General features: G+C 42.3%; 2 protein-coding genes across 3 annotated transcripts; both read left to right on the plus strand.

The window, feature by feature from the left end:
* Positions 1 to 26,197: 26,197 nt before the first annotated feature.
* Positions 26,198 to 30,352, plus strand: LOC121012021 (probable cystatin-15). Of its 2 annotated transcripts, none has more exons than XM_040446782.1 (3): positions 26,198 to 26,479; positions 29,300 to 29,410; positions 30,151 to 30,352. In XM_040446782.1, exons 1-3 carry the CDS (start codon positions 26,285 to 26,287, stop codon positions 30,229 to 30,231), a joined length of 387 nt encoding a protein of 128 aa, XP_040302716.1. In that variant the 5' UTR covers positions 26,198 to 26,284; the 3' UTR covers positions 30,232 to 30,352. The 2 variants fall into 2 exon arrangements, with proteins under 2 accessions (XP_040302716.1, XP_040302717.1); XM_040446783.1 differs by having other exon boundaries at positions 29,303 to 29,410.
* A 13,015-nt stretch (positions 30,353 to 43,367) lies between these two features.
* CST8 (cystatin 8) lies at positions 43,368 to 57,756 on the plus strand. Its single transcript, XM_040446784.1, has 4 exons — positions 43,368 to 43,485; positions 46,868 to 47,217; positions 51,023 to 51,136; positions 57,580 to 57,756. The coding sequence occupies exons 2-4, from the start codon at positions 46,987 to 46,989 to the stop codon at positions 57,661 to 57,663; spliced, it is 429 nt and encodes a 142-aa protein (XP_040302718.1). The 5' UTR covers positions 43,368 to 43,485; positions 46,868 to 46,986; the 3' UTR covers positions 57,664 to 57,756.
* The last annotated feature ends 14,170 nt before the right edge of the window (positions 57,757 to 71,926 follow it).

Genomic DNA, 71,926 nt, shown 5'->3' on the forward strand with positions numbered 1-71,926 from the left:
TCCTGACTCCATTTCAAATGAAGTGTCCTTCGAGTGTCTGAGAGGCTCAATTGGTTAAGTGTCTGACTCTTGATCTTGGCTCAGGTCATGATCTCATGGTTTGTGGGTTTGAGCCCCACATCAGGTTCTGCCCTGACAGTGCAGAGCCTGCTTGGGATTCTGTCTCTCCCTCTCTCTGCCTCTCCCCCACTCACTCTTTCTCTGTCTCTCTCAAAATAAATAAATAAACTTAAAAAAATAAATGAGGTGTCCTTTGTGCCTTTTCACATTTACCCCTTTTGGTCAAGATCTTCCCTTGAAAGCAGCACCAATTATAAATCAGGTTTTTCCCATTTAATGGTTTTGTTCCTTATTGTCAGAAAGGCCCTGTCCTGGCTGTCATATCCATGCTGGAGGGAAAGTGCACCAATTGGAAACCACTGAGACCACATGTGAATAACTAGGAAGGGTAAGAGGGATAATTCTCAGGCCTCTTCCACCTATCAAGGTCATAATGTTGTAGATCAACTCCAAGCATTGAAACAGCCCTGTTTGGTGCATTGTTTCTGCAGACATTTGACAGGCAACAGGTACAAGGTTTAAAAATAATTATGCAAAGCAGAATTAGAAGTAATATGACAAATCCAGTTTGTATGATGACTCTAAACCAGGAGCTCAAACCTGAAGGTAGCCAGCTAAACAGATCAAAAGACGATGGGGAAATTTCTTGTAACCTGTGTGCTTGTTCTCTAATCTTGTGTGATTGAATTTTTACTTCTTTAGAGGCATTTATCCATGTATAACAAGTGGAATTCACTATTGCACAAATGTCTCCTTCTTCATTAAGTAAATAATCAAGGGTCATGTGACTGCCCATAACTACTTTAGCCAAGGAGTCAAGTGATCATTGTTGGGCTGCTACTGCTTTGGCTGTGGGACTGGCTAGCTTTCCTAATGTTAGGGAGAGATTTCTGGTCATGTATTTATTGGCAAGGGAAAAAGGTTCTCCTATGGAAGCAAATATTGAGTCATGTACCCCTCCTGGAAGTTTTTGTTGAGAGTGGTCATGGAGGCTCAATGGCAGGACCAAAGGGAAACTTCTGATCTGTTATAGATGCTAACTGGGACAGTTTAGTGTTCTTGTAAGCATTGACTCCTGATTCACTAGCTGTCTAAACATTAAGACCTCTGGGAAATGCTGTCCACTGCAAACAAAAATGAAACCAGGTGAGGCATGCAAAACTCCAGCTTTGGTTACTGATAGATCCATTAACTTGAATTTCCTAACTGGCCCTTTCAAACCATGGGTTGGAGGAGTTTGGGATAGCATTCTGTGAGAAGCCATACCTTCTAAAAGAGTCTTTTCTAAAAACCTTGCAAAGAGGTGTAAACAACTTCTAAACTTTTGGCAGAGTTACAAATATCTGGGATGGTGTCACCAGAATTCCTAGCCTTGTAAGTAGTTACAACATATGCAGGATGTTCTTTTTTTTAAAGTTCTTTTAAATAAGGATCACTGCCTGATTACAAATATGAAAACACAAGGCAACAAAGTATGAGCCTATCAAAGAGTGATTATAGGCTGGCCTTGAGGAGTTAAGATGGTGTGTGTACATAATGGAAAGGGTGGTTGTTCTTGTACTGGCCTTTTCAGTTGGCTACACAGCTTCTTTCGTTGCTCAATGTACTGGGATATAAGAACAGTGGATTTCAAACATGCTGGATCATTCCACAGTAAGAAATATAGTGTATTTTATGGTCCAGCTCATACCTAAATATATAAAACCATATAAGTAACTGAAATAAAAGTTTAATGAACTAATGTATATTTCCTGTTTACAGTATATGCCATGCATGCACTCTATTTTGTACTTTATGAAATTATTTTTAAGCTAATGTAGATAATAAATAAATCTATATTATCTATAAATTATAGATAAAACTGAAGATTATCTATTTATCTATATAGATATAAATAATATGCATATTTTCTTTTAAATAAATGTCAATCATAACTCAGCAATGGTCTGTGACTACAGTTTGAACAATAAGAAGTCACAGTAAAGCCTTCTATGGTAGGAGAAGGCTCTCATGAAAGTTCCGTAGCTTCTCGCCTTCCAAAGGGGCTTCTGCTGCTTTGCCCACATTCTTTCAGCTTCGATGCACACAGTCTGTGCAGAGTTAATTTATATTTAGTATTCTAACTGTTCTGACTTTTTTCCTCGGGTTTATTTTGTGTTCTCAGCTCCTCTTCCAACTTTTTTTTTTTTTTTTTTTTTTTTTTTTTACAATAATCTCTGCTGTGCTTTCCTTGGCTGAATTCTTTCATGTGTTGGGGTCCTCAGCTGGGTCCACTTGGTTCTGTTCTACATGGTCTTTCATGTTGCAACAAGGTAACCAAGGCCTGTGCTCACAATGGTGAGAGGATGCGCTCTAGGTCCTTGGGGCTTAGGCTTGGAATTGGCCCATAGACATTTCTGCTACATTCCATGGAATGGGAGAGTGGACTCCATCTCTCAGAGAGGGGAACTGCAAAGTCATCTTTGCAAAGTGTGTAGACAGAGGGAGGTTTAAAGAACCGTAACCATTTTGTCAGTCTAGCCCAATATTAATTCCAAATAAACCTATATTTTCCTATTTTTAAAAAGATAATCATACCTACTGTTCAAGACTATTATCTGTTCACTCCTTCTTTCCCAAAAGATGAACTCTTTAGACTTGTTTTGTTTTTCTGAGCTTCTGATCCCCCTAGGATGAGCGTGGTAGGATGACTTTATTCCTTCTTTCCCTATATTTATTCCTTGAGTTTGAGGTTCATTTATTGCATAAAGGAGCTTGATTATTCCAACACCATTTGTTGAAAAGAGTGTTTTTCTACATTGAATTGACTTTAAATCAAAGTAAAAAATCAGTAGGCTATCAAGGGTTATGTTTCTTGACTATTCTGTTCCAAGTATCTATATACAACTTTGCAAGAATCATACGCTAGCTTAATAGGATTTGGGGGTAGGTTCCTTGGGATTTTCACAACACAATGCATATAATCATACAATGTTTCTAGGTATACATATAATCATGCTGTACATGAATAAGGAGAACATATAGTTGGGTCATATTTTTATTCATTTTGAAAATTTCTTTTAATTTAGATCATTTACATCTAATGTAATTATTGATGTGTTTGGATTTAATTTAGTATTTTAGTATTTGCATTTGTTTGCTACCTCTTTTTTTGATTTTCTCATTTTGCTAATATTTCCTACCTTTCCATTCATTTTAAAAGTGCTTATCCTTACTTCTTGGAACGTTTGGTAATAGTCAATATCTGAGTTATGTCAGCATTGGTGTCTGTTTTTTTTTTTTAATTTTTATTTTTTTTATTTTTTTTTTAAAGTTTTTTGAACACATTTATTTTTTAATAAAAAGCTGTACCCTATTACATATATTTAAAAGCACCTAACTTCTTCAAAGTAAACACTTAGCAGTTGCTGAAATGAAACTGGTACATGTAAAGTTAGACAAAGTATTACTGTGACAAATAAGTGAACATTCAAGAAACGGCATAATTATATAGTGTAAGAACAATTGAACAGAAATAAAGCAGGGATTTTTTTAGCAAAAAAAAAAAAAAGAAATAACATGCCACTCATAAAGTAACACTTATTCAAAAATATGGAGGAAAATTACACTCAAAATGTGGGTTTGCATGCCTGCCTAATAGCTGTACTCTTCAGTTATCGGAATGCCCACGTAAGATTTGATTTTCCCTTTTTTCCAAGTTTGCATTTTTTTCTTTTTATTTTGCTACCACATCTATATTACACTTTTGCCTATGTACAGTTGAAATTTTTCATAGTCTTTTTGGTTTTCAAATGTGTATTACCTTTTCTGTGGTCTTAATTATGCCTTATACTAAAAACTATAATTGAGCTAGATTAAGTGTACTAATATAACGTATATCAATGAAATTTGATAGGTATGTTATTTTTTTTCTATGTTTTATAATTTTCCATATATATGAATGACAAAGCCATTGTGTTTTGGAGTCAATTAATTTAGATAATTAAAACCCAGTGGGATAAAATGTTACATATATTTAACTAGGCTTTTCTTAAATTTTATTTTATTTTATTTTATTTTATTTTTATTTATATATGAAATTTATTGTCAAATTGGTTTCCATACAACACCCAGTGCTCATCCCAAAAGGTGCCCTCCTCAATACCCATCACCCACCCTCTCCTCCCTCCCACCCCCCATCAACCCTCAGTTTGCTCTCAGTTCTCAACAGTCTCTTATGCTTTGGCTCTCTCCCACTCTAACCTCTTTTTTTTTTTTTTTCCTTCCCCTCCCCCATGGGTTCCTGTTGAGTTTCTCAGGATCCACATAAGAGTGAAACCATATGGTATCTGTCTTTCTCTGTATGGCTTATTTCACTTAGCATCACACTCTCCAGTTCCATCCACGTTGCTACAAAAGGCCATATTTCATTTTTTCTCATTGCCACGTAGTATTCCATAGTGTATATAAACCACAATTTCTTTATCCATTCATCACTTGTTGGACATTTAGGTTCTTTCCATAATTTGGCTATTGTTGAGAGTGCTGCTATGAACATTGGGGTACAAGTGCCCCTATGCATCAGTACTCCTGTGTCCCTTGGATAAATTCCTAGCAGTGCTATTGCTGGGTCATAGGGTAGGTCTATTTTTAATTTTCTGAGGAACCTCCACACTGCTTTCCAGAGTGGCTGCACCAATTTGCATTCCCACCAACAGGGCAAGAGGGTTCCCGTTTCTCCACATCCTCTCCAGCATCTAGAGTCTCCTGATTTGTTCATTTTGGCCACTCTGACTGGCGTGAGGTGATATCTGAGTGTGGTTTTGATTTGTATTTCCCTGATGAGGAGCGACGCTGAACATCTTTTCATGTGCCTGTTGGCCATCCGGATGTCTTCTTTAGAGAAGTGTCTATTCATGTTTTCTGCCCATTTCTTCACTGGGTTATTTGCTTTTCGGGTGTGGAGTTTGGTGAGCTCTTTATAGATTTTGGATACTAGCCCTTTGTCCGATATGTCATTTGCAAATATCTTTTCCCATTCCGTTGGTTGCCTTTTAGTTTTGTTGGTTGTTTCCTTTGCTGTGCAGAAGCTTTTTATCTTCATAAGGTCCCAGTAATTCACTTTTGCTTTTAATTCCCTTGCCTTTGGGGATGTGTCGAGTAAGAGATTGCTACGGCTGAGGTCAGAGAGGTCTTTTCCTGCTTTCTCCTCTAGGGTTTTGATGGTTTCCTGTCTCACATTCAGGTCCTTGATCCATTTTGAGTTTATTTTTGTGAATGGTGTGAGAAAGTGGTCTAGTTTCAACCTTCTGCATGTTGCTGTCCAGTTCTCCCAGCACCATTTGTTAAAGAGACTGTCTTTTTTCCATTGGATGTTCTTTCCTGCTTTGTCAAAGATGAGTTGGCCATACGTTTGTGGGTCTAGTTCTGGGGTTTCTATTCTATTCCATTGGTCTATGTGTCTGTTTTTGTGCCAATACCATGCTGTCTTGATGATGACAGCTTTGTAGTAGAGGCTACAGTCTGGGATTGTGATGCCTCCTGCTTTGGTCTTCTTCTTCAAAATTACTTTGGCTATTCGGGGCCTTTTGTGGTTCCATAGGAATTTTAGGATTGCTTGTTCTAGTTTCGAGAAGAATGCTGGTGCAATTTTGATTGGGATTGCATTGAATGTGTAGATAGCTTTGGGTAGTATTGACATTTTGACAATATTTATTCTTCCAATCCATGAGCAGGGAATGTCTTTCCATTTCTTTAAATCTTCTTCAATTACCTTCATAAGCTTTCTATAGTTTTCAGCATACAGATCCTTTACATCTTTGGTTAGATTTATTCCTAGGTATTTTATGCTTCTTGGTGCAATTGTGAATGGGATCAGTTTCTTTATTTGTCTTTCTGTTGCTTCATTGTTAGTGTATAAGAATGCAACTGATTTCTGTACATTGATTTTGTATCCTGCAACTTTGCTGAATTCATGTATCAGTTCTAGCAGACTTTTGGTGGAGTCTGTCGGATTTTCCATGTATAATATCATGTCATCTGCAAAAAGCGAAAGCTTGACTTCATCTTTGCCAATTTTGATGCCTTTGATTTCCTTTTGTTGTCTGATTGCTGATGCTAGAACTTCCAGCACTATGTTAAACAACAGCGGTGAGAGTGGGCATCCCTGTCGTGTTCCTGATGTCAGGGAAAAAGCTCTCAGTTTTTCCCCGTTGAGGATGATGTTAGCTGTGGGCTTTTCATAAATGGCTTTGATGATCTTTAAGTATGTTCCTTCTATCCCGACTTTCTCAAGGGTTTTTATTAAGAAAGGGTGCTGGATTTTGTCAAAGGCCTTTTCTGCATCGATTGACAGGATCATATGGTTTTTCTCTTTTTTTTTTGTTAATGTGGTGTATCACGTTGATTGATTTGCGAATGTTGAACCAGCCCTGCATCCCAGGAATGAATCCCACTTGATCATGGTGAACAATTCTTTTTATATGCCGTTGAATTCGATTTGCTAGTATCTTATTGAGAATTTTGGCATCCATATTCATCAGGGATATTGGCCTGTAGTTCTCTTTTTTTACTGGGTCTCTGTCTGGTTTAGGAATCAAAGTAATACTGGCTTCATAGAATGAGTCTGGAAGTTTTCCTTCCCTTTCTATTTCTTGGAATAGCTTGAGAAGGATAGGTATTATCTCTGCTTTAAACGTCTGGTAGAACTCCCCTGGGAAGCCATCTGGTCCTGGACTCTTATTTGTTGGGAGATTTTTGATAACCGATTCAATTTCTTCGCTGGTTATGGGTCTGTTCAAGCTTTCTATTTCCTCCTGATTGAGTTTTGGAAGAGTGTGGGTGTTCAGGAATTTGTCCATTTCTTCCAGGTTGTCCAATTTGTTGGCATATAATTTTTCATAGTATTCCCTGATAATTGTTTGTATCTCTGAGGGATTGGTTGTAATAATTCCATTTTCATTCATGATTTTATCTATTTGGGTCATCTCCCGTTTCTTTTTGAGAAGCCTGGCTAGAGGTTTGTCAATTTTGTTTATTTTTTCAAAAAACCAACTCTTGGTTTCATTGATCTGCTCTACAGTTTTTTTTAGATTGTATATTGTTTATTTCTGCTCTGATCTTTATTATTTCTCTTCTTCTGCTGGGTTTAGGCTGCCTTTGCTGTTCTGCTTCTATTTCCTTTAGGTGTGCTGTTAGATTTTGTATTTGGGATTTTTCTTGTTTCTTGAGATAAGCCTGGATTGCAATGTATTTTCCTCTCAGGACTGCCTTCGCTGCGTCCCAAAGCATTCGGATTGTTGTATTTTCATTTTCGTTTGTTTCCATATATTTTTTAATTTCTTCTCGAATTGCCTGGTTGACCCACTCATTCGTTAGTAGGGTGTTCTTTAACCTCCATGCTTTTGGAGGTTTTCCAGACTTTTTTCTGTGGTTGATTTCAAGCTTCATAGCATTGTGGTCTGAAAGTATGCATGGTATGATTTCAATTCTTGTAAACTTATGAAGGGCTGTTTTGTGACCCAGTATATGATCTATCTTGGAGAATGTTCCATGTGCACTCGAGAAGAAAGTATATTCTGTTGCTTTGGGATGCAGAGTTCTAAATAGATCTGTCAAGTCCATCTGATCCAATGTCTCATTCAGGGCCCTTGTTTCTTTATTGACCATGTGTCTAGATGATCTATCCATTTCTGTAAGTGGGGTGTTAAAGTCCCCTGCAATTACCACATTCTTATCAATAAGATTGCTTGTGTTTATGAGTAATTGTTTTATATATTTGGGCGCTCCGGTATTCGGTGCATAGACATTTATAATTGTTAGCTCTTCCTGATGGATAGACCCTGTCACTATTATATAATGTCCTTCTTCATCTCTTGTTACAGCCTTTAATTTAAAGTCTAGTTTGTCTGATATAAGTATGGCTACTCCAGCTTTCTTTTGGCTTCCAGTAGCATGATAAATAGTTCTCCATCCCCTCACTCTCAATCTAAAGGTGTCCTCAGGTCTAAAATGAGTCTCTTGTAGACAGCAAATAGATGGGTCTTGTTTTTTTATCCATTCTGATACCCTATGTCTTTTGGTTGGCGCATTTAATCCATTTACATTCAGTGTTATTATAGAAAGATATGGGTTTAGAGTCATTGTGATGTCTGTATGTTTTATGCTTGTAGTGATGTCTCTGGTACTTTGTCTCACAGGGTCCCCCTTAGGATCTCTTGTAGGGCTGGTTTAGTGGTGACAAATTCCTTCAGTTTTTGTTTGTTTGGGAAGACCTTTATCTCTCCTTCTATTCTAAATGACAGGCTTGCTGGATAAAGGATTCTCGGCTGCATATTTTTTCTGTCTAGCAAACTGAAAATCTCGTGCCAACTCTTTCTGGCCTGCCAAGTTTCAAAAGAGAGATCGGTCACGAGTCTTATAGGTCTCCCTTTATATGTGAGGGCACGTTTACCCCTTGCTGCTTTCAGAATTTTCTCTTTATCCTTGTATTTTGCCAGTTTCACTATGATATGTCGTGCAGAAGATCGATTCAAGTTACGTCTGAAGGGAGTTCTCTGTGCCTCTTGGATTTCAATGCCTTTTTCCTTCCCCACTTCAGGGAAGTTCTCAGCTATTATTTCTTCAAGTACCCCTTCAGCACCTTTCCCTCTCTCTTCCTCCTCTGGGATACCAATGATGCGTATATTATTTCTTTTTAGTGTATCACTTAGTTCTCTAATTTTCCCCTCATACTCCTGGATTTTTTTCTCTCTCTTTTTCTCAGCTTCCTCTTTTTCCATAACTTTATCTTCTAGTTCACCTATTCTCTCCTCTGCCTCTTCAATCCGAGCTGTGGTGGTTTCCATTTTGTTATGCATTTCATTTAAAGCGTTTTTCAGCTCCTCGTGACTGTTCCTTAGTCCCTTGATCTCTGTAGCAAGAGATTCTCTGCTGTCAGCTATACTGTTTTCAAGCCCAGCGATTAATTTTATGACTATTATTCTAAATTCACTTTCTGTTATATTATTTAAATCCTTTTTGATCAGCTCATTAGCTGTTGTTATTTCCTGGAGATTCTTCTGAGGGGAATTCTTCCGCTTGGTCATTTTGGATAGTCCCTGGCGTGGTGAGGACCTGCAGGGCACTTCCCCTGTGCTGCGGTGTATAACTGGAGTTGGTGGGCGGAGCCGCAGTCAGGCCTGATGTCTGCCCCCAGCCCACTGCTGGGGCCACAGTCAGACTGGTGCGTGCCTTCTCTTCCCCTCTCCTAGGGGCGGGATTCACTGTGGGGTGGGGTGGCCTGTCTGGGCTACTTGCACACTGCCAGGCTTGTGATGCTGGGGATCTGGCGTCTTAGCTGGGGTGGGTAGGCAAGGTGCACAGGGGCAGGAGGGGCAGGCTTAGCTTGCTTCTCCTTAGGTGATCCACTTCAGGAGGGGCCCTGTGGCAGCAGCAGGGAGTCAGATCCGCTGCCGGAGGTTTGGCTCCGCAGAAGCGCAGAGTTGGGTGTTTGCGCGGAGCGAGCAAGTTCCCTTGCAGGAACTGGTTCTCTTTGGGATTTTGGCTGGGGGATGGGCGGGGAAGATGGCGCTGGCGAGCGCCTTTGTTCCCCACCAAACTGAGCTCTGTCGTCCGGGGGCTCAGCAGCTTTCCTTCCCTTTGTCCTCCAGCCTTCCCGCTTTCTGAGCAGAGCTGTTAACTTATGACCTCCCAGCCGCTAAGTCGCGCTTGGTGTCGGAACACAGTCCGTCAGGCCCCTCCGCTTTTTGCAAGCCAGATTCGGGGGCTCTGCTTGGCCGGTGAGCCGCCCCTCCGCCCCGGCTCCCTCCCGCCAGTCCGTGGAGCGCGCACCGCCTTGCCGCCCTTCCTACCCTCTTCCGTGGGCCTCTCGTCTGCGCTTGGCTCCGGCGACTCCGTTCTCTGTTTTTTTTTTTTTTTTTTTAAGTTGAACTATAGTTGACACACAATGTTACATTAGTTTCAAGGGTACAAAGAGTGATTCAATAACTCTATATGTTATGCTATGCTCCCCACAGGTGTAGCTACCATCTGTCACCATACAATGCCATTGCAATACCATTGACTATATTCTCTATACTATGTCTTCCGCCCCCTTGACTTACTCATTCCATTACTAGAAGCCTGTACTTCCCACTCCTTCACCCATTTTGTCCCTCCTTCTATCCTTGCCCCCCATGGCAACCAGTAGTTTGTTCTCTGTATTTGTGGGTCTATTTTTGGTTTTTGTTTGCTTGTTCTATTTTTCAGATTATACATATAAGTAAAATTATATGATATTTGTTTTTCCCTGTCTGACTTGTTTCACCTAGCATAATACCCTCTAGGTCCATCTGTGTTGTTGTAAATGGCAAGATCTCATTCCTTTTTATGGCTGACTAATAATCCATTATATTATCTATCCATCTATCTTACATCGTCTTTATCCATTCATCTATTGATGGACACTTGGGTTGCTTTCATATCTTGGTTATTGTAAAAAAATGCTGCAATAAACATAGGGATGTGTATATTTTTTGAATTAGTGTTTTTGTTTTCTTTGGATAAACATGCAGTAGTGGAATTACTGGATCATATGGTATTCCTAAATTTTTGAAGAACCTCCATACTATATCCAAAGTGGCTGTACCTATTTACATTCCCACTAACAGTGCACGAGGTTTCTTTTTTCTCCACATCCTCACCATCACTTGTTATTTCTTATCTTCTTAATTCTAGCCTTGGTGTTTATTGTTGTTTTTTTTTTTTTTTCCATGGGAGCTGAAATTTTCTTGGTTCTTCATATGCTGAGTAGTTTCAGATTGCATCCTGGCCATTTTGAAAGTTATGTAATGAGACTCTGTATCTTGTTTAAATCCTCTGGGGAATGTTGGTATTTCTTTTCTCAACAGGCAGTTAACCCATTGGGCTCAGGTTCCAAGTTCTGACCAGTCTTCTGTCGGTTGTGGTCTCAATGTCAGCTTCGTGTCAAAGCAAGACTTTGCCATGCTGCTTGTATCTGTGTTGAGTGTGGGTCTTCAAGCGGCCAGTCTGGCTGGGTGGTGCTTGATCCCTTCATTCAGTTCTCACAAGTCTTTGGTGTGCTGTGTAAGATTAGACCTGCACTTATGCAAATTAGGGTTTGTGTTTCTGAGATCCTCACTCCCCACAATCTCTCTAGTACTGTCTGGTTCCCTGAGCCTCCCATACCCTGCTCTACACCCAGTTCTGGGGCCACAGAACAGGACAGATATAGGAAAAAAAACAACAAGGGTTTGCCTCTTGGACCTACAGCTGCTCTGAGCAGAGGTGTCTCCCCTCCTGAAACACTGATGTGCTCTCTGCTGCCCCCACTGAATTGCCCCAGGGGCCAGGGCATCAGGGAGCAGAGAAAAGAAAACATGAGGGTCACTCCTACTGTCTGTCTCATGAGTTCCTTGCCTGCTTCTTGAGAAGGAATAGAAGACTTCTCCCAGAGCTCTCTCCACACCCTGGTGTCCTCTTCTAGGTTCTTGGCTTCTTGAGGCCCAGACTGGGGGACACAAGAAGAAAAGCGATGGTAAACCTTCCTGGTTCTTTGGTATTTAAAATTCTAATCTTCTTTTGTCTATCTGCTGCTATGTATGTTTTAGAGTGTCTGGGTGGCTGCTCCATGCATTCTGTCCAGGTTTTGATGTTTATTCTTTGGTAGAGCCAGGGTGTCATGTGTTAACTCTGTCTTACCTGGAACTAGAACATTTCATCCCAATATTTTAAAAGCCACTTTTCCATGAAACACTCTACATCCATGAAACCTCTATTCTGGGGTTTCAGGGTTGTCTTCCTTCCTCTAGTAACTGACTGCCCTGAAGAAGTATAGAGGGCCCTTCTCTTTCCTTCCTTTTGGGAATGCCTTTGGGGAAAAGACAGAATTCTGACTTCCCTTGGGACCCACACTTTCCCTTGTCTCTAGCCATGTTTGTAGGAAGAACTGAACCCACCCCTATCAGGGATGGTCTCTGATGGAACCAGGCCAACTAGTGCAGACCATAGCCTTACCTACAAACGGGTAGAGACAGGCACACTTTCTCCAACCCCAGTTAATGGTGGAGCATCAGTTGTGTGCTGGCCCTCCCAGAACATTGAGCCATTTCCCTCTTTCACAGGAACTTCCAGAAAGCCCATAGTCTCTCTCTGAACTGGATGGAGCAGGGATATGGGGCTGGATTGGTGCAGCCAGCCTGCTCCAAGGCATTGCCAGCCATAGAGCAGGACCAATCCCTAGGGGAATAGAACAGAGAAGACTTTGGGCATATTTTCCATGGGAAAAGACCAGACTCAATCCTCTCTTATTCACACTCCTCATTTAGAGGAGGACTCAGTGCATGCTCCATGGTTTTGTCTGAAGTTTTCTCTGGGCACATGACACATTTGCCCATTGTGGAATAGGCCAAAAGTGGCAGACAATGTATGCACTTTGGAGCAGCCACGATACATGTCAGGCAGGAGCTGAGGACTCAATATTCTAGTTTGTGCCTCAGATGGACAAACATACTTTTGAGGTATATGCTCCCTATTGTCTCCCAGACATCCTCATGGAACACAGCCCCACCTGCCCACAGCAGTAAACTACTCATCAGCAATCTGGAACTGGCTTCCTTCCTTGCCTCTCTCATTGTGCTTCCTGGCCAACAGAACCTGCTATGCAGTTGTCCTACAGGCAGATGTGACAGACCATGGAGTCTTCACCTATCTGAAGAAGAACGGCTTTAAGCCAGAAATGACCAGTGGAGGAATGGCCTTTAGAAGCTTCCATTCAGCTGTTCAGCCTCTCCTCTTTCTCATTTCCATAGAGGTGGCATTGGTCTATATTTAAGACCCTTCCGGCTGCAATAATGGGTGATCCTTTGTCAGAAGCAACAAAGGAAAAAACAAAAGTATTTTCCTGCTGCTGAGTCAAGAGAGATGGATCACAGTACTGCACAGGGACACAGCCACTACTTCAGCTTGTGTTCCCCACTGCTGGGACAGTGTCCTGTCCTACTGGCCCATCTCCCTCCTTTTCTCATGCATCTCCATGTGCCAAGGAGACTGCCTTGTCTCAGTCTTGCTGAGTTTATTAAAAGAAGTTTAATTTTAAAAGAATCTGACCCTTACAGAAATGCTGTAATTACAATGCAAAGAACTTTTCCCCTGAAACATTTGAGAGGAAGTCGATGAAGTGATGCCTCATCACCCTGAATATGTTAATGAGTGATTCCTACAAAGAGGCACATTCTCCTCCCTAACCACAATGCAAACATGAAGGCCAAAGAGTGAACACAGGCATACCTCCTGCCTGATTCTCAGTGTCTGTCAGGGAATGAGCTTGCTTCCTCCAGCCTCAGCCAATGGCAATGTGGCAGGATATGTGTGCTGGGCCTCCCAGGATAAGGGATCTCTTCTCCTTCCAAGTTCCCCATAACAAAAGGATGAAGAACCATGGGCACACTTGCTCTTCCATCTGGAAATGTTCCTCAGTCTTTCCTTGACTTTTATGACCTTGACATTTTTGAAGGGCCATTATAGTACAGAATTTCCCTAAGTTTTTATTTGTCTAATGTGCGTGCTAGCATGGCATCCTGGTAAGGGCTCTTCTGGTGCAGAAGCTTATCTTTAGATTTCTCCTGGTCTGTGCCCATTGGCCTCGGTGAACACACACCTCCCACCTCCTCTCAAGGCTCCAGCTCTGACTCTGCCCCCTTGAAAATGGGAAGCTCTGGTCTTTCAGTGGTTGCCTTGCCAGCTGCCTTGATCTCTCACAACTTCTGAAATGGTAACAATCAGACCCATTTAGAGCTAAGGAGTAGGAATGTCCTTGTAGAAAGCATGTGTATTCACTGGTTTATCATCTCAAAGACAAGGTCAGAGTTGTGGAATGAGACAGGAGAGCAGAAACCTATTGGCTTTGTTCTGGGCTCCCCAAGCATTTGAACTACATTGGTGCTTGATCCTGGTTCTGATTTATGGCTGAATGACTAAGGAAAAGACCTTTCCTTTGCACCATTAAAAAAACCCCAACATTGTTATCTAAACCTTCATATCTCTCAAGAGGATAAAATATTCTTATAACAGGTGGTTGCTCTGCTGTGTTCTGTTGAGTTTTCCCAAGGAATGATCAATGTCAAATGTGATACAAGAATTAGACACCCAGGCAAGCATCAGATATTCTGAGACACGTGGCACAGCTTTGAGAAGGACCAACATTAGCCCCTAGTTCTCTTGGACAACACTGATGCTCTAGAAAGAGGCAGCAGTGCTCAGGCCAGCTGGGAGACCAGAGGAAAGCCAGCAGGTGCAAGCTGGGTTGTGTTCAAGGAAGAGGTTCTTTTCCCTTATGCTCCCCCTGCTGACACATGTAGACCAGAGGGCAGTGCCAGCAGGTGTTTATAGGAGCAGCATGCCCTCTGGAACCATATGCTTCTCTTTTTTGTAATTCAGGATTTTCCTGAGACCCTATCATGTATATATAATGTTTTTCATTGTGGTAAGACACATAAGATGAAATTTATAGTTTCAACCATTTTTAGTTATACATTCCACTGGTATTAAGTATATTTACATTGTTGTGCAGCACCACCAATCTCTAGACATTTTCCATCTTCCTAAAATTAAACTTTGTACCCATTAAACAATAACACCTCATCTCTTCCCACTGTCCCTCCCCCCCGCCAGAAACCACCTTTCTACTTTGTTTGTATGGATTTGAATATTCTAGGTACTTCATGTAAGTGAAATCATACCATATTTGTTCTTTTGTGACTGGCTTATTTCATTTAACATAATTCTGTCAATGTTCACCCATGTTATAGCTTGCAACAGAAATTTCTTTCCCTTTTAAGGCTGAATAGTATTCTATTATTTGAATATACATTATTTTGTTTATTCATTCATCTGTTGATGGACATAAGTTGCTTTCAGACTTTTGGATATTGTGACAAATGTTTCTGTGGACATGGGTGTGTACATATCTGTTCAGTCCTGAGCCCCATTTTGGAGAATTAACTGTTGAACTACGGCAGAACTCCCAGGGGCCCTGACCTGGGTAGCTCTCTGCTTTGTCTATGAGCCTCCAGTGAGTCCAGTCACATGGAGGCCTGACCTTTATAGGGAAGAAGGGAAACAGCCCTGCTGACTGTCCCAGAGACAGTGTTGGACCCTGGATGAGAGGCCAAAAACAGAATGAAGAGAGCTTTAAGGCAGAGCCAGGTTGAGAAGTTCAATGTTATTTCAAATGGAATCAAAATTTTCTTCTTTTCACATAAACCTTCTGAAAGTCAAGGATTACAGGAGAATTGCCCAGGAATCAAGGAAGGACATGTCACTTCTGCTTCAGGCTGTATCCACCAGGCTCACAGGACCCAGGTATTATCTAGATGAGCCGTACCCAAATCTGAGAGACATGAGAGAGTGGCCAAGGGAGGTTCTGTCCACCTATAGATGCCCACCAGGGGCACAGCACAGGGGCCACCAGACTGAAAGAAAACTTCCACCAGTACTGCAATTGAATTCAGAAGGCAGAAGCTCAATTCAGCATATCCCTACCTACTCCTTGATGCTTAAATTCACACATGTGAGGACTCAGCCTGGTATTCATGGTGAGGACTTTGGCTGAAGCACTACTCACAGCCCCTGGAAGAGACAGTGATGGTGGACACTTCCCTGGTATGGAACTGTATCATCCTTATACTGTTTGACTCAAAGAAAGACCTGGAGGGGAGAGAGGAATGGGGGAGGGCACTAGGGTATGAATGGAAGAGTAGGAGGCAGTGACTTTCAGTACAGTGGAGAAGAGGTGCTTTTTTGCCTCAAATGGGTGACAAAACATGGAGTTCAGCACCTCTGAAGAAGAAGAGCTGATGAGACCATGAAGGGCTATATTTTTTGTGTAAAAGTTGACTGGAAACAGACCACTTCAAAGTGCCACTTTGAATCTTCAAAGAACTGAAATAAAATAACTACCTAGCCAGCAAAATTATTCTTCAAAAATGAAAGTAGGGGTGCCTGGGTGGCTCAGTCAGTTGGGTGGTGAACTTTGGCTCAGGTCATGATGTCACAACTGGCAAGTTCAAGCCCTGTGTCATGCTCTGTGCTGACAGCTCAGAGCCTGGAGCCTGCTTCAGATTCTGTGTCTCCCTCTCTTTCTGCCCCTCCCCAACTCATTCTCTGTTCCTCCCACCTCAAAAATAAAAAAAAAAAAAACACTTAAAAATTTAAAAAAAATAAGGTAAAATAAAGACATTCTCAGACCAAGTAAAAGGAGAGAAACCTCAAAAATATTTAAAGATTGGAAGGACTCAGAGTATGTTTTCTGTTTACAGTAGGCAGTTACAATAGAAACTTAATTTGAAAAACTCTGCCTGTACATTTAGTAGTATATTTCTAAATAATCCAAGGGTCAATGAAAAATCATATAAGAAATAAGAAAATACTTTGAACTGACAGATAATGAACATATGGCATAGCAAGACTTCTGAGATGCAACCAAAGCAGGGCACAGAGGAAAATTTATAGCCTTAAATTTCATATATTAACCATGCTTGAAAGACACAGAGAGGGGAGAAGAGGGAAAATTGGCTAAATCTCTAAGACATGGGCTCCCATGGAAGTAGAATTATTTAGTGATAAGACAGGTTTAAAAAAAAATTAACTAAAAGATATATTATCAAGTTCCAACCAAAAATAAATCCTTAAGAGAGTTCTTTAAGGGATAGAAAATGGTCACAGTGAAAGTAATGTTGAAGGAATGATGCAGAGAGGAAGGGTAAATCCAATTTATTTAAGACAATCATATTGTCTTATGGGCTTTCAAATATGTAGAACTCAAACACATGACAGCAAGAACATACAAGGTGAGTGGGAAGTTAGGAGTAGTAGTATTCTAAGGTATTCTCACCATCCTTGAAATGATAAAAGTATTAATTTACAGTAGACTCAATTAACTAAATGTTGCTTATCACAATTGTTAGAGGCACCACTAAAAGAAGAGTAAAATAAGGAGTAAATAAGGCCATTAAGAGGAATAATTGTAATAATAAAAATATCGTGATAATTCAAAGGAATATAAGAACAGACAATGAGATAATTAGAAAACATGTAGAAATATGGCTGATTGGAAACCTAACATATTAATAATGGTAATAATAGCTGTCAGTGAGCAGTAATATGAGTCATTGTAAATGGAATAAACCTCAACATAAAAGACCCTTAGACTGATTTAAAAAATGTTTGCTGCTCACAAAAGCACATCTTAATGAGTAGGACATCATCTGTGAGAAAAAAGATGGATGAAGATATATCATGAAAATAACAATGAAAACAATGCTGCTGTAGTAACTCTGACATCAGACAAGATAGACTGCAGAGCAAGAGGAATTACTTGGGATAAAAGGTACAACTTATAATGATAAATGGTTGACCACCAAAATAGTAACAGTTCTATTTGTATAAGCACTTAATTATAGTCTCATAATATATAAAGCAAACATTATGAGAAAAGAAGAACAGATAAATTCACAATCAAAATCATGAGAGACTTTAACACATCTATGAAAAATAGACAAAAAAGTGACCCAAACCCAAACCAAATCAAACTAAACTTAATACAACAAAATAAAGCAAAAAGGGTAAATATATGGAAGGTTTGAATGAAATGGTGTACTGAGATAGATATCTAACTCCTAAAAGATACAGAATACACATTGTGTTCAAGAAGATATACAGGTGTCTACATGGCTCAGTTGCTTAAGTGTCCCACTCTTGATCAGTTTGTGATCTTGTGGTTATGGGATCAAGCCCCATGTCTAGCTCTGCACTGAGACTGGAACCTGCTTGGAATTCTCTCCCTCTTTCTCTCTCACTGCTCCTTCTCTTTTCACACTGTCTCTCTCTCAAAAATAAAAATAGGGGCATCTGGGTGGCTCAGTCGGTTGAGCATCCGACTTTAGCTCAGGTCATGATCTCACAGTCTGTGAGTTTGAGCCCCGTGTTGGGCTCTGTGCTGACAGCTCGGAGCCTGGAGCCTGCTTTGGATTCTGTGTCTCCCTCTCTCTGACCCTCCCCCTTTCATGCTCTGTCTCTCTCTGTCTCAAAAATAAACATTAAAAAATTAAAAAAAATAAAACTTAAAAAAAAGAACATATAGAGTGTTGGCCATATTCTGGGCAATAAAACAAATCTCAACAAATTTTGAACAAGAGAAATAATAGGATATTTTCTAACTATAGTGGGCTTTAGCTGGAAGTCAATAAAAGATGATTAGAAAGTTGGCTATGGTAGAAATTAAACAACACAGCTACAATATCCCACAGGTCAAGAAAGAAGTTGCGGTGAAAATAAGAATATATTTTTTGAATTTAGGGAAAACTAATAATAAGCATATCACCCTGGGAGAATGAAGCCAGATGTACTTTCTGGAAGAGGAGGATCAGACAGCTCCCCCACCTGTTTCATTGCTGGCCACACACCCTGTACTCCCCTGGGTCTGGCTGGTGCTGTGGGCTCCAGCCACGGTTGTAAGCAGTCTTGGCCACTGCCTCCATTCCTCAGAAATGGGATCCCCAGGGTTCCTAGGGATTAGTGTGATTCTGGCAGTCCTTGGTGCACTGCCAGGGAGGCAAGCAAGGTGGATGCAAGACTTTGCATGAGTGGGCTGAGATAGCAGTAGGGACCCTCCCAGGGAGCAGCTCGGGTAGGCATCCCTGGAAATGTGCAGGGAACAGAGTATGTTGCATGCATGTCATTGTGTTCAGGGTTTTTTGATAAGGGGGTGAAAATGTGATCCTTTGCTCTGCTTTCTGTTTGGTGATGATGGGAGGAACAAGGCAGGTGGATGGAGAGGTGGAGTTGGATAGAGGTGCCAGTCAAAGCGGGGAGGTCAGCAGCTCTGAGGGCAGGGCTGGGATATTGAGTTATGGAGGGCAGCCCAGCAGTAGCTACCATCTCCTCCCTCCGTGTGTCGCCAGTCCTTGGTGCTGACAAAGGACAGAATGTTCCTGAAGATGCCTCTGCTTCTGAGGCTCATTGTGCTGGGTGCTCATGTCTGGACCATTAAAAGAGAATTTATAGACATTAGTAAGCACCATGGTTATTTTGTGGCATCTGTGGAGTTTGCTTTGGCTCTTTTCAATGAAGACAACAGGAAAGAGCACTCATACAGGTTGCTGGGTGGGCCCAGCAAAAGGTAGGTAGGGGTCATTCTGTCCATTCCCAGATTCTGGTCCCCATGAACTGCCATGAGCCAGGCACCATGCGAGCAGAACTCTGAAGGGGGGTGGTGTCTCACCTCTAAATCATACTCCTGAAGAGATGAGGTATAGCCCCTTCTGTGCACAGAGCCCACCAGCTTCACTCAGTCTTCCTGTTTTTTGACCCTCTCCCTCTTCCTTGGACACCAGCCAGCCCTGGACACCTGGAGGTCATAGGAGCTCCTTGGGCACAGGTGTTTCACTTGCTCTCCCAGTGCCTGTGCCCTGTCCTAGCTCAGGGTCTGGTGACCATGCAAGTGGGATTGGGGGTGCATGGGTATGTGTATGTGAGTGTGTTTTTGGTGTGTGTTGGAGCATGAGTGGGTATCATTGTCAGCTCTAGGAACTGAGTCCCAAATGAAGTCAGCTTTCTAGACAATTACAGGTCAGTCTAGTGAGAGGCAGGTTCCTTACTATGGTGATTTCTGGCTACATTTCTATGTTTGAGTTCTTGAGTTTTCATGGACTTCTATTTAACAAGATGAAATAATAACTTTTATTTTAAGTGTGGATGGAACTAGAGGGTATTATGCCAAGTGAAATAAGTCAGTCAGAGAAAGACAGATATCATATAATTTCACTCATGTGGAATTTGAGAAACTCAACAGATGAACATAGGGGAAGGGAAGGAAAAATAAGACAAAAACAGAGGAGGAGACAAACCATAAGAGACTTTTAAATATAGAGAACAAATTGAGGGTTGATGGAGGGGAGGTAGGTCGGGGATGGGTTAAATGGGTGATAGGCATTAAGGAGGGCACTTTTTCAGATGAGCACTCATTGTCATATATAAGGCATATGGGACTACTCCTGAAGCCAAGACTACACTATGTTAACTAACTTGAATTGAAATAATAAAAAAGAAATAATAACTTTTAATAACTTCTGATAGATGCCTAACAAACACATGGAACCACACTGCTTTGTAAATATCCACCTTGATGAACATCAGCAAGAAGTACCCTTTTGTACAGCCAACTCCCACATGAAGTGAAGCAGAGCATTCCCAGCCCCCAGGACCTCCTATGTCCTTCCCTCCTGCTCTGAAAGGAATGGCCATCTCTGATGGCTGATCAGTGGATAACAGCTGTTATCCTACTGTCCAGAGAAGGACTCACTGGTGTGCTCGCCTTGTGCCTGGCTGATGCTGTGCAGGTGTCCAATGAGAGATGGGTGGTGCTGTCACTGTAGCTGGAGACCATGCAGGCTCCTTGCTGTGCAGCTTTCCAATCTGTGCATTCATGGCACTGTGAACATGGCTAGTAGCTACAGATCATCAGAAAGAGTGCCGCAGGGAAGATTCTAGTGCATGCTTTAGGTTCATATAGGGACACTTTTCTGTTGATTATATGCTTACAGAGAAATTACAGAGGATTTATATATCCTATTTATACACATATTTTCATCTTTTGCCCACTTTTCTACTTGATTCTCTGTCTTTTATTCATTCATGGAAAGCAAATATTTAGAAGTTGTTTTATAATTTCTTCTTGACAGAGGTGGACAATAATATTTTTAATGGAGCTGAAGTTGCACCGCACAATTTGTAAAAAGCAAGATGAAGACATAAACAACTGCCCCTTGCAAGAAGGTCCAGGAGAGAAAAAGGTTTGAGAATAAAATTAAAAATAATATTAGAGAGGGTCTATGAAAGTAAGCTTGGGTGGTTGTCAGGGATGATCCTGGGCCAGAATGAGCATTTTGTCCCCTCTTCCCCCAGGTTCCAGGGCACCCCTCCTCCAATCCCCGGGAAGGAAAGTTGGTCACACTAAGCAGACAGAGATGCTTCCAGCAGAGCAGTGAAGCTGAGCCCTGTGCTCACCTGGCTGGTCCACCAGAGATCCTCTGCAGACACCCATATGACCTTCCTCCCAGGATGGAGTCCACCCCAAGAGCCCAGCCTGGATGCTTCCTGAGACCTCAGGTTCAGGCAGACACTCTTCACTCTCTGTGGTCCTAGCTTTTCTCTTGCTACTGTATTTTGGTTTTGGAGTACTGTTTGGTTTGTTTGGTCATCCCACCTTCTCCTCTATTCCCCTGGGCTTGAAGGATGTGTCTCAGTCTTGCATCTCATCTCAGCCTTAAAGGTAGCTTCCCCTCAGGGTAGGTTTGCAGCTGCTGCTGAATATTGGGTGTCCAGCTGGACCACTTCCTGGGTAGTGTGCTGGATCCCTCAGAACTCACATATGTGTGTGTGGGGGATGGTGTTTAGGACATGTCACACGCACTGGTAGGACCCCTGAAGGACAAGAAATGGTCCGACCACGTGCCCTCTCAGGAACCCTTGTTCCACATGTGCAGATTAAGCAACCCCTCCCCAACATTTTGGTGGAGTCTTGAGCTCCTCAAATCCTACCCCAGGTCACTGTTTGTTTTTGCTGTTCATTGTTTTCCATGTATTAATCTATGTTCTAATCTCATAATTACTTTTTTTCCCCAGGTAGACTGCACCTTTGTTGTGGATGCCAGACCATGTCTTTCCCAGTTCTCCCTCCTGAACAGCACCTGTGTGCAGAAATAGTCTGGGAAGGGGCCCCTGGCTCCTCATACAAAAGATCCTTTTCCTCCAGAGAGCAACAGTCTGTATGTAGTCCCAGGTCTGTTCAGCACCAGGAGAATTAAAGGCATCTCAGAGCACTTTTTAGGTCCCTGTCAGTTTTGCACTTTCCTGAATCATTTTTATTTTATAAATGTTGCTGCTGTGACAAGAAGTACAGAATTGATCATCCTTATTATTCTTACATTGACTGTTGGTGCACAGTGTTGAGTGAATCAGACTCTCCAACTCATGGGAGGCTACCCTCGTGGTTCTTTCAGGGCCCCCACTGGTTGGTTGGTATATTTATTCATTCATTCATCCATTAATATAACCATCCATCCATCCATCCATTCTTTCATTCATTCTCCAATCTCTCCATGCTCTCATCTATTCCACTCAAAAAGAATGCAGACAATTTTGTGAGGGAACATCCACCTGTATCTTTTTTATTTCAGCTCTGGGGGAAGGCTCACAACGGGGCGGTCCTTCCAAAGAGGGGCCATATCTCATTACAGGGATAGGAGGTGAGTGAGTGAAGCTGACTAAAGGCTTTGTCCTCCATGGACACCAATCAGGACATCTGAACATGAGCCCCCTGAGGCTTTTCAGGTAGGTTTTCTTCAGAGCCTCTGAGGACAGTTCAGAACATGACACCTCAGTCACCATGTTCCACCTATTCTCTGATATATTTGTACCCCCCCCCTCACAGCCCATACTGGATTTAAAGGCTGCCAATACCAATCACTACCCCTGGAACAGGCATGTGGTGATGGACACCTAGCCTGATGAGTATGTCTTCTGGGATCCTCGTGGGGAGTAGCCCTGAAGGGCTAGAGTGGAGAGAGTGTGGGAGCACCTGGGGGCATGACTGGGACAGAGAGGCAGTGGCAATGACACTTGGAGGAATCCTTCAGAATGGAGGGGTTAGGGATTATACTACCCACTTTTAGATTTTTAGGGGGTATAATTTAACTGTGGTTGAAAGTCTGTCCCTTTCTTGCTGATGTATTCCCAAGATGAGGCTATAAGCACTCTGGGCAGCTTCACTGGGCACAGTATACAGATGGTGGTCTGAGTCAGGTTTGGTCCTTTGACCAACCTGTGTATAGAATTTCTGGCATCTCCCCACAATATGATAGGGGCAAATATAAACAAACAAGGTGTGGTCAGCACAGCCAGCATAATACCTGACCTTGGCTTGACATCACTCAGGTTCATTCATTGCTCAGGGGCTGTGCTGGCTAGGACAAAGCCTCTCTGAGCACTAATTGGTGCTGCTCACAGGTGCCCCTCATAGGTGAACCCCTTTACCTTTGTTCCCATTTCACACTGGGAAGGCCTGGAATCTTGTTCTTTTCAATTATGCTGTGCTTTGAGCTCAGATACACCTTATGTGCACCTGGGGGATTTGCAAATGTCCCTGTATTAGTGCCATGTCTCCCAGCAGACCCAGCCACTGGGTTATTTTAAACCCTGCACAGGGGCACCTGGGTGGCTCAAATGGTTAAGCATCCAACTTTGGCTCAGGTTATAATCTCATGGTTCATGAGTTCAAGCCCTGCATTGGGCTCTGTGTTGACATCATGAACTTTCGTGATGTCCAAAGGAGCCTTCTTTGGATTTTGTCTCCCTCTCTCTCTGTCTCTGTCTGTCTGTCTGTCTCTCTATCTCTCTTAAAAATAAATAAATAAATAAATAAATAAATAATAAGCCTTGCACTGATGATTCTAATGAGCTTCCTATTGGACACAAAGGTGTGAGTGCAGGTTTGTGATTCTGACTGTGGCCTCCTGTAGCTCTCAAAAAGTATGGGACTAGAAACAGCCATTTGAGAACTGAAGGTCACAGCTTTGCTTGAATATGAAAGTTACAACAGTTGTATCCTTGGGCCACCTCTTCTTATGGCCTCCAGATTGGTAAAGCCACACCCAGGTCTAGAAGAACAATCAAACCCTGATCCAATAACTGACAGACCCCACCAGGTAAAAATCAGAAAATATATACAAAAATTTAAGAATACATTGATTTTTGATTATTGTTCAGAGTTTAGCTAAACTATTCCAGAGTACTGCTGCCTTGGCATCCACTTTGTGTGGCCAAGGAGACTGAGGGTTCCTAAAATTGACACTAACATTTCATATAAGCACAAGCATGTGCCCTAGAGTCAAAAGCAAATGGAAGTACCGGAAGTGACTTCCCGTATAGCCCTTGTGAGCAACAGTCTCCCCTGCCTCCAGAGCCTCCCCTTTGTGTGCCATTACATAAGACCCTTATGAGGTTTACCAGGACCCTGCTCTTAAGAGTTGAATTGACCAATCTGGCCCTATCTTAAGAACCCCAAGGCATTCTACCCACTAAAGCCATGCGCTCCAGATCTTTTGGCTCCATCTGTATTGTGCCTTGACCTCCCCATGTGGCCGCTTCATCTTGCTGAGTGCCTCCCCCAGGACCTGTGAGTGACAGTCATCTATTTCAACTTCTCCCATGGTCCCTTGCTGAACTGTGATTTACCATGCCTTACTCTGTGCTCCCCTTTGGTGTTATTTTGACAAACACCATATTTTGGTGTTATTTTAACAATTATATAGAACATTCACCACCAACTAACAACATATATTCTTCAGCTAATAGAATACTGATCCAAATTGAACATATTCTGATCCATAAAGCAAATCTCAATGAATTTGAAAGAATTGATATTATATGGAATAATTTCTCTGGCTGCAGTGGTGTTAAGATTGAAATTAAGGAGCAAAACGGTTATTGAGTCAGTAATCCACCTTTAAATAACACATGGGCTGGAGAAGTAATCTCAGTTTTGATTAGGGTATATTATCAAAGGAAATGATTAAAACTTATGATGTGACAAGTATGTATGGTGATGCTGGGGTTCAGCTTCAAGGAAAGCAATGGTTCAGACAGGCACATGCTGAAGATGGACGCTAGGATGACTGACGATCATAGTCTCTCTCTCAAGAATGCGAGGAAGTTATCACAAAAAAGCATAGTCAAAGGAAAGAAGAAATAAATTGATAGAAAGGGCCAGTAAATCCAACAGCTGTCCATTCACAGGCCTCATGAAATCCCTGAACCCCATTAAGAGAGTTCTAGAAGTGAGGCAGTGACAACCCACGTTAGTAATGTAAAGGGGCCTTGTTATAAATCCTGCAGTTCTCAAAAAGTTACACTGGCCACTCTAGTCATCCTGCTGCCAGGAGTAGTGAGGAAGAACCAGTGTCGGGGCCCTGAGCTCCTCGGGGGAGGAAACAGACTCAGACATACTTGGAGGTAGGTTTTAGAGCCCTTGTGATGATTGTCCTTAGATCCCCATACCTCCAGCCATATACTGATGTGCAAAAGGGAAGGTATTCACAAGAGTGTCTGTCATTTTGGCCACACTCCCATCTCTTCCTGGGAGTAGCCCCAGTGTGTACTTATGGCCTGTCCCCACAGCTGTGGCCTTGGCCCCGTACCCTTTCTGGGATCATCATCAATATGTTTGTGTCTATTTACTCCATGCCCAAGTGGAAAAATCCTTCCCTTGCATAGTGTCCTCATACATGTGGGCAGCATGTTGTACTTTCCCTGTCTGCTCACTCCCATTGCTTTGTATGAAGTCAGGCAAGTACCATAGTACCTCTCCTCTGCGATAAGCCTGACAACAATGGCATGGCAAAAGCCATGGGATGTCAAAGTTTCAGAGCTGTGTGGAAATGCATGTGGGCTGGGGCTGAGCCAGGTCTGCCCTTCCCAGTTCCTGACCCATGTCCATGGCTGCCATCCAGCAGAGACCTGCTCTGGTCTAGTATACCCCCCTTGTCCTGGGCATTCTCTCCACCCATCCCAGGACATTAGAAATCTCTCTCCCCACTGCCAAGTACAGTCAGACCTCATGGCAAGTAAGTCAGTAGGTGCCAGAGGTGATGGAAAGGATAGTACCCCAGCCCCAGTGGTGGCCCTTCCCTATACCCTCCTGATGCCCCCAGGGGTAATAGGCAGCAGCCATGGTCAGAGGTAGACCTGGCTTTTACCTCAAATCCCCAGGACTCAGGGCCTACCAGTGTTCCTAAGTGTTCCTAAGTGTTCCTGTGACTTGCCAGTTGTAGGAAACATTGCCATGAGAGGAAGAGAGGTGGCTTCAAGACCCCCATCAGGGCCTATTTGGGCTGGGCTGGGGCAGGGGGATGTAGCCCTGCAAACAGAGCATCTTTCATGTGTGTCCCTGTGTCCAAGGCTTATGGAACAAAGGGGTGGAGATTGAGAGCTTCTGCTCTGCCTTCTGTTTGTAAAGATGGGAGGGACAAGGCAGGCAGTGAAGGGGAGGAGCTGGACAGAGCACTGGCCAACGGCCAGGGACTCCTTGGGGTAGAGCTGTGTGGGATGCAGAGCTGCAGAGGGTGGGCCCACACCAGCTGTTACCCTGCCATCTGTGTGCTGCTGGCCTCCAGGGCTGACACCAGACAGCATGCTCCTGAAGGCACCTTTGCTTCTGGGGCTCATTACACTGGTGTCTCATGTCTGTAGTTCTGACTTTGTGGACATTAGTAGGAGAGCAAATCACTTTGCCTTGTGTGTGGAGTTTGCAGTGTTCCATTTCAACCAAGTCTATCCAGATGAGTATGCATACAAGTTGCTGTGGGTACGGCGAAGCCAGCGCAAGGTAAGTGGTGTATCCTCCCTCCCTGTGGCTCCATATTCACCTAGAGACCACACTTAGGAGGGGTGAGTCCTGGATCCAGAGGGAAGAGCATTCCTAAATGCCCAGATCTGTTTTTGTCTGTTGTATCATCATTTTAATTTGGCAAATATTGGTAAAAAAACACAAGTTCTCATTAGAAGTGTTCCAGGTTTCCAATTTGTTTTCCTCATGAGTGAGGCCCCTGAATAACAAAGGGGAGAAGGAAAGAGGTGAGCAGAAAGCAAGTACTGAAGACAGAGATCCAGCTGCGGAGTGAAAGAGGGAAGAACAGGGGCTGATGAGGCAGCTGAGAGAAGCTAGAGTGGGACAAACAAGAAATGCTAAGAAAAGCGGTAGATGGGAAACAAAATCCTGAGAAGGAAAGGCATGACAGCAGTTGAGCTGTGAGGCTCCTGTAAAAAGCACTGTGGGTCCAAGTCTGGGTGGGAGATGGCAGAGATGACAGGCAGGGATGTGTTCTCATGGGACTGTTATGCTGGTGAGGTCAGGCCAACGGCCCCCAAGTTCATAAGTGAAATAGTGGAAAGCTGGGGCAAGAGCTGCACGTGTGGGGGCCCAGGGCTGAGGGGAGGTGAGAGGTATGGGGAGTGCTCAGGGAAGGCATCTAAATGACGGGTACTCCTGGAAGGACCCAGTCACATGGAGGGTAGGGATAAGGAGGGAAGGCAGCTGTGGAGAGGACCCTAGAGGAACAAGCAACAAGTGTCCCTGGGGATGGCCTGAAATTCCAGGGACTGGATTTGCTATGAAAGAGGTGCAGAGAGGCAGGAGTGCAGTGGGAAGTGGGACTAGGGGCACCTTCAGGGCCCCAGGTGAAGACTTGGGATGTTATCCTTGGAGTTCTGGACACCCATGGAAGGGGCTCTCTCAGAGGCTCCACAGCCACTGGGATGCAGTGATCACTGGGAAATGGAAGAAGTGTTGGCTTGTGTATCTGTTGGAGGTTGATGTGGAGTGCACTGGTATGAGGGTGTGAAAGAGGCTCAAGGACGGACCCTGGGTGTTTTTCCAGAACACATGGGTGTGCAGTGACTCTATCAACTGAAAAGACACAGCAGGTTTGGAGAAGACACGAATAGATCTGGGAATTTAGGATTCCTGAAACAGCCTAGGCAGAAGAAGGTCTTGTGTTATAGAGCCTTAAAAATGAGAAAGAGGTTGGGTCTGATAGAAACGTGTCATTAGTCTCTGTTGGGAAAACCTTTCCCACTGCTGTTTATTCTTACCATTTTGTGCTTTCTTTGGACAGAATACATACTGCTGTCCAGAACTCATTCTGTCCATGCCCAGATTCTGGTCCCCGCATGAACTGTCCTGAGCCAGGATAGCCTACCATGGGCTCTGATGGAGAGGGTCTCACCTCTTCACCACATTCCTTAGACAGCCCATGCACACAGCCCACCAGATTCCTTAAGTCTTTCCCATTTCCTTACCCTCCGCCTCTTCCTTAGACAGCAGCCAGCCCTGGACACCTGGAGGCTGCAGGAGCTCCTTGGACATAGAGACCACAGTTGCTGCTTCAGCCCCTGTGCCCTGTCCCAGCTCAGGGTCTGGTGAACATGCAAGTGGGGCTGGTGGTGCATGAGTGTGTGTGTGTGTGTGTGTGTGTGTGTGTGTGTGTGTGTGTTGGTGGTGTGTGTCATGTTGATGGTACATGTCTAGGTATGAGTGCGTATCATGTGTCAGCTGTAAGAACTGAGTTTCAAATGAAATCAGCTTTCTAGACAATTCCAAATCAGTCCACTGAGAGGCAGATTTCTCCTTATGGTGAATTCTGACTACATTTCTATGTTTGAGTTCTTCCTCTCTTTTTTTTTTTACTTAAAAATTTTAATGTTTATTTTTGAGAGAGAGAGACAGGGGGAGAGAGAGAGAGAGAGAGAGCACAAGTGGGGGTGGGAGGCAGAGAGTGAGACAGAGATACAGAATCCCAAGCAAGCTCCAGGCTCTGAACTGTCAGCACAGAGCCCAACACAGGGCTCAAACCCGTGAAGTAGGAGATCATGACCTGAGCCGAAGTTGGACACTTAACTGACTGAGCCAACCAGGTGCTCCTGTTTGAGTTCTTCTTGTGTTTTTGTGGATTTATTTCTATTTAACAAAATAAAATAACTTTTAATAATTCCTGATAGAAGCCTAACAAACACATGGAACAACACTGCTTTGTAAATATCCACCTTAATGAACATTAGCAAGAAGAGCCTTTCTGTATAGCCAGTTCCCACATGAAGAGAGGCAGAGCATTCCCAGCCCCCAGGACCCTCTATGTCCCCATCTAGATGCTGTCCCAAAAGGAATGGCAAGCTCTGATGGCTGATCAGTGGACTAACACACCTGTTATCCTACTGTCCAGAGAAGGACTCACTGGTGTGCTCACATTGTGTCCGGCTGATGCTGTGTAGGTGTCCAATGAGAGATGGGTGGTGCTGTCAGTGTTGCTGCAGACCATGCAGGCTTCTTGCTGTGCAGTCTTCCATCCTGTGCATTCATGGTGCTGTGAATGTGACTAAAAGCTACAGGTCATCAGGAAGAGTGCTACAGGGAAGATTCTAGTGCATGTAAATATGGACATCTTCTTATAAGAAAAAAGGGAAAATGAAGAGGAAAAGGTGAAATAAAAAATCAATTAAAATTAGAAAAATAAGAGTCATTACACATACATATGTCCTTATTCATTTACATATGCACATTCACAGTTTTTGCCTGTTTTCCTTATGGTTTTCTGTTTTTCTCATTAATGCAAAGTATTTCACTGCAGTTTCTACAATTTGTTCTTAACAGCAGTTTACTTTGATATATTTAATGGAGTTGGAGTTGGGCCAAACCATTTGCTCAAAACAGGATGAAGACCTGGAAAACTGTCCCTTACAAGAAGGCCCGAAAGAGAAAAAGGTTTGAGAATATGATGCACATTCACATAAAGGAGGGTTGATGGGAGGAGGCTTAGGGAAATTGTCAGGATGGTCATGGGCCAGAATGAGAGTCTGGCTCCTCTCTCCCCAGGTCCCAGGGCTTCCCATTGAAGGGGGATGTGGTCATTCCAGGCAGACAAGAGCTGCTCCTAGAAGGGCAGCGAGCTGAGCCCTGTACTTACAGCTGGCCTGTATAGTAGCCTTCTTGTGTTATCATCTATGAGCTGATCTTATTCAGGAGACTTGGACCCCAGGCATGAGCCTCAGTCAGGATGATGCTCAGCCAGGATGGGTGCTTATCTCGGTACTCCCATCCCAGACTTTGGGGTAGCATCCTTTCAGGGTAGGTTTGCAGCTGCTGCTGAGTGTTGGCAGCACTAGATGGACCACCTCCTGGGCAGTCTGCTGGCTCCCTAAGAACCAGGGGCGGGGGCAGGTGCTTAAGGCAGCATAATCTGCACTGACAAGACTCTGAAAGGGCAAGTAATGGTCCCACCACATGCCCTCTCAGGAACCCTTGTTCCACATGTGCAGATTAAGCAACCCCTACCCATCATTCTGGTGGAATCTTAAGCTCCTCAAATCCTACCCCAGGTCACTGTTTGTTTTTGTTTTTCATCTTTTGTAGTTTTTCATGCACCTTGAACTCCTATTCAGTCCTTCATGCTAAATGTTCTCCATGTGTGAAACTGTTCTAATCTCATAATTACTTTTTTTTAGGTGGATTGCACCTTTGTTGTGGATATCAGACCATGGCTTTCCCAGTTCTCCCTCCTGAACAGCACCTGTGTGCAGAAATAGGCTGGGAAGGGGTCCCTGGCTCCTCATACAAAAGATCCTTTTCCTCCAGAGAGCAACAGTCAGTCTGTATGTATTCCCAGGTCTGTTCAGCACCAGGAGAATTAAAAGCATCTCAGAGCACTTTTTGGGTCCCTGTCAGTTTTGCACTTTCCTGAATCATTTTTATTTTATAATGTTGCTGCTGTGACAAGAAGTACAGAATTGATCATCCTTATTATTCTTACATTGGCTGTTGGTGCACAGTGTTGAGTCATACAGACTCCCCAACTCATGGGAGGCTATCCTCGTGGTTCTTTCAGGGCCCCCACTGGTTGGTTGGTATATTCATTCATTCATCCATTAATATAACCATCCATCCGTCCATCCATCCATCCATCCATCCATGTATCCATTTATTCACTCATTCTCCAATCTCTCCAGCCCCTCATCTATTCCACTCAAAAGGAATGCAGACAATTTTGTGAGGGAACATCCACCTGTATCTTCTTTATTTCAGCTCTGAGGGAAGGCTCACAATAGGGTGGTCCTTCTGAAGAGGGGCCATATCTCATCACAGGGATTGGAGGTGGGTGAATGAAGCTAACAAAAGGCTTTGCCCTTCTTGGACACCCATCAGGGCATCTGCACATAAGCCTCACTGACACATAATTAGATCTTCTCCAAAGCCTCTGATGATAGCTCAGAACACAATAGCTCCAGTATCTATGTCTCACCTGCTCCCTCAGGCCTGTAACCCCCTCCCAGCACAGGCTGACCTCCGTGGCTGTCAATGCCAATCACTACTCCTGGGACAGCCACTGTGGTTACAGACACCCAACCTGATGAGTAAGTCTGTCTTCTGAGATACTCATGGGGATGGCCTGGAGGGGCAGAGTAAAGAGAGTGTGGGAGCACCTGGGGGAATGACTGGGACAGAGAGGCAGTAACAATACTGCTTGGAGGAATACTTCAGAATGGAGGGGCTGAGAATTTTTCTTCCTTCTTCCTGGGTTTCTAAGGACTCTGATTTGAGTGGCTCCTTGTTGAAAGTCTGCCTGTTTCCTGGCCCATCTATTTTTATGAAATGGTCATAGGGATGATGTGACAGAATTTTCCAAGACAATTTTGGACAGTTCCATTGGGTATAGCACAAAAATAGTGGTCTGGTTCAGCTTTGGTTCTTTGACACATCTGTGTATAAAGTTTGTGACCTCTCCCACACCTTGGTAGGGACATACACAAACTTACAAGGGTAAGTCTGTGTGGCCAACAGATAATAGGTCACTACTACCCATCCTTGCTTGAGAGTTCTCAGGTTCTGAGGAATTGTGGCTTCACCTGAGGAAGGCCTAGTGTCCTGTTCTTTCTCACTATGTCTGTTGTGTCTTCTGATCCATGAAAACCCCTTAATTTTACAAACCCCTTTAATTTTACAAATTTCCTAGAGATCAGGCCATACCCACCCTCTCTACTAAAGAAGAATCTTTGTGAACCAAAATCAGAAATACATACAGTCTCCAGGTGATTGGCACTGTGGCCACAGTTGGAAAATAGTTATCTAAGGAACTGAAATATTTAGAAATGTGTGAAATGTAGCTAGTGTATTTTGTTTGTGACCTATGTCTTTCCTCTGGTTCATGCTTTCATAGAATATAGAATTAAAAACATGGCCCCATTCACTCAACTCATGTTCACAGGTCATGGTTTGTGCAAGAGTCTTTGGCAAGGTGGGTAAATGTGCCACCATTGCTTTTGATGAGCACACATTAGTAACTTTTGAATGATACAGCATTATCCAAGGTGAGTCAGCACCAGGAGCAGCTTGTCCTGTGTCAATGTGTCTTAGAGAGACCTCTCCAGATCCAGCCCAGTCATTCATTGTCCCAAAATCAGTAGGGAGTAAAAATATACTTGAAAGTTACAATATAACCACCTATATAGAAACAATGACATGCATTTCAGAAATTCTCTATTTCCACAAACCCAGAATGTTTTATGGGATTTACTGGTTTGAAGGAGCACAGGTCTTTGGAATATATCTGTGAGACCCCTTCTGAAATGGGGGCTTAAACCAAAATCTCAGCACTGAATTCTCTGGGGAAGCTTCAAAGTGAAAAGGGAGGAGGTGAAAGAGAAATAGGGGAATGATGTTCCCTGCAAGGTTGATGTCATGAAATTTAATGAGATTATCTCTGTTAACTCTCACCACCAGCACCCTTCCCCATTTCCCTGCCAGGGCCCTGGCAGCTAGTCTCATGATTCTCTACTGTGCTTTTCCTAAACTGAGCTCACAGATTGAATCTAGTTCTTTTTACCCATGTTAACTCTTTGATTTCCAAATGCAAAGATCCATAGACATTACCAAAGAAACAAAGGCTCAGAAATACATGTAACTAGTCATTTGTTATCTCCTTTTTGTGATGCTTTCCAAATATTATTGTCAAAGCAAAATCATATACCACAGAAACTGCTGCTGTTTATAAGCTTTCCTGTCCTCTCTTAGGAAGCTACATTGTCAGCCCAGGAATAGCATCAGCAAATCAAAACCAACAAATCAATGTCCTGAAGCATCATATTTGGTAGGCTGAGCACCTCACCTCTGTCTCCAACTGCCCTAGACACAGGTGCCATTCCTCAGCATCTGCCCTATGTCTTCCCAGCGTGCTCATAAAGCTGGTATGACCTCTCCTTCCTCTCCAGTCTCCTGGTCATATCCACTTTCAGGATTTACTCTTTAGATAATGACATCTATTATCTCTGAAACTGTCTATCTATATTTTATGTAGACCTGTCATATGGTTACATCGTATGCATTGCTGTCAGATCAAGGTAAAATATTTTCCAAATCATGCAAAGCCTTAATTAGTTCCACATGTTTAAAACACAGAATGTCCATCACTCAGTCAAAAGCAATCATAAAAAAGACAAGACCTGATGGGTAAATCAAGAGCAAAATTCAATAATAGAAACAAAACTGAAAATATACCTAGACAGTGTAGTTATCAGATATGGGGCTTTAATGTGTCCAAGATGAATAGGTTCAGGGGAGAAAGATGGGTAGTACCAGCAAAGAAGTAGAAGCTACCAAAAAAGAATAAAAGGAAAGTTCTAGAACTGAAAAATATAGTAATGGAAATGAATAATGCAATAGGCAGGTTAAACTCAGATTCAGAGCAGTTACATGAGAGTTAGACAGCAGGGAGGCAGACTTGAGCAGATACAAGATGGGAAGCATGAGAAAGGCAAGGTGAGATCTCCCTCATAGAGGAAGAAACAGACCATGGGACAGAAGCAATATTGCTTATTCATAGGGGCACACGTACCCAATATTTATAACAGTGCTTTCAACAATAGCCAAATTATGGAAAGACCCTAAGTATCCACCAACTGATGAATGGATAAAGATGTGGTTTATATACACAATGAAATACTACTTGGAAATAAGAAAGATTGAAATCCTGCCATTTGCCATAAGGTGGATGAAACTGGAAGGTATTATGCTAAGTGAAATGTCAGTCGGAGAAAAATATCATGTTTTCACTTATATGTGGAACTTGAGAAACTTAACAGAAGACATGGGGGAAGGGAAGGGGAAAAATAGTTACAGAGACAGAGGGAAGCACACCATAACAGACTCTTAAATACAGAGAACAAACTGGGGGCTGATGGGGGGTGGCAAGGGGGAGGGGAAAATGGGTGATGGACATTGAGGAGGGCAGTTGTTGGGATGAGCACTGGGTGTTGTATGTAAGAGATGAATCACGGGAAACTACCCCCAAAACCAAGAGCACACTGTATACACTGTATGTTAGCCAACTTGTATTATACTGAATACATATACAGCCAAATTACATTAAAAAAAGAAAAAAAAATATAAAGCTTGAGTTCTCTAGAACTGACCAAAGACATCAAGCCATTGATTTAAGCAATGTCATAAACCCAAGCAGGGTATAATAAAAGAAACCCATAACTGAGAATAAAAGAGTTCAAAGTCAAATTTAAGGAGAAAAAATCTTAAAATCAGCCAGAGGTAAAAATATCTCTTATTTTCAAACAAACCATTATTGGGCTTTCAGCTGAGCTCAGGAAACAACGAAATGTCAGAAGATGCCATGCACGTGCTAACTGCTGGAGGAAATTAATTATGGACCTAGAATCCCTCAGCCAGCAAAAACCCCTCTCAAAAATGTATACAAAATCAAGTTATTTTAAACAAGCAAAATGGAGTGTAGTTGTTGCCAGTAAAATTGGTCTAAAATAAACACTGGAGGGAATTCTCTGGGAACAAGGAAAAACAAGTCCAGATGGAAAAATAGTATGGCAGGAAGAAAGGAAGAACACTCAAAAGGAACAATATGTAAATAAATGTAGGTGATATATTGACTGTAAGAAATAATATTGTATTGAATATTGTTAAATACATATAGAATTAGTATACATGAAAATAGCACTAAGTTGGAACAGGAATCAATGCGACTAGGATGATGTATATGCACTGGAAACCTTAATTAAAAGTTTGTTGACTGCTGGAAAAGTACAAGAAGGCAAAACAAAAAGGAAACACTTCTAAACATGAACACAGATTTTGGAAAAATGAGAATGGATTAAAGTATACTATGTCAACGCTAACCAAAAAAATGTCAGTATAACAGTACTAAGATTCCATAAGCCCTAAGACAAGAGACAGCACTTGAAATAAAGGTGGCCAGTTTACTGATGGAAATGTTTATCTACTAGGAATATGTAACAACTCTAAATATGTAGGCACCTGTCTCAGAATGCCCAAAGCACAAACAGAAAGAATAAAAAGGGGAGATAATCAAATCCACCATCATAGCGAGAGGATACAAAACACACCCCACAGGGGCTGATAAAACTCAGCAGGCATAGTACATCAGCCATGTTCTAAAGTTCCTATAGAGATGTACCAACTTGTCCTTTTTGACTTACACTGAACATCACTTACACACATCATGCATACATGCTCTTTTCAAGTGCATATGAAACATTTCCAGAATTGATCAATTGTGTATCACAAAGTAAGTCTCAACAAAATTCACAGGCCTGACACTATGCAGATCATTTAATAACCACGGTGAAATTAAGGTGGAAATCAATATGAAAATGCAAGAGACTTCCAGAGATCAGAAGAAGCTTCTCTTGTTTCTGTGGACCCTTCCCATCCTCTCTGCTGGCTCTCTCCTCAAAGCGACCCAGAGATTAAGGGGGATGGATTTGGAGGATTTGTTGCCTACAGAGAAACTTCTGAGGGGATCCCCTCTGAGGAGACTGGATCCAGGTCAAACTCCTAGAAGTAACTTTTCAGGCTGCAGTTAATTATAAAGTCTCCATCTGGAAGGCTTCATGACAGAAGTTGGCCTTGAGTACCAGCCCTTGTACACATTTGCAGTCTTTGATGAGAACTGCAGGCAAGGGCTCACATGCCCCTCCAACCCACAGGGAAGGTGCTCCACCAAGATACTGCTTTGGGGGACCTCCTAATGGAAAAGGGGCACTTGACACTTTCTTCACTCAGACTCAGTTCTCAATACTTTCTGACTCCTAGCCCTTCCTCCTCACCCTCTCAAGAACTTGGGAGTCCTCTCTGGCTTGCTTGCTTCCTATTCATTCACTAATTTATTATCTTTTTCCCCACACCTACTCTAGTCCCCTTCCCCTATTCTTAGGCAACCATTCTCATGCCTTTTATGTGTACCTTCGCATCGGTATTTTTGAAGAGTGGGTAGTATTGTTTTGTGTCCAAAATAGTTATTTAATTGGGTTGTACGATATATTTTCTTTTGAATTTGACTTTTTCCTTTTAACATTGTCTTTTATAAGATCCATTCTTGGGGCACCTGGGTGGCTCAGTCGCTTAAGTGACTGACTCTTGATATTGGCTCAGGTCATGATCTCAGGGTTCCTGAGATCAAGACCCGCATCAGGCTCTGCACTTACAACATCGAGTCAGCTTGGGTTTCTCTCTTCCCCCCTCTCTCTACCCCTACCCCTTCCTCTCAAAATTAAGAAATAAACATTTAAAAATAAATAAACGATCCATTCTTCTTTCTCTGTATACATCCAGGCTAGCTTCCAGACCTGAGTCATACTTTACCCACCTTTCTCCACTTCCAGAGAGCTTCTGAGTTTCCTATCAAATTTGCTGTAGTGAATGTCTTCTTTTAGGTCATTTATGGATATGCTGATAAATTCCTTGGATTGGTACTCAGGAACAGACTTGCTGCATCTTGGGCTTTGCAAACCCTCAATTTATCCTCCAGAATGGAGGTGCCAGTCCTCATGTTCCCCAGCAGCTCAGGAGCTCACTTGTGCCCCCCGATCAGTCTCATCAAGCTTTCTCATTTTTGATAGCCTAGTAGGTGAAAAGGATTAACCCATTTCACTGGTGATACCTATTTTCACTTCTTTGGTTACCAGTGGGTTTGAATATATTTTGATAGGCTCAGTCTGAGATTTCCCCTCAGACAATGCCTAACTCATAACAGTAGCTCATTTCTTAGTCTCAGATTTGTCAAATGTCTTTGACTTTTGTTAATGGTATCTTTTGTGAAACAGACATGCTAAATTTTGTGAGTTTTAACCTGGAGTGTGGCATTTCATACTACAGATTGTTAATGTATTTTCAGGCCTTTTCACCTCTGCTTGTTTGGGGCCTTCTTGATCTATCTAATTTTTGTCTTCTTATCTGTCAGGTAAAAAGCTGACCACTTACTTGTTTTCCCCTGCAGCTGTCTCATTTCTTGCTAGGTTTGTGTTAGGTTGTGTTAGGCCTATCGATATTTTCATGACTGCATCTTCTTGTTCTATTTCTTATTTTGTCCATTTTTGTTCCTATATTAGTTTTTCTATACCCCGTTACAAATAACCACACATTTAGCAGCTTAAAACAATACCCATTTATTACCTTACAGTGTCTGTGGGTCAGACTTATCTGGGTCCTCTGTTCAGGGTCTCTGCAGACTGCATCAAAGTGTTGGCCAAGACTGCGGACTCATCTGAGAAGGGGTCCTCCTCCAAGTTTATGTGGTAGTTGGCAGAATTCAGTTCCTGTGGTTGTAAGTCTGAGACTCTCAGCCATTAGAGGCTGCTATCCTCTGTTAACATGGCCTTCTGCTCAACATGTCCATTTGCTCTTTCAAGGCCAACAGGCAAGTGTCTCTGCTTCTTCTTGTCTCTTACTTCTAGATAATTTTTTTTTAAAACAGCTTTCATGAGATATAATTCACAGGCCATACAATTCTCTTATTTAACATGTGCAATCCAGTGGCTTTTCCTACATTCGCAAAGTTTTGCATCCATCACCAGAATCAATCTTAGAACATGTTCATCAATGCAAAAAAGAAATGCCATACTCCTTAGGTATTACCCTCCAGTTCCCAATCTCCCTCTGCCCCAGGCCTATCAGCAACTAGCTTTTTGTCTGCATAGATTTGCCAACTCTGGACATTTCACATAAATGGAATCATACAATATAATGACTCAGCATCTTTCACTTAACATAATGTTTCCAAGATTCAATCATGCTGTAGTATGTAATCAGTACTTCATCCCTTTTTATTGCCTAGTAATATTCTATTGTGTGGATATGCCACATTACATTTGATTCATTTTTTACGTGATGGACATGTGGGTTGTTTCTACCCTTAATCAATCATGAGTAATGGTGCTGTGTATACATTTTTGCGCGGACATAATTTTTCTCTTGGGTATATACCTAGAAGTAGTAGGGCTGGAACATATGGTAATTCTATTCTTTAATCATTTGAAGAATTGCCAGTCTGTTTTCCAAGTGGTTGTGCCACTTTACATTCCACTAGGAGTGTATGAGGGTTACAATTTCTCCACATCCTTACTAATACTTGAAATAATCCATCCTTTTTATTCTAATCATCCCAGTGGTGTGAAGTGAGCTCATTGTGGCTTTGATTTGTATCTCCCCAATGGTTCATACAGTTGAACGTCTTTTCATGTGTTTATTGGACATTTGCATATATTCTTTGAAGAAATTTCCATTTAGATATTTTGCCCATATTTTAATTGGGTTATTTGCCTTTGTATTATTGATTTGTGGTAGTTTTAAAAAATATATTCTAGATTCAGATCTCTTAAGTCACGTGTGATATTCAAAATTTTCTGCCATTATGTGGATTGTCTTCACTTTCTTGGTAGTGGCTCTTGAAATACAAAAGTTTTCCATTTTGATTATGTCCTTTTATCCATTTTTTTGGGTGCTTGTGCATTTGGTATTGTTTCAGAAAGGATTGCCTAATTAAAAGTCACAAAGAGAGGCACCGGGGTGGCTCAGTCAGTTGGGCTGACTCTTGATTTTGGTTCAGGTCATGATTCCAGGGTCATGGGATCCAGCCCTGTGTCTGGCTCCACATCCAATCTACTTGGGTTTCACTCTCTCTCTCTGCCCCTGTCCCCTGCGTGCATGCTCTTTCTCTCTCAAACAAAGAAAAAAAAATTTTAATTTAAAAAAAAAGGTCTTAAAGATGTATACCAATATTTTCTTTTAAGGGTTTTGTTGTTTGTTTTTGCATTTAGGTCTTTTTTTTTTAATTTTTTTTTCAACGTTTATTTATTTTTGGGACAGAGAGAGACAGAGCATGAACGGGGGAGGGGCAGAAAGAGAGGGAGACACAGAATCGGAAACAGGCTCCAGGCTCTGAGCCATCAGCCCAGAGCCCGACGCGGGGCTCGAACTCATGGACCGCGAGATCGTGACCTGGCTGAAGTCGGACGCCCAACCGACTGCGTCACCCAGGCGCCCCTACATTTAGGTCTTTAATCCATTCTGAGTTAATTTTTATATATGGTGTGAAGTAGAGTCCAACTTCATTCTTCATGTGAATATTGAGTTGCCCCAATATTGTTGAAAAAATATCTTATTTGTTGAAAAAAATCGTATTTTCCTATTAAATTGTCTTGGGTCCCACGTCTAAAGCCAATGGTTGTAAAAAGTAACTGCATATCCATCCTTATGATAGGACTGAATTTTTAGGATTGCTGTAGCTTTGGAGTAAAATTTGAGATTGGAAAGAGTGAGTTCTCGAAGTTTGTCCTGTTTTTGCAACTTTTTTTGTCTAGTTTGGGTTCCTTGCATTTTATGGATAATGGGCCCATAGAGTTCTTTACCATCCTGAAAATGAAACTCTTCTCTAGACCCTCTTTTAAAGGACTCATTTGATTGGGTCAGCTCTACCCATAATTTCTCCTTGTATTATCTTAAAGGTCAATGACTAAAGATCTTAATTACTTCTGCAAAATGTCTTCCTCTTTGCCATATAACATACCCTTATCACGGGAATGGTATCTCACATGTTTACATGTTCTACCCACAATCAATGGTAGGGAAATATACAGTGTATATACCGGGGGTATATCTTGGGGGTCATCTTAAATTTTTTTTTTCAACGTTTATTTATTTTTGGGACAGAGAGAGACAGAGCATGAACGGGGGAGGGGCAGAGAGAGAGGGAGACACAGAATCGGAAACAGGCTCCAGGCTCTGAGCCATCAGCCCAGAGCCTGACGCGGGGCTCGAACTCACGGACCGCGAGATCGTGACCTGGCTGAAGTCGGACGCCCAACCGACTGCGCCACCCAGGCTCCCCTTGGGGGTCATCTTAGAGATCTGCTTACCATAGTCTGACTTTTTTTTTGCCTTAAGCTTTATTTTGTCATTTTTTAAAAGACTGATGCTCTAATTTTCTTTTTGCTTCATATATGCCTATTTTTTCTGTCCTTTTATTTTTATCTTTTCTGTGCCTTCTTGTCTTAAGTGTATCTTTTGTAGATACCATGCTGTGGGTCTTTTTAGAAAAATGTAATCTGTGAATTTCAACATTTTATTTAATGAACTACTTCTATTACTATTATACTACATGTCTTCTCTGCCATTTTAAACACTTCTCTTTTATTGAATATTCTAATTTTATGTTTTTGCCCTCTTAGTCTAATTTTCAGTGCGTAAATTGAAGTTTCTTCTGCTAGTTCCATTTTGTTTTTGATTATTGCCCACTTAACTTCAAAGCCGTTTTCATGCTTATTTACTCCTGTGGCTCCCAGTTCCTGCCAAGGTGGTGAACTACCAGAGGCTATTTGGTCCTTCCCAGGATCAATGCTAGAAAGACTATAGAAATGAGAGAAATTGAGATTCCTGTAAACTAGCAAAGCATAAGAAAACAAAAACCATGTGAGACTCCTGTGGAGGCTACAGGTTTACTCTTGTTTTATGGTAATCATTATTTACCTTTTCACCATAGAAATTGGCAGCAACCTCCAGGGCTGCAGGTACCAGGGCTGTGGGGTCAAAATAAGACAAGCTTCCCTCCAGAAAGAAGAGCTGGTGAAAACCAGTGGGGTCAAGGTCTGCTTCCAGGAAGCTATGTAGCTCATTTCAAATCTGTGGTTCTATAAAGGGATTAAGACTGGTGGGGATATTGGCTTGGGGTGAATGTATTCTGCATGTAGGATTTTGCAAATGCAATGGAGAACCTTGAAATGGGGAGATTATCCTGGAATATATGGGTAGACCAGTGTAACCACAAAGGTCCTTGTAATGGGGGAGGCAGGAAGCTCAGAATCATAGAGACAGAGATATGAAAATGGAAGTAGCAGAGGAGATAGATGAGAGAGAGAGAGAGAGAGAGAGAGAGAGAGAAGTTGACAGAGAGAGGTTTGAAGATGCTTCATGGAGGAGGAGACAGTGAACCAAGGGATATACGCAGCCTCTGAGCTGGAAAAGAGAAGGAAATGCATTTCCCTATAGAGTCTCCAGGAGGAATGCAGACCTGCCTGTACTTTGATTTCAGCCCAGTGAAAAGTGTTCTGGACTTCTGACCTCCAGAACTGTAGAACAATAAATCTGTGTTGTTTTAAGTTGCTCAGTTTGCAGTAATTTGTTACAGCAGCAACAGGAAACTGAAACAGGTGGATTTTATTTTAGGGTGTCTGCCTCCTCTGAAGGTTGCTTCATCACAATTGAAAGGTGAATTCTTCACTTCAGGGATTGCTTAGTGGAGTGGCACAAAGCAGGTGATAGACAAGGCCTCTAGGGTACCTGGACCTTCATGCTCTGGGATGCATCACCTTCCCTTTCCTTAAGTTCACCAAATTTAAAGTCCTAATCCAGGTCACCATTCCAGACAGAGATGCTGGCACATCTCAGGGGAATGTGAACTTTCTGGCCAAAATAAATAAAAACCTGAGGACTACAATAATTAGGCTAAACCAAATAAAACCACTGTTATTATAGATCAATATCAGCCAAATATTAGCAATTCCTTGTGGTTCAACTAAATAAGAGTGATTAAACTATTGGCCGTGGACCAAATTTGGCTCATTGCCTGTTTTTTTCTTTAAGTTTTATTTATTTGTTTCTGAAAAAGAGACAGAGAGGGAGGAGAGACAGAGAGAGAGTGACCAGGAAAGGAGTAGAGAGAGGGATAGAGAATCCCAAGCAGGCCCCACACTGTCAGTGCAGAGCCTGACATCGGGCTCAAACTCACAAACTGTGAGGTCATGACCTGAGCTGAAATCAAGAGTTGGATGCTTAACTGACTGAGCCACCCAGGCACCGCCCCCACCACTGCATGTTTTTATAAATAGTTTTATTGGAACAGAAATACTTATTTATTTATTGGAACAGAGGCATATTGCCTCTGGTGGCTATCAGGATACAATGGCTCAGTTAAGAAATTCTTAGAGACTGCATAAAATATTTTCTATTTGCCTCTTTTTTTTAATTTTTTTTTCAACATTTATTTATTTTTGAGACAGAGAGAGACAGAGCATGAATGGGGGAGGGTCAGAGAGAGGGAGACACAGAATCTGAAACAGGCTCCAGGCTCTAAGCTGTAAGCACAGAGCCCGACGCGGGGCTCGAACTCACGGACCATGAGATCATGACCTGAGCCGAAGTCAGCCGCTCAACCGACTGAGCCACCCAGGCGCCCCTCTATTTGCCTCTTTAGAGAAAAAGTTTTCTGGTCCTTGCTCTATAATATACCATTTGAAGCAGAATTGTCAGACAAAATTGCTGAAAAATTTTAAACAAGCAAGATAAAATGATTAAGAAGGTAAAGAAAGGTTTTTGTAATCTGAAAAAAAAAATGGGCAAGCATTTATTTAAAAAAAAAAAGAACCATGTGGAAATAGTAGATATAAAAAAAAACCCAAGGGGTGGATAGGTAAAGCAGGGAAACAGGATATTAAGAGGGACACATATAAGAGAGAAATGAATCACGAGGTGGACAAGCTAGCTGGGAAATGCTCTCAGGAGGCAGCAGGAGATGATAACAAAATAATAAAGAGAAAAATGAACTGATGCAAAGGAGAGAAGTAAAAGTGACAACTGCAACAGTGGGAACATAGAAATCCCAAAGGAAACAAAAATAAAAAGTTAGAAATATTTGAAGGAAAAATGGAGACACATTGTCCAAAATTAAAAGGAAGACAAAATACCTCAGGTATAAAGGCTTTATATCAATCAGCTACAGCTGCAGCCTGAAAATCTCAGTAGCCTATAGCAAAGCATTTACTCCTCCCTGACAAGTATGCAGAATCACAAAAACAGCTTGACTATGTTCAGAGAAGCCCAGAATTAAAATTGTCTAGGTAATATCAACATTATGATGGGGTGTGTGTGTGTGTGTGTGTGTGTGTATACTTGTGAGACCAAAGGGTTATGAAAGTTAGAGGCATGATCTTTTACAAAGTCAACAACTATAACTATATATTTCTCTAAAACCTACCCTAGAAATACTGCCTTAATTGCGTGGATTTTAGTGTGTATTATTCTGCTGTTTGCAAAGACATGCTGTGTACTAACTTACTCCTTACCATCATAGCTAACCACAGCAAGTGTCTAGTACACAGTGCATGGGTCTCAGGGCTGACTGCAGCTTGGCTGATTGTTGTCAAGCCTATTCACAGGGTTGCATGTTCACTTGAGCCTGTCTTTTCTAATAACAAGCCCCACAGATATTCCCCCCACCACATCCCATTGGGGTCAGTGTTGTGGCTGGACTGGCCTTTCTGGTACCATTATGACAGAGGGACACACCTCAGCAAAATCATCAGAGAACTATGAATAACAAGTTTTATTACTCACAAGTCCTGGAGGGCATGTGACACACCTGGTGGCCACACAGCAAGGTCTCAGAGAGACAGAGAGAGAGAGAGAGAGAGAGAGAGAGAGAGAGAACACACAGACCTGGGGCTCCACCTTCATTAGAGGCTGAGGGAGAGGTATCCAGGGTTTCATGGGTTCACTCTTTATTAATAAATTTAAAGCAAAACAGGGGAGGTGGAGAGGCACCTGGCTGGCTCAGCTGGAAGAGCATGTGACTCTTGATCTTGGCATTGTGAATTCTAGATTACTCAACAAATTAAAAAAAAAACTTTAAAAAAAGGAATGGGAAATGGAGCATGGGAAGGGAGAAGTGGGGTCATTCACATGGTCAGGTATTGAGGTCACTCAAGGCTCTCTGAAAGAAGGACCTTCATGGTGGGGTGGTCTGCTTCCTTATCTAGTTGTTTGCTAGTGGTTGTGTCTATAGCTGGCAGTGTTTATTTGAGATAGATGTCTTTGAAATGGATGCCTTGGCAACCAAAACTCAAGACAGGCACTCACATTACAATCAATAAGCTTAATGTCAGGCACTTATACTACCTGGTCTAGGAGGTGTGGTGGTGTGGCTCCACTTTAGGATGATGCAGCTGGGCTTGCTTTCATGTGGGTTCTGAACATTGTTCTGGGGCCTGGATTGGGTGTTCCTACATGACATATTCTCAGTCTATGTCCTAGGGCACCCCCTTACCTTGGAAAATGACCTGAGGACAAGTGGATAAAGGCAGTACATCTTAACATCTCACTATAATCCTGACACATGGTCACTTCTGCCTCCACTGCACAGGCCTAAACCAGTCATATGCCCAAATCCACCACAATGGATGGAGAAATAGATTCAATCCACTGTAGGGGGAGGTCCTGAGAAGGCAATGGGTGCAGATGAACCTTTCTTAAACAGGAAGGCTTGGAGGACTTCAGTGATGACTCAGTCTGTGAAACTTGGTTATATAATGCTAAATGAACAAATCTCAGTCCCAGGAGTCTTACATACACTGTGGTAGTTATCCTTTTACAAAGTACAAACCCAAGCAAAACTAGGCACATCAGGTGTGCAAATAAAGGCAGGGATGATAAATATGAAATTCAGGTAAGGGTCACTTTGGGGGACACTGGGTATTGTGTATTAAAAAAGGAGCACATATTTTCAGATATTGATAACATTCTAGCTCTTGGTTTGGTCGATGGGTCGTGGGCTTTTCATTGCCTCATACAGCCACACATGGACCAATGCCAGGTGTGTCATGAACAAAGGAAAACATCATGTTTAAGCAAACTCTGGACAACTCCAGTTCATAAGCAAAGAAAAAGACAAGCAAACAAAAAACTCAAATGCACCATAGAGGCAGAGAAAGTCAAACAAGTGGTTTGGATTTGGTTATTAATTAGGAAATGGCTGATGGGCATTTAGTGGAGTTACTCTAGCAGCCAAGACTCAGTGGGCCCTGGTGTGGTGGGACTCCCTGTGCCAGAGACTCTCTGAAGTGGACTTTCTTTCTGTTGGGCTGTGTCTCTGGGGTTGGTCCTTGACGATGGAGCCCAGTAAGGGCCTTGGGGTACCTCTCAATCTATATGGGCTCCACTCCTGAGGGGCCTCACCCACCCTATTTCCCTGTGTCATGGGAACCATCAGAGATAGGAAAAAGTTTGTCTCCATTTTACAGATATGGGTGTTGGCTTTCAGAATTATTAGGTCCCTGGCCTGAGGGCTACCGTTGGGTAAAATAGAAGTGGAATGGAGATCCATGTGCCCTGATCCTTGCAGGCAGCTAGTAGTAGGTGGGAGTAGGTAGGGAGTAGGTGAAAGTAGGCAGGAATAGTAGCTGGGAGTAACTGGGAATAGATGGGAGTAGCTGGGAGAGGCACTTTAGATTTGGGTGGGGGCAATGACACTTGTGTTGAGATTTGCAGGTGTATGAACTACTGGATGGAGGTGAGGGATGAACATCCAGCAGAGGCAACGTCAAGCCCCAACAAGGAGGCTGGGCCTGAGTATGGAGGCAGGGCACTGCTTGGTCCTTGGTGAGGTGGGAGGGGCTATTAGAGATGTGGTTGAAGATGTGGGTGCACACAGCTAAAGTGTGATCAAGATGCCTTCACATTTGTTTTATTAAAAAAATTTTATCTATGAAGAATTGGTTATTTAGTGTTTTGCATCCTGGTTCATGTGCACGTTGATACACAAGAAACATAAATGCAGTACACTAGTTTTCAAACCGACTGTGCACTGAAACCCTAGAAACTTTAAAAAGTGATTATTTCCTCATCACTGGGCCCTCTCCGAAGATTGATTTTAATGGTGGGAGTGGCCTCGGTACTCCTTAAAACACCCTAAGTGCCTTTAACATGTAGCAAAATTTGAAAATCATTGATATGTTACTAGCACAGAATTAACAGTTTGGCAGTATATACTAACTTTTAATTTGAATAAAGCTTTTGCATCAATTTTCTATCTAGTCTTCTATTATACAGAAATAACTGTGTAATTTCATAAAGATATTGGAAAAGTATTGTCCACTACAGTACTGTTTGTAACAGCTGTAAATGAGAAACAAACCAAACAACCATCAACAGGCAGTCAGTTTAAATACAATAGGGTATATTCACACTGCAATGTTTCACATATTTATGCCTGTCTATGATTTCCTATACATTGCCACTTCTCATGGTCAAGAGCCCATCAGTCTTCTGGCTCTGAGATAAATGCCCACCTCTCTGCCCCTGCAGAAACTTGCTGGACATTGACTTGGGATTTTCACAAGAAGCAGAATATCTAAGAGCTCAGGGTTGCATGCACCCCTTCTGCTAAGACATGGTTTTGAGCATCAGGTGGGCTGAGTGACCCTCACCTTGGCAATTACAGCAGAATGAAGTGCTATCGGCTCAAACAGAGGGAGTCCAGAGGCCAAAATTTAGGAAGCTGGGGTCACTGCACAAGTGGGCAGGAAACTTCTGGGGGCCCCCACAGCTTGCCTGTTGTATGTGAACTGCCTGCACTGAAAGACAGTGGCAGTGTCACAGGTGCTGGATTACATCACAAAGTGTGACATGCCTGCAAGGGCATGGACAGGGAAGAGTATCAGAAGTGAGGGAGGCCCCTGACCAGGGCCTAGGCACAAACTGAGCACTAGAGAGCCAGGAGAACCACAGGCTGGGGCGTGGGCCATAGCCAACGGCAAAAGGAGGAGGGGGCAGTGACTGGGTGCAGCCAGCTGGAGAACACCTAGAGAGTTGGAGCCAGGAAACCTTGGAGCAGCAACATTTTTCACGGTCACATCTTACAGGCCTGAGGTACAAAAACAGGAGTGGGGGGTGAGGTGCACAAGGTAGTTGCTGGCATACCTGGGCCTAAGTGTTCTCCATGAACTGCAGACCACACCTGGGGTATAGAGGGCGGAAGGCTGGTGGCAGGGACTCTTTAACTGGCTTCTTGTAGGTTTATTTCCTTGGAGACACAGATAGCCCTAAAGAGTGAACATAATGGCTCTTTCTTGAATGCAGCTGGGCTGATGCTATTGTAAGATCTTTGAATCTTTGGTGGCAGCAGAAATTGCACCCTACCTGCAGCTCCAGCCCTGAGAGGACGAGGAGGCTCACCTGTGTCCCTGGACGGAGGGACCATGACCAGATCCTGGGGGTTCTGCTTCCTCCTGATCACCATTTTGGTGGCCCTGGTGGCCAGCACAGATCCAGACAAGAATAAAGTCAAAGTGTTGAGGGAATTAAAAGTGATCAATGCCTCAAATGCCAACGTGAAGCAGTGTCTGTGGTTTGCCATGCAAGAATACAACAAAGAGAGTGAGGATAAGTACATCTTCCAGGTGATCAAGACAGTACAAGCCCAGTTGCAGGTAAAGGTGTTCTCTCCCAATATGTATATTTGCTATGGTGGCACAGACTGAAGCCATACTGAAAGAATGGGCTTGCAAGAAAAACAATGATACATGAAAGTTCTAAATATGTGAGTGCTCAAGTACATACTCACTTGCATGTCGCTATAATATCACTGCACTTTCTATATATGCTTATAGTGTTGTTCTAAGTACTTTATGTGTATTTATTCATTTAGACTCTAAACTGCAAATCAAATGTCCATGATTTGCATTTGCTAGTATTGGGAGACAAATTGAGTGCCATGAATATTTTGCAATAATGCTGCTGAAGGCAACATTTCAATCTAAACACATAGCGTGCATTGTGGGGTTGAAAAGAGACATGTGGCACTATTCAATATGTAAGTAATGAAGTCCTTCCTCCTATATTCTATAATTATTTGAATCCAACATTCATTTAGTGGAAGTACAGACATTCTGATTTAGTGTTTAGAAAAATGTATCCCTCCTCACATGACTATGCATGGTCCAAATGCTAGGAAGGATTGCTTACTTGGATTCCATTGAGGGTGACTTGAAACACATGGCCTTGGGGCGCCTGGGTGGCTCAGTCAGTTGAGTGTCCAGCTTCAGCTCAGGTCATGATCTCACGGTTTGTGAGTTCGAGCCCTGCGTCGGGCTCTGTGCTGACAGCTCAGAGCCTGGAGCCTACTTCCAATTCTGCGTCTCCCTCTCTCTCTGCTCCTACCCCGCTCATGCTCTGTCTCTCTCTCTCTCTCAAAAATAAATAAACATTAAAAAAAAAAAGAAACACATGGCCTTGCCTGCCATGGTTGAGAAAAATCCCCCAAAGCTGGAATTCATCTGACTGTATCATCCTCATTCTGTGGGTTGATGCTGTGGCTTGTAATTCCACCGTGAAACTTTTGGAAATGAATTTTAAAGATACTTACCAGAGACGTCATTGTTGGCTGAGTTTACTTCATTTTTTATATTCTCCATATGCCATGTTCATTTGCAGGAACTGAGCCAGTTTCTCTGTTGGTACTTCTGACCCTGTCTCTTTGGGACCATGTGAGCCACCAGCCTATATCTCCAGTACACTATGCTGATAGCACTCTGTTTATTGACTGGGTACACTGCATAATTCACCAGGGAACTCCTGCAGCCCTTTGAAATAGAGAATGGATTCTGACTCTTGTAGCTTCCCCAGCCCCCATAACAGTTGTCTTTCTTTGATATCCATGTAGCACATGCATTCAGCAAGTTTCTCTCAGCCACTTCTATGCTAACTGCTATAGATGGGGAGGTGAGATGGACAGAAATAATCACATTCCCAGGGAGCCAGCATTCCAGTCAGAAAGAAACAGCACTAAACCTGGAATGAAAGCTGGGGCATCTGACCTGGTGGCGTGGTACCTAGGGGTCTGGGGTCAGGGGAAGGCTTCCTCGAACAGACTCTCACCTGAGGAGCTTGTAAATATCCTACTGTACCTGCTGCATCATCACCAATTTAATGAAGATCCATGTGTGAGACCTAGGTCTCAATAGGCATTAAAATCTTCCAAGTGATCCCAATACACAGTCAAGGCTGAGAACCACCTCCCTAGGGTGTGTTTTTGAAGCTAAACCTGAGGGCAGACTAGGAGGGAATCAGGTGAAGGATGCTGGTGGGAAGTGTTTCTGTTTGGGTTTGCCACAGCAGATGCTAGTGCTAGAAGTCAAGTGCAAGTGGTTTATTTGGGAGGCCATCCTGGGAAGCACCAGGAGGTTGGAGGGGAAGGGAGGTGGGGGAAGTGGTCAGTACAGACAGAGTTACTATGCAGGTGGCCACATTGGCCTCTGGGCTTGGTCTTCCTGGGGCTTCAGGAGAGGGTGCATAGCCTGCCTTGGAGTTGAGCCACACTATAAGATAGGAGCTTGGTTGCTTACGTATCAATTCCTGTCTGTCATTGGCTAAGAACTACTCTTGGCTTCTCCTCCTGGTCAGGAAGCCTCCAGGCAGGGAACCCTGGGAAGTGACAGTGTGTTTTGGGAACAGCAAGGCAAGGGCCATGGGCACCACTCACAGCATCTGCTGCAGGACAGGAGCAGGGGGGGTGGTGGGAAGGTGCACAGGGTTTGGGAAGATCAATCAGGCATAGAAGGCTGCCATTGGGAAGGAGCGTGGCCCACTTCGGCAACTCAAAGGAGCCAGTGTGACTGGTAGGGACCAGACCATGCAGGGTCTTGAAAGCCATGGGCAAAATCTTTTATTCTATCTTAGGAATGCTGAGATGCCAAATAAACATTAGGTCAGGGAGTTCTAGGGATCCATGTGATTAGACTGTTTTTTTTTAAGTTTATTTATTTATTTATTTTTAATTTTTTTTTTCAACGTTTATTTATTTTTGGGACAGAGAGAGACAGAGCATGAACGGGGGAGGAGCAGAGAGAGAGGGAGACACAGAATCGGAAACAGGCTCCAGGCTCTGAGCCATCAGCCCAGAGCCTGATGCGGGGCTCGAACTCACGGACCGCGAGATCGTGACCTGGCTGAAGTCGGACGCTTAACCGACTGCGCCACCCAGGCGCCCCTATTTATTTATTTTGAGAGAGAGTGTGTGCACAACTTGCAAGAGTGGGGGAGGGGCAGAGAGAGAGAGAGAGAGAGAGAGAGAGAGAAAGAGAGAATCCGAAGCAGGCTCTACCCTGACAGCATGGTGATTATCTTGACTGATAATTGGATAGTCACTTAGTTCCTCTGCTTAGTTTCCTTCCCTGAAAACATTGGTAGTGACAGCCTCACTGTAGGGGGTTAGTGTGTGGGCATGTACCAAGGCCCAAGAACAGTGTTATGCAGGGAGCAAGCACTCCGTGAGCGTTAGCAAGTGTTAGGGCTTGATAAGAAGTGCTGTGGGTGTTTGGGTTTGCCTCCATGGTATTTTTGAGGTTCCCTAAGGACCAACTTCATTCTCAAACCAGCAGCTATTGATGTTATCTAACCAGCTTCTCCCATGCAGGCTAAAGTCACCTTGTTAATTCTTTGAAATGTAACTAAAATTTAATACCACTTTATTAAAGGCTGCAGATAGCAATGAAGAAAGACACTTCTTTTTTCCTCCTACTATAATCTTTTAAAACCAGATGAAAGTTGATTTAAACAGGCATAATGAGTAGCTTTAACCAGAGTCAGTCATTAATGAGTTCAGTAACTACTGATGCCTTGCTGTAGACCTGTTTGTCTGCTTACTAAACACTCAACAGAGAACAATATGACAAAATCCAACCAGCATGACACTTTTAAGGGTTGCTTCCTAAGGTGGGGGGAAGCCCTCCAAAGCAGGAGATGTCACCAGAAAACAGACTATGAAGGGAGGTGTGGGAAAGGAATCAGGGAGGGGCATCCAGTGTGGCCACAGGGCCTGTCCTCCTATCTTTTCAGTGTGAACCTGTAACATTTTGGGCTCGGGAGAGCTGATGGTTCTGGTGACTCATCCTTCTCCCACATCTCATGAAGCATGCCCTGGACTTTGGGACAGAAATAGAATTATAAAGTCTTGCCTTCAAGGAGGCCCTACACTGAAAAGGAGACTTTTCCTTGAGCATACAGCTCCAGGTAGTGGTTTCCAATGTCTAACTGGTATCAGCATGCAAAGGAATCTAGGCAGTGGATGTCATAGACCTTCCTCTAAAGATATGTTTGAGAGAGAAGGGGTAGGGAGTAGGAGATAGGGAGAGAGGATGAGGGGGAGAGCATTTTTTTAAGTTTTTTTTTGGCTAAAACTTTAACAAAGTAAAATAAGTTTTTTTTTAATAAAATTGCACAATTGCTAATTGACAGGTCACAGATCGTTTGGAATACTTTATTGATGTTGAAATTGCCCGCAGCAATTGCAGAAAGCTTTCAAATGGTACTGAAAACTGTGTCATTCAAGAGAACACCAAACTAGAAAAGGTAGGTGACTAACATTCTGTGATGGTCTTGGCTGCTCTGAGCCCTAGTAAGAAGAACTTGGGGTGCACACACCCTCTCTCTAAGGTCTGGATCACTCCCCAAGTTTTTGTCTAGACATGGGCAACCTTGTGACTTTTAGAGCAGAGGCAACAGAGTGATGGAATGTGGTGGATCCCTCTGAGTCTTTCCCCACCCCTCACCCTAGGGACAGAATGCTGTCAGGGTCATTCTTATTGTGAAAGCTTCATCAACTCTGGCCTCCTGGTGCAGAAAAACTTTCCAACACATGTTCACTGAAAGTCTATCCTCTTTGACCAAGATGAGCAACCTAACCATTGGTAGCCCCACAGTTGCTCATCCTTGTGAAGGCACAAAAGGAAACCTGTTCATTCACTTAGCTACTCACCAAAGCTTACTTTGCACCAGGTGCTATTTTGGGTGCTGAAGATTAAGCAGTGACCAGGCCAGACAGTGTTCCCATCCTTCCAGACCTACAGTTGATTCTTGCCAGGGTCAGCCATGATTTCCAGGAAGGTCATAGAAGAGCCCAAAGATCCCCACCAACGGGCTGACCTGACTCAGGAGCTTTTAGCATCAAGCCTGTATTTCTGATCTCAGAGGTGGGGAGAGCCCCAGATTCATGCAAGAGATTGGTGAAGGCCCCAGACTTTCTGCAGGTTTGACCAAGAGGTGTGTCTTTGCCTTTGTTTACACCAGTGGTTCTTTAAGTGAGCAGGCACCAGAATCACCTGGAAGCCTCGATAAACCCAGAAGACTGGGTCTTACTTGCAGAGTTTTGGATTCAGTATGTCTTCAGTAGGTCTGGAGTGGGATCCCAACACTTACATTCTTAACAAGTTTCCAGCCGCTGATGCTGCTGCTGGCTGTGGGACCATACTTGGAGAACCACTATTTCATGTAGCCATGGAACAGGAAATTGCAAAGGCCCATTAACAAAGTGTACTTCTGCTATGTCTCACTAAAGCTGACACTGTATGCTCAAACTGAACAAATCCAATCATTTCCAGTTAATAGTAGACACCTATCAGGGCAAACATTTAAACAGGGAGTATGTCTTCATGCCATCTGGCTTTTATGTTACTTTTCTTTATCTTTTACTGTTAGTAGAAGTATGGGTGATTCAAATTTATATTCTCTACAGAGCCCATTAGGATTATAGAAAAGTTGTTCCTTTTTTACCTGTTTATAGAAAATCTTAGAATTAAGGAGAATTGTCCTCAAGGAGCTCACTTATTTTATCTAAAGCTTCCATGGACCATCCCAAATTTTAAGGTGCATGTTTTTAAGCACACACATTTGTCAATAATGAAAACTATTTTTTTTTCTTTCCAAGTCTTTGGAATAACACTGAAGAATAGTAATGCTGGGAAGTTTTTCTTATTCCTGGCTTTGATTACGGTGCTTTCAGTATTTATATCTTATTTTAAATATTATACCAAGTGCTGATTTCTGGAATTCTTCCAATTCCTTCTGCCAAGAGTTATGTTTTTTTTGAATTAAGAATGTTTCATCTATCAATTATTCTTTCAGTGTCTACCAAGTATATTGAATAATTGTTCTTCTTTGATCCATTAGTGTAATAAAATAATGAATTCACTAATAGTCATTCTTACATGTCTAGAATATGGCCTTTTTTGAAGGGGACTTTATAGCTTGGATTGTCAGTGGTTTGTTCTCCATGTTGACTGACTGTAGGTTGTTCAAAGTGGTGACAATTACATAGGTAACTGGTATATAAGCTTGTTAAGGGAATCTCTACCTTCATTAAGTATTCTGGACAATTGCACATGAATATGGCATGGCACACTCCTTATTCTTTTGACCCAGACAGCTTTGCTGAGCTTGGTGTCAATATGCACATTCATCTCTTTCACGTCAAATTTGTAGCTCTCTCTGAATTTTCTGGGGGCACACTTCTTGAAGGTCACTCCATAGATGTTTTATGAACATGGATGGTGTATTCTCTGGTCACATCATTGATGCCAGAACAGTCTTTCTTCTTGCTGCCTTTCTTTGTGGGAGCCATTCTGTTAGGCCCAGTTTGGAAATGAAGAGCATGATGGATTGTCTGCCTTTGTCTTTTAGAACATGGTGGGATTTGGGGGTGGGGGGAGGAGTTAAGATGGTGAAGTAAAGGGGACTTGGATTTTCCTTGTTCCTCAAACATAGCTGTATTGAGATCACATCACCTGGAACACCAGGAAATAGATCTGCAGAGTGGCAGAAGGATCTCCACAGTTGGACAGCTTGGCAGGGTCAAGGTGTGTGTGTATGTGAGTTGGGGGAGATAAAACGGAAAACTTATGAAGGAGAGGGAACCCTTTCTGTGGAGACACAAAAGAGAGAGAGAGAGGGGTTGTGAAAGTGTGGCATTGAGTTAGCACAAGAGGAAAACCTCTTTGGGCCATACACCAGAGAGCGAGAAGTACCGAGTGTACTAGTTCTTTTTTGCAAACAGCCTTTAGAACTGTTTCAAAATTCCAAGGTTTTGAAAGTGTGTGACTTTTTCCAGAGTGGATCCATGGCACGTGCTCCTGGGGAGGAGGGAGCTAGCCCTGGAGTACATAGTGTGGATCAGCAATCTCCGGGGTGCATGGGAGAGAACAGTCTCCTTCCTGGAGTGCTTTGGCAAGAGGGTTTATTGTCTCCCTAAGGACAGAACCCCTGCAGATGCCAGCCAAAGGCCTTTCATCAGCAGGGTGGAAAGCCTCTACTCCAGAGGAGGGGCGCAGGTCTGCACTATGCCAGGTCCTTTAAGTCTTCAGGTTTTGAATCCCAGCTGAATGCCAAGGACAAGCTGCAGGAGAATTGTGGCACAGGGCAAGCTCACTGCCCTTGCTATTTTTTGAAGGCTACGTGAACAGCAGGATTGAGACACCTGGTCTGGGAAGGAGAGATTGGGATGATGCCATTTTCCCCCCAACATCAGCAGGGTGGGACTTCGTAGAGCAGCACAGTGGCCCCTGGTGGAGGCAAGACACCAAACACTGCTTCTCTGTGCCTGACTAATGCTGATTTATTGGGTCAAGACTGAACCAAAGCAGCTGGCCTCTCCTCCAGACCAGCAGAGCCACCAGCCCCAGGCACCAACAGGCAACTCTTTCTTTTCTCCCTTTCTTTCCTCCATCTTCTTTTTTTCTCTTGGAATCAGGCTCATAGTTTCTGACCTTTTTGTCATTTCTTATTTTATATATAAGAAAAATTTTAATATATTGTATATATAATTTTATATATTATATGTAGGCTATATATAATATATATAATATGATATATTATGTATAAATTATATATAATACATATAATACATATACATAGTACATATAATACATATATAATATTATATATAATATTATATATAATACATATATATGTATATATACATATATATGTATATATACATATATAATATTATATATATATATCTCAGTCTTTTCTATTCTTTTCCATCTTTTCTATTTTCTTCTGCCTTTTTTCTTCCCTTCTCTTTCCCTGAAATCAGTCATAGCTTTTTGATTCTCTGTTTGGTTTTCTTTTCTCCTCTTTCCTTTTTCTGTTTTTATGGGATCAGCCTCACTCTTATTATCCAGAGTTACTTCAACAAATCAAAGCACACCCTAGTTAAAGGTCCAAATACTCCACCACTGCAAGTAAGGAGGAACTGTCCAGAGGACTGACCAGTGGGATATAGTAGCCAAAACACAACAGCAGAGTGCACACAGTATACACCAGAAACACTTCTGGAGTGCCAGGCCCTGAACAGAGTATGACCCCTTTTTAATACAGTAGTACTCTCAGGTGCAGGACACATAACAAGCTTTTAAAAAATGCCAAAGACAGAAACTTAGCCCAAATGGCAAGACAGAGGAATTATCCCTCAAAGAAAAGTCAAGAAGAAATAACAGCCAAATTATTGCTCATATAACTGAATAAGAATTTAAAACAACAGTCATAAAACAACATATTGTCTTGAAAAAAGCAGTGAACGCACCAGAGAAACCCTTGCTGCAGAGATCAAAGACCTAAGAACTAGTCAGGATGAATAAAAAAAAATGCTTTAACGTGAGATGAAAAATAAACTAGATACAGTGACAATGAGGACTGAAGAAGAAGAAGAGAGAATAGATGAAATAGAAAATATGGAAAATAATGAAGCTGAAAAAAAGAGGGAAAGGAAATTACTAGATCATGAGGGGAGAATTAGAGAACTAAGTGATTCCATGAAGCAAAACAACATCTATATCATAGGAGTCCCAGAAGAAGAAGAGGGAGAAAAAGGGACAAAAGGTTTATTTGAACAAATTGTAGCTGAGAACCTCCCTAATCTGGGGAAGAAAACAGGCACCAAGTCCAAGAGACATAGAGAACTCCCTTCAAAATCAATAGAATATGGTGAGATTCAACATGCTACTTTTTTTATTTAGGAATTTTGATTATATATACATTAAGTACTCTTAAAACTTCCCTAATGTTAAAAAATCAGGGGTGCTTAGCTGGCTTAATTTGTAGCGTGTGTGACTCTCGATCTTGGGTTGTGGATTTGAGGCCCTCATTGGGTGTAGAGATTACTTAAAAAAAAAAAAAAAGAATCACTTGCAGCATGTGGTGAACACACACACACACACACACACACACACACACACACACATTCCATGACCTCATCCCAAACCTACTGAATCAGAATTTTCAGATACAGACACTCCACATATTTCGTATCACTGGGAATGTCTGAGAAACAGTGCATCAGGGACATTAAATATTTAATATGTAACTGACTTTAATTTGCTAGTATTTTGTTTTAAGATTTTTGTTTTAGATACATTTGAGCTTTTTAGCATTTATTTTCGAGAGAGACAGAGAGCATGAGTGAGGGAGGAGCAGAGAGAGGGAGACACAGAATCTGAAGTAGGCTCTAGGCTCTGAGCTGTCAGCACAGAGCCCACAAACCGTGAGATCATGACCTGAGCTGAAGTTGGATGCCCAATTGACTGAGCCACCCAGGCACCCCTCCATTATATATTTTTTAATTAAAAAAATTTTTAAATTTAAATTCAAGTTAACATACTAACTGTAGTCTTGGCTTCAGGAGTAGAACCCAGTGATTCATCTCTTACATATGACACCCAGTGTTCATTCTGAAAAGGTACCTTCCTTAAGGCCCATCACCCGTTTAACCCATCTTCCTACCCAACACCCCTCCAGCAACCCTCAGCTTTTTCTCTTTATTTAAGAGCTATATTTTAGTTTCAGGATTTTTCTGGTCTGGAATAATAAGAATGAAGGCTCTCCATCTTTTGTGTGTGTGTTGTGATCAATTTAGAGATCATGGGAGCTTTTGGTTCCCAAGATTTGGTTATAATTTGTCTATAAAGCCATCTAAGTTTGATATTTTTTGTCTGGGTTTCTGGGGGAAAAGGCCTCTTTAGTCCTTCTTTGCATGTGTCCAATATTCAGCAGACACCAAGCTTCCCTTATCTGACTCCTAACAGCTTATTGGGAGTACTTCAATGCTTCCAGGTATTTAGGATGCTCTTTGCTGTTTTTCCAGGATTTCTATATATATATATGATCTCTCTCTATCTATCATCTATCTATCTATCTTCTATCTATCATCTGTAATCTGTCTATATATCTACTTATCTATCCATCCACCCATTGATTTATCACACACACATAGAATATTCATTTATTTCAATATCTATCCATCCACCCATTGATTTATCACACACACATAGAATATTCATTTATTTCAATAGTATTTTGAAATGGAGAGAAGAGGGGCACCTGGGTGGCTCAGTCGGTTAAGCGTCTGACTCCGGCTCAGGTCATGATCTCATGGTTTGTGAGTTCGAGCCCTGCATCAGGCTCTGTGCTGGCACCTCAAAGCCTGGAGTCTGTTTCGGATTCTGTGTCTCCCTCTCTCTCTGGCCCTTCCTCTCTCTCTCTCTCTCTCTCTCTCTCTCTCAAAAGTAAATAAACATTAAAAAAATTTTGAAATGGAGAGAAGAGCTCTTTGGAATAAAAGATGGTAAGTGCTAGAAACCCTTTAAACTGGTCTTGTTTAAAGACAATGTCTTGTAAAAGACATTATTTAATTAAGATAATATATGTTAGTTTATATCTGACATAAAATTGCTTTATTTACATTGTGGAAAATATTAAAGGGAATTAAAATCAATTTTATATCTGATCTCCCAGAAAAACACCATGATTGTTAGTATTTGCTGTGTATCCATGGTTGGTCTGGGAACAGAGACCCTTCCAGGTATCTGCTGTTGGTTAGAAACATCTAGCAGATTCCTGGGAGCATTCCTTGATGGCTGGTGACCTATTGTCTAGCATATTCCTAAGCTAACACCTAGCAACAGGACATTTTTTTTTCTTTTTGGCATTACTGATTTTGTTGTGGTTGTGGTCTTTTTCAGAAAGTAATGTGTAGTTTTTTGGTCGGAGCACTCCCCTGGAATGGTGAATTCACGGTGATGAAGAAGCAGTGTGTGGATGCTTAGGGGGTTCTGGAACTCGCCCCTACCACCATCTCTACCTTTCTCTGTAAAGAGAAAAATGGCATGCACTAGTATTACCATTGTGGTTTCCTCATGCACGCCTCTCTGCTTGTTTTGTTTCCTAGTTTCCTAGTTTCTTATTAGGTGATAACAAAAGATGGGTATGTCCAATTCTTTTTTTTTTTTTTGCCTCAAGGGGGGCCCCTTGACTTTGGCCAGCTTGGTGGCTCACCACCAGGAATAAGTTTGTCCCTGACTACAAAGTTTGGAGTGAAGTATGATTCCATTCTCACTGCAAATCTGAGGAGGGATCCCTTTTTGATTAGGTAACAACTCCTTCCAGAGGTCTTAAGCCAGTGGGTGTTAACTCAGCAGGTTCCTTCTGGATACCTCCTTTAACCTGAGGCTCCTTCCTCCTGAGGGTCCTGAGCCCACAGGTCACCTGGGTTGGGAGAACCCCTTTGGAGGAACAGTCTTTCCCTTCAGGGTCTCTGTGAAGTAGGGAATGTGTGTTTCTTCTCATGTAAATGTCAACAGTGGTCATACAGAGAGAGGGGGAGGGCAATAATGCCTTAATAAGCTGCATTGTTGTTGTTGTTGCTGTTGTTGTGTGTGTGTAGAAATAGAGAGAGACTGAGAAAGAGGGAGGGAGGGAAAGAGAGAGAGAGAGATGATTGGGAATGTGGAGAAGGAAATAGGAAAACAGGGATGATAGCAGGAGATGAAATTCTCTTGAAGAAAATCATCATTAAAAATAAGTCTGTCTAGGGGTTCATGGGTAGGCTCAGTTGGCTAAGCATCTAACTCTTGATTTCAGCTCAGGGTATGATCTCACAATTGTGAGATTGAACTCTGCATCAGGCTCTGTGCTGCACATGGAGCCTGCTTGGGATTCTCTCTCTCCCTCTGCTCCTCACCTGCTTGTGCTCCCTTTCTCAGAATAAATAAATAAACTTAAACAAGTCTGTCCAATGGGGAATTATTTAATGGGTACTGAGCTTTGCAAGATGAAAGGGTTGTGGAGATTAATTACAGAATAGGGTGAATATACTTAATACTACTGAACTGCACATTTAAAAAGGGTTAAGATGGTTGGGACACCTGGGTGGCTCAGTTGGTTAAGCATCTGACTCTTGATTTCTGCTCAGTATATGATCTCAGAGTTCATGAGATTGAAAGCCCCACATGCAGCCCCACATAGGGTTCTGCGCTGATAGCACTGAGCCTGTTTGAGATTCTCTCTCTTCCTCTCTGCCCCTCCTCTGCTTGCGCTCTCTCTCTCACACTCTCTCTCAAAACAAATAAACTTTAAAAAAATGGTTAATATGGTAGATTTTATGTGTACTTACCATGATTAACATTTTAAAAAAATAAGTAGATATAGCTGTTTTAACTGTGGTGTTGGGTGTGATTCCAGAGGCCAAATAAATTTCAAATGTGCACATGCACTGGCCAGGCTTCACATCACAGGGCCTGGCAAGTGGTAGGGATTGCAGTATTTCTGCCCCAGAGTGAAAGAGGCCATGAAACTCAAAGCCATTCCTTTTGTCTCTAGTCCCTGTGTTTTACCTAATGGATGTTTCACATGTGAGAAAACATACCATTTGGAGTGGCAGGGGACAAGTGACATTCACCTTGCAAAGACCTTGCTCTTCCTCTGGCTGTCTCTGCTCTCCCCTCATCAGCCCCCCATGGTTCTCTTCCAGGCACACCCACCTCCATGCCCACTTTTCTCTGAGGAAGTGCTGCCCTACTTTCTCTTCCCCTTCTCAATATCCTCATTAGGGTTTGGATCTTAAACATATTTTTGCATTACTTGGATTTACTTATTACAGGACATACTTATTATAGGACCGTACTTATCCTGATTAAAAAGGTTATTTCCTTTAGGCCAGGAGATCTCCATCAAAAATCCCTCCCACCCCCACCCCTCCACCTTGGATACACTGATGGAACACCCCATATGAGAGCAGCAGACCCAGCACCCAGTTTTGGGGGGCTTGCAGGACGGGTCAGCTTACAGCTTTGTGGGTCTCTGCTGTTTGTGGAACAGTGTAAGTACATGTAAGTATCTTAGGAAAGACTGTTTTTGGAACAACATTGTGGAATTGTCTTTTCTTATGGGCAGGTGGGCAAGAAGCACAGGGAATCAGACATCTGGAGTAGGCAGGACCAGAGACGTGCTTTGTATGCACATGTGCTTATGTGCAGGGGTCTATTTCTAAGTATATTTTAACTAACATTAAAGTTTTATTTAATTTAACCTCATCTCTTTTCAACCTATCTCTCCAAATCTCTTTTATTTCCTCTCTTTAAACATTAAATAAAATGCAAGGCTTTCCTTTGCTGGATTTCATGTCCTTTTTGCTAAGATGTTATTATTGTGCTCTCTCTCTCTCTCCCTCCAACACACACACACACACACACACACACACACACACACACACACACACGTTCACTTCCCCTGTGGAGGAGGAGAGGAGTCCCCCAAGCTAGTGTCTGAAGTCTCCACTAGGTTCTACTAAAACTCCACCTGTAGGGCCTGGACCCCAAGGTCTGTCTGGGTCTGGGACACAGGAGCACCAGGGCCATGGGAGGCCATGGACATCTGGGAAATGGGGCTTAACCAGAAAAGCCACATGGCCTTGGATGCTGCCCAGGCTCAGCACTGATTTCGGCAGTGGGGGGGGGGGTGGTGTCCCATGCCCATTCTTGCAGGGTGACCAGTCATGGACATTCTGTATGTGAGAGCAAGGAATGAATGCATTTAGTCCAATCCTGGGCTGGGTGATTGACACCCCACAAGCTAGTGGGAAATGAGGTCAGAGGCAGGGGCCTGCCAGGACCAGAAGTGAGTGCTCTGGGGACACATGGACAGCAGTGGAAGGGAGCTCAGGGCCTCATACCTAGGAAAAGGCCAAGTGGGCCATGTGGAGAGTGCAGCCTGGTCTTGCTCTCCATCTCAGAAGATGTGAGCGTTGTCCCAGATCTGTCACTTTCTATTGTAGTACCTTTACCACTGAACCTACTCTTGGTCTGTACACCATGATCTGGGAGAGCATCTGGACTACCTGGCTCCCAAGGCCTGCTGGAATGGAAGCAAAGTCATTTGCCATGTGAGCCTTCTCTGCAGTTGGTACATCTAGATACCGTAGATGTATTTCTAGTGTCTCCAGAGGAGTCAGGGACAGTTGATCAAGACCCAGGGACAGATGGCAGCTGGTGAGAGTGTGGGAAGTGTGGAGGGGCACAATCTCCATTTCCATGCTCTGTGGCGGGGGCTTCATGGGGGTGGGCCTCCTGGCCAAGCTCTGGAAATGGACCCAAGGCTCAGAGAATAGGCTGGCCCTCTTCCCCTCCCCCAGTGCCATGTTCTTCACTCCTTGCTCTTCTCTCGTTCTCTGTTAAAAAAATTACCTGAAACTTAGAATAAGCTACAGAGAAGTCAGCACGTGTTTTCCATGCTATTTTGAACATTGTTCGGTGGGTCTAATGGGGATTATTGAGTTATCCAGGGAATGTAACTCTGTTTGATGTTCTGTTCATTATTGAGTAAAGACCAGACTCTGAAGTTATATGTTTACTTGTGGGTCTTTTTGTCCCTGAGAGGTGCAAATGATTATTGTCTAATAGAAAATTTCACCCCACTGGTTATGGTTTTATTGTTCTCTGAGAAATAAGTTCATTTTGTAACTAACCTAGGAATTCCCCCTTGACATTATATATTTGTGAGTAAGTGGATCAGGTTTGTAATCTTCTGAAAATTATGTTTTGACACTTCCATGTGACCCTCCCAAAGTTCTCCACATGCCAGACATTGGGTATGTCCCATAGCATTCAGGACCTGCTGCCCTCTCTCTTTGAGTTCCATCCCTCACCAGGTTGACTCAGGGAGACTCTGAAATAGGCCTCCTCACACACCTACCAGTTGCCATGGAGGGGAGAAATGGTCAAGACCACAGTGATAAATAAAAATATTAGTGAGTCAAAAACTGTCCTGATGGATGTAAACACTGGCCCCTTGTTCAGTGGCTTAGAAGCTGTCAGGAACACCCACTAGTCAGCTGGGAGTCCAGAGAAAGTGACACCAAGAATGTCATATTTGGCCCTTGCTAAATACCTCCTCCTATCCAGGTAGTTAGGTAAGGTTTCACACTGCCTTTATTGCCCCTCCCCCCCCCCCATTGCAGATAGGGACTTTTGGTTTATGAACTTAGGATGCCAGGAGGCAAGAAAATGAGCAACCTGCTCTTGGAGCAATAGACTTTCCTGTTTTCCGGTTCCAAACTTTTCAGAGTTTTTTTTGTTTGTTTCTAACACACATCTGGATTCCCCAGAAACAGAGACATTATGAGTGAACACCAGAGAGCACTGACTACAAGTCCCATTGGCCTGAAGAGCCATATTTCTTCCCTGCTAACCTTATTCCTAGGGATTTGTCACCTGCACCAACAGTGTAGCTAGACTACCCAGGTGCAGCTGGCAAAACCCCAAATATGAGAGTCAAAGACTCAGGAACTAGGCCTTGTGCCAGAGATAGGGTGACAAAAACCTCAGAGCCCCATAAAAGCCATTTCTTATTGTCAAATTAGCCACTGACTTTGATTTTGAAAGAGAACCACACTAGTGTATCCCTGTAAGCTGCTGGAAAGCCAGCATTTGCTGAAGCATGGGTCCAGAAAACCACTCTACTCTCCAGAGTAGAGATCTGACCAGAGCATGTACATTGAAAATTGCTTTCACACACACACATCATTTTAAAAATAGAATTAAATAAAACAGAAAGGATGGTGCAGGGATGTTCTAGTAAACTAGTAAGTGTCATTGAGGTAGTTTTCATGAGGGAGAATTTAATGACCCAGAATCTGGCTCCCACTGCAAAAAGAACACATTGCCTTCTTAAAAAGAAGATGAAAAAAGATTAATTAGCTTTTGTGGAAAAAAAAAGAAAGGAGAAAAACCAGTTTCCCCTGGCAAATGTCAACTTGTAAAAAAGTTTTTGTTTTGTGTGTTTTTTTTTGGGGGGGGGAAGATACTGATCTATGCACTGAAAACAAATCAGAGTAAATACATAGTTTATAAGTTTTAGCAGTAAGTGTTAGCAGAATAGAAAAATAGGTAGCATTTACAAACCCATAAGTGGGAAATCCAGAGGAATGCCAACAATACACCCAAACCAAACCCAGGAGATTGAGCATAATAAAGAGGAGCACCAAACTAAGAAAATCAAAATGTGGTTGGAATTTGTAAATTGATAAAATGGAGACTCTTGAATTTTGTAAGAGTATGTTAAAAACAAGAAAACAGGCCCTTATATAACTATAGTTATATATCCCTTAACTATAGTTTGGGCTCTCCCAGAAATGGAATCTTAAAATGGTCATCAGGAATCTTCTGATCAGCACTAGTGAGGTAATCTGACTGCCATCCTCTAATGGAAAGTGGTCTGGTGATAACCAACCTGTTTGTTTTTGCCCACTGTAACCTCCTTGTTCCTGCTCCTTCCTGCCTATAAAAGTCTTTCATTTTGTACAGTTCCTCTGAGTTCTTTTCTATCTGCTGGGTTGGATGCTGCTCGACTCATGAATCACTGAATAAAGCCAATAAGATGTTTAAACTTTACTCAGATGAATTTTATTTTCTAACAACTGTCACACCTGTAGGATATTCATAAGAGACACATCTACCACAAACTAATCCCAGCATGTGGAAGATTTGTTGATGGACAAAGAAACCAAAAGAACTAGTAATTAAAGAACAAAGGAGAGAAAATATTAATATCAGGGATAGTAGAATTTAGGCAAAGAGCATTAAGTGGGATGAAGAAGAATTCTTCCCCTGTAAAATTTATTCTAAGATACCAAGAAAATACAAATACACTGTCACTGATGGACACCCAAGTCGAATAGTACAGAAATAATGAAATCACAAATAGAATAGAAGGTTGAGAAATAAGTTGGCACATCAAGTAGGGGGAAAATATGAAAAAAATATATGATATAAATAAAATAATGAGGCCCTTTTGTTTCTGAGGGACATAAAAATTTGGACTTTACTCTCTGAGGGAAGAGGAAGGAGAGAGAGAGAAGCCCAGGACTGTGGGGCTTGAGAGAATGGCCAGGAGACCCCAGATGGCACCCGTTCAGGTTGAGGGATAGAAAAGATGGCTCTACTGCTGACTGTGGGTCCTTTGTTCTCCCTGTTGGTTGTCCTTGGAAAATAGCACTTCCATCAAGTGTGCCCAAGGCACCTGATTTCATAGTAGGGCCTGAAGGTGGCATGTTCCCAGCAACTCTCAGTCTCCCTCTCCATCACCTCCTAGCTCAGCCAGTGCCAATATGTGACTGTTATCATGACACCAACCCTTACCCTTGAGTATTCAAAGGGCCATCAAGGCACTTGTGCATAACCAGGACCATTTCTCTTCTTATTTAATGCATTTTCTTCACTTTCAAAAGTATATAATTAGACATTGATTTCTGTAGAGCAAAGGGACATAAAAGTCCTCTTTTGCCCTGTTTGCAAGCCTTCCAATGGATGTGCTGGGGGTGGGTCACCTCACTGCCATCAACCTCATCCAGACCAGTGAGAGGGGCCCTTCAGTCCTCCCCAAGGAATCACATATCTCCTATGGGCCTATCGGTATGGCTCATCAGGAAGGAGAGGACACTTTCAGTGCCTGGATGGCCCCTCTGCAGGCCTGGTGACATTATTGGTGGTGGGGATAGGACAGCTCCCCCTTTTGTGCTTCCAATCCTGCCCAGAGCCATTTTATTCTCTCCCAGGAGGCCCTCCTCACTCCACACCATGACCCAGGAAGTGTTTCCACCCTGGGGTTGGTACCCCCTTGGCAGGGACTTTTCACACACCTTTGTTTTTACTCTTGACTAGGGCTGTTCCCCAGTGACTGACAGCCTTCCAGATCACTGGCTGCATCCCTGGGGGCCCTGCCTGGGCCATAGAAGGATGAGAGCCTAGGAGCCACAGGAGTTGGAAAACAGAGGCAACTGGGAAATGGGGCATGAACAGAGGACTGGGTGGTCTGGGTTACTACCCTTGGCGGTGGAACCAGGCTTGGTGGTAGGAGGTGGAGGGTGGGTGGAGGCTGGCCCTTTACCCACAAATGTTTTACCATCTGTGCAGGCAGGCAGTGCCTGGCTACATGGTGACTAGTGCTAGCCAATAGTCTTCTTTCTCAGACATGAGCATATGTGAGCACAAGGAAAATGAGTTTTCAAAGTCATAGCCAGGCCACAGGAGCCTCACTGGACATGGAAACGAGGTCAAAAATAGGGTTGACTTTGTAGTCCCCTCATGGATACCAGAATCTCTGAGCCCCAGGCTGCTGAAACCCATAGGGGCAGGGGTACAGTAGGGAGTCAGCTCAGAAAACAGGAGTTCTTGTCCCAAGTTGTCCATTTTAAGGCCTTCACCACATAAGTTGTTCTCAGTTGGCTCACCTTCAACTTGGGAGAATGATATGCCTGCCTGTCTCAGCAGGGTGGTTGGCAACTAGGAGAGGGAGTGGGAATGCAGGTACTAGGTCAGCTTCAGTGCACTTCACGTTGTGGCAGGGCTGAGTGTTCCCTGTCTGGCTGTGGGTCTATTAGGACATTTACATTTGTGGGTCACCAGTAGTCACCACTCAGACCAGGGCAGTGGCCTTGGGGACAGATGATAGAAGTGGCAAGATCTTAGTCCTTGCCTCTGTTGCCTCCTCCCGCTTACTCTAGGCTTTGTCCCACCAAAGAGTTGAAAAATATTAGTTCTATGCTCTCCTTTATTCCTGAGCTGACATAGAGCTTGATTGTCGCAACTTCGAAGTAGGCCAGGGACAAAAGAGAGACTGCAATGCTCTTGGCCAAAGAACAGAGAGTCCTTGGATTGGCAATAGGGAGGGCTTGAGTTTGGGAGCTTTCCAGCTTTTGTTTAGATACAAGGGCACATCTGTAGCATGCACCCTCTTATCCATGTGAATGGGGATATGAATTTGTGAGCCACTCTTAGAAAAAGAATTGCCAGAGGGTAATGATCTCATTCCCTGCCCCGCACAGCCTCCCATCTTGGAGACTGTAGTGATGGCCCCCCCAGAGCTTCCTGACACAGTGGGCTTACCCCAAGGCATGTGCATGTGTTCAGGTGCCCAGTTTGCTCTGATCTGTTCTATTGGGAACTCATGGCCTACACCTGACCCCTTTTGCAGTGTGCATACAAAAGAAACTCCTTCAGTGCTCACTCACTCAGCCTCTCCTTTCCACTGGAAAAAGAGAAGGGATGTAGGACTGTTCTCATTGCCAAGATGGAGAGCTTGACCTATGGTGGAACTAGCTTCAATTTGCTTCGTGTTACAGCAAGTTTCACCGATACTAGAAGGCCCTGAGCCAGGCTACAGGTGAGAGAATTTTTCTAAAGTCCCTGGACTTCTTCCTGCCAAAAAGAGATTTTATTTGAAATGAGGGTGATTTCTGCAGAATCCTTCCCAATTCAGGCACCCTTGTAACAAAGCTTAAAGGCTCTGCTATAAGAAGAATCAAGTCAGACTATCATAGCTGGAATTATAAGACATAGCTAGAATTATAAGTCAGCTGCTCCAAAGAGAGAGCAGAATGCCAGGAAGGATAGGCAACTTTTCCAAAATGGGATGAGATCCCAGGTGTCCTGACTCCAGGGCTGGTATGTCCTGTGTTTTGCTGGATTGGCAACATCCCTGGCTATTACTGCCTCGGTAGCTCAGCATCTGCCTTGGCAAATGGCCAGTAAACAATGGACAACTTGAAGGAATGGATGATAGGACCACTTTACTTCCCAGGCTCATTTGCTTCTCAAAGTCATTAATCCAAATGTAACAGGGCTCCCTTGAGGCAGAATTTGAAGCCTTAGTTACACAGCCTGTTATGGGGGGTCTCTGTCTGGGAAATGGCTAGCATCCATGCCCCTGGGAAGATCCTCAGTTGTACAGGTGAAGAAAACTTCAGGGTGGTCAAAGCAGTGGGAAAGAGGCCTAGAGAGAGAGAGAGAGAGAGAGAGAGAGAGAGAGAGAAATAAACAACAAAATTCAGTAATGTTACCTGGTCCTATAGCCTGGGTGGTTCCAGAATTTCTGCAAAGAATGGGTTCACCCATAGCAATCTGGGTGGAAGAGGAGTTGGAGGACTTGTCTAGATCTGCTTTCCCACAGTTTATGTAGGAATGAGAAAGGTACAATTGTTCATATCAAGTGGAGAAAATACTGATCGATATAACCATGGAAAAAGGGGCACCAAGGCCCTTGGCTTCCATCATAGCCCACCATACTTCTTACTGGACATTTTATAAATGAAAAATATAATAGATAAAATTAAAAAGAAAAAAAAAACCACTGAATGGATAGGCTCACTATAAGAATGGAGGGCACAGAGAAAATTATACTAAGCTTTAAATAGAATAATAGAGGGGCGCCTAGGTGGCTCAGTCAGTTAAGCGTCCGACTTCAGTTCAGGTCATGATCTCTTGGTTTGTGAGTTTGAGCCCCATGTCAGGCTCTGTGCTGACAGCTCAGAGCCTGGAGCCTGCTTGGGATTCTGTCTGTCTGTCTGTCTCTCTCTGCCCCTCCCCTGCTCATGCTCTGTCTCTCTCTGTCTCAAAAATAAATAAAAAACATTTAAAAAAATAAAAAAAAATAATAGATACCTGAACAACAGAGAGAATATAGGCTTAAAAAAAAAAAAAAAGAACAGAGCTCAGGGACCTGTATGACCACAAAAAGGTCTCAAATTTGTTTCATCAGAGTCTTAGAAAGGGGGAAAGAGGGCATAAATGAAAAAGAACTTTAAAATAAAATGGCTGAAAATTTCCTAAATTTAGCTAGAGGCATAACTGTACAAATTCTAGAAACTGAGCAAATCACAAACAGAATAATTCCACCAAAATCTACACAAAAATTGTAACTTAAACTTCTAAAAACTACAGATAAATAAAACAAATCTTTAAACCAGTCAGAGAAAAATGACATTCTAACTATAGAGGAAAACCAATTTGAGGGGCAGCTTATTTCTCATTGGAAACCTTGGAGCAAGAAAGAACTGGTATAAATTTTTTCCATCAAAGCATGTAAAACCAGTATCCTATATATGGTAAAAGAAAATACTTTAGGAATGAAGGGGAAATCAAGGCATTCTCAGATGAATGAAAACAAAGAAAATTTGTTGCCAGGAGACATACACTAAAATTATCACTAAAGAAAGTTCTCTAAACAGAAAAGAAACAGAAGAAGAGAAACCCTTAGGACATCACAAAAGAAAAAAGAACACAGGAAACAAAAATGTAGATAAATAAATAGGCTTTTCTTCTACTCTTGAGTTTTCTAATTATATTTGATGGTTGAAGTGAAATCATAACATTGTCTGAAGTGGTTCTAAATATATGTAGAGGGGATACTTAAGACAACATATTAAGTGGGAAGTTAAGATATAGAGGAATGTAAAGGTTCCTATACTTCACTTGAACTGGTAAAATGATGGAGCCAGCAACAGTGATAACTATGTGTGTGTGTGTGTGTGTGTGTGTGTGTGTGTGCGCGTGTGTGTGTGTATATATATATATAATTACTTCCAGTAACCACTAAAGAAGCTGTCACTTCTTTCGAGATATCACCCCAAAACAAGGCAAATACAAATGAGATTTAAAAACATTTGTCAAGTAATTCATAGGAAGGAAGAATCAATGAAATGGAAGGGGGGGGGAGAGAAAGGACAACAGAAAATAAAATGACAGACCTAAGTCCCAACATACTAATAATTAAATTAAATTTAAATAGTCTAAATACACAAATTAAAAGATGGAGACTGGCAGAGTGGATTTAAAAGCATCACTCCAAATGACCTATCAGACAAAGGGTTAGTATCCAAAATCTATCAAGAACTTATCAAACTCAACACCCAAAAAACAAATGATCCAGTGAAGAAATGAGCAAAAGACATGAATAGACACTTCTCCAAAGAAGACATCCAGATGGCCAGCCGACACATGAAAAAATGCTCAACATCACTCATCATCAGGGAACTACAAATCAAAACCACAATGAAATACCATCTCACACCTGTCAGAATGGCTAACATTAACTACTCAGACAACAACAGATGTTGGTGAGGATGCAGAGAGAGAAGATCTCTTTTGGACTGCTGGTGGGAATGTAAACTGGTGCAGCCACTCTGGAAAACAGAATGGAGGTTCCTCAAAAAACTAAAAATAGAACTACCCTATGACCCAGCAATTGCACTACCTGGTATTTATTGAAGAGATACAGGTGTGCTGTTTCAAAGGGGCACATGCATCCCAATGTTTATAGCAGCACTATCAACAATAGCCAAAGTATGGAAAGAGGCCAAATGTCCATCAATAATGAATAAAGAAGATGTGATATATGTGTGTGTGTGTGTATACATATATATATGTATATATACACATATACATACAATAGAGTATTACTCGGCAATCAAAAAGAATGAAATCTTGCCATTTGCAACTATGTGGATGGAACTAGAGGGTATTATGCTAAGCGAAATTAGTCAGTTAGAGAAAGACAAATATCATATGACTTCACTCATATGAGGACTTTAAGGCACAGAACAGATGAACATAAGGGAAGAGAAGCAAAAATAATATAAAAACAAGGAGGGGGACAAAACATAAGAGAGTCTTAAATATGGAGAACAGAGGGTTAGTGGAAGGGTTGTGGGAGGGGACATGGACTAAATGGGTAAGGGACATACTCCTGAAATCATTGTTGCACTATATGCTAACTAACTTGGATGTAAATTAAAACAAGAAATTAAATTAAAAAAATAAAAAAAGTAAAAACATCACTCAACTATATGCTGTCCAAAAGAAACTCACTTTGAGTCTAATCATGTAGGAAAGTTGAAAGTAAAGGATGGATAAAATATGTCAGGCAAACATTAAGCAAAGGAAAACAGGACTGGCTATATAAATATCAGAGAAAGTAGACTTCTGAGAAAAAAAATTAAAAGAGACAGAGAGGGACATAATGTAATGATAAAAAAGTCAAGAAGGCATAACAATCCTAAATGTGCATGCACCACACAACAGAGGTTCAAAATATGTGAAACAAAACTAATAGAACTGAGAAAGAGAAATACCTAATTCCATAATTACAGTTAAAGACTTCAGTTGTCTTCAACTTTGTCAACAATAGATGGAACAAACGATAGAAAAACTAGACATAAAATCAGCAAGGATACAGAAGAATCTGACAATTTCCCTGACCAACAGGAATAATCAACATTCATAAACAGCTGACTACACATTCTTTTCAAGTGTCCACAGAACATGTACTGAGATGGACCACATTATGGGCCATAACACACACTTTATAAATTAAAAAAAAAAACAACTTATAAAAAAATCTTATGGGGCACCTGGGTGGATCATTCGGTTAAATGCCTGACTCTTAATTTCACCTCAGGTCCTCAGATCTCACCGTTTGTGAGTTTGATCCCCACATCAGGCTCTGTGTTGACAGCGCCGAGACTGCTCCAGATTCTGTCTTCCTCTCTCTCTGCCTTTCCTCCACTTGGTCTCTATCTCTCTCTCAAAAACAAATTAACAAAAAAGTCTTAAAATCAAACAGAATATGTTTTCTGACCACATGGAATCAAACTAAAAATCAATAACAGGAAGATCACAGGAAAATCTCCAAACACTTGGAGACTAAACAGCACAGTTCCAAATAATTCATGGTCCAAAGAAGAAGTTTCAATGGAAATAAAAAATACATTGAACTGAATTAAAATGAAAATACAACATATTTAAATTGTGAGACACAGCAAAAACTGCTGAGAGGGAAAATTATAGCACTAAATGCATGTATTAGAAAAAAAGAAAACTCACCAATCAATAATGCAGATTCTCACCTAAAGAACCTAGAAAAAGAAGAGCAAAATAAATCCAATACAAGCCAAAGGAAGGGAATAATGAAAAAAAAATCAATGAAATTGAAAACAAAACAAAACAAAAAATCAATGAAACAGAGTTGCTTGTTTGAAAAGATCAATAAAATTGACTAACTTCTAGCAAGACTGTCTAAAAAGTGAGAAAAGTCACAAATTACTAATAACACAGGGGAAAACAGTATCACTACAGACACAATCATAAAAAGAATAAGGGAATGAACAACTTTATTTACAGACATTTGGCAACCTAGATGAAATGAACCAATTCCTCAAAAAACACAAACTACCAGAACTCAACCAAAAGATACATAGATGGCAAATAAGGTCATGCAATGTGTTCAACATTACTAGCCATTAGGGAAATTGTAAAGTTCAATGAGATACCGCTATACATTATCAGAATGGCTGGAGAAAAAAAAAAAAGTGACACTGCCAAATACTGCTGAGAAGGCAGAAAAGCTGGATAATTCCAATCAACATTGCTTGTGGGAACGTAATACTGTAAAGCCCCTCTGGAAAACTGTTTAGCAGTTTCTTTAAAAATTGTGGGGCACCTGGGTGGCTCAGTCGGTTGAGCATTTGACTCTTGATTTCTGCTCAGATAATGATTCCAGGGTGGTGGGACTCGAGATGTATTGGGCTTCACGCTGAGTGTAGAGCCTGCTTAAGGTTCTCTGTTCATCTGCCCACCCCCTTCTCCCTCTGTCTCTAAAATCATAACAAAAAAATTAGATATGCAATTACCATAAGACCCAACAATTTCACTCCTGGCATTTACCCCAGAAAATGGACTTGTATCCACACAAAGATCTGAATATGAATGTTTATGAAACTTTATTCATAATAGCCCCAAACTGGAAACCATTCAGACACTTTTCAGTGAATGGCACACCCTTACTATGAATACTGAGGAATAAAAAGGAATAAACTATTGACACAGGTAACCACCTAGAGGAATTTCCAGAGAATTATGATGAGTGAAAAAAATCCCAAAGATTGTATATTGTCTGTTTCCATCATATAATATTCTTAAAGTGACAAAATTACAGAAATAAGGAACAGATTAATGGTTTCCAGGGATTGAGGTGGGGATGGAAGCATGATGAAGTGGTGAAGCTATACAGGTGTCCCTGTGGTGATGGAAATGTTCTGTATTTTGACTGCCTCACTGTCAATATCCTGGTTGTGATATTGGAGTATAGTTTTGTAAGATGTTACCATTGGAGGAAACTAGGTAAAGGATACACAGAATCTGTGATTATTTCTTACAACTGCAAGTGAACTGGAGTTATCTCAAATAAGTTTAAATTTTAAGA

Source organism: Herpailurus yagouaroundi, unplaced genomic scaffold (assembly GCF_014898765.1).
Source record: "Herpailurus yagouaroundi ecotype Mexico unplaced genomic scaffold, PumYag 196, whole genome shotgun sequence".
Lineage (NCBI taxonomy): Eukaryota > Metazoa > Chordata > Mammalia > Carnivora > Felidae > Herpailurus > Herpailurus yagouaroundi.

Coding starts and splice junctions, on each gene's coding strand:
- LOC121012021 (XM_040446782.1), top strand. CDS start 26,285: ATGCTCCTGAAGGCACCTTTGCTTCTGGGGCTCATTACACTGGTGTCT. Junction 26,480..29,299: donor TACGGCGAAGCCAGCGCAAG/GTAAGTGGTGTA, acceptor TGTTCTTAACAG/CAGTTTACTTTGATATATTT. Junction 29,411..30,150: donor AAGGCCCGAAAGAGAAAAAG/GTTTGAGAATAT, acceptor ACTTTTTTTTAG/GTGGATTGCACCTTTGTTGT.
- CST8 (XM_040446784.1), top strand. CDS start 46,987: ATGACCAGATCCTGGGGGTTCTGCTTCCTCCTGATCACCATTTTGGTG. Junction 47,218..51,022: donor CAGTACAAGCCCAGTTGCAG/GTAAAGGTGTTC, acceptor GCTAATTGACAG/GTCACAGATCGTTTGGAATA. Junction 51,137..57,579: donor AGAACACCAAACTAGAAAAG/GTAGGTGACTAA, acceptor GGTCTTTTTCAG/AAAGTAATGTGTAGTTTTTT.